The sequence below is a fragment of the Malus domestica genome, chromosome 14 (genome assembly GCF_042453785.1).
Source record: "Malus domestica chromosome 14, GDT2T_hap1".
Lineage (NCBI taxonomy): Eukaryota > Viridiplantae > Streptophyta > Magnoliopsida > Rosales > Rosaceae > Malus > Malus domestica.
In genome coordinates this window covers 8,907,223-8,979,311 of record NC_091674.1, presented here as the reverse complement: position 1 = coordinate 8,979,311, position 72,089 = coordinate 8,907,223, and the positions used below count along the sequence as shown (strand labels likewise).

The 72,089-nt window shown below is 37.0% G+C and overlaps 3 protein-coding genes and 1 long non-coding RNA gene across 16 annotated transcripts; 2 read left to right on the top strand and 2 right to left on the bottom strand.

Annotated features, from left to right (window-relative positions):
• Nucleotides 1-39,244: 39,244 nt before the first annotated feature.
• LOC139191565 (uncharacterized) lies at nt 39,245-41,045 on the bottom strand. The gene is made up of 2 exons (XR_011575628.1): nt 40,877-41,045; nt 39,245-39,534 (listed from the first exon to the last, which is right to left on the bottom strand). It is a non-coding gene; the product is annotated as an uncharacterized lncRNA (long non-coding RNA).
• Nucleotides 41,046-42,087: 1,042 nt separating this feature from the next.
• LOC103431039 (AP2-like ethylene-responsive transcription factor At2g41710) lies at nt 42,088-45,496 on the top strand. The gene is made up of 9 exons (XM_029092937.2): nt 42,088-42,476; nt 42,667-42,749; nt 42,917-42,925; nt 43,033-43,121; nt 43,320-43,393; nt 43,494-43,544; nt 44,108-44,169; nt 44,361-44,980; nt 45,093-45,496. The coding sequence occupies exons 1-9, from the start codon at nt 42,244-42,246 to the stop codon at nt 45,144-45,146; spliced, it is 1,275 nt and encodes a 424-aa protein (XP_028948770.1). The 5' UTR covers nt 42,088-42,243; the 3' UTR covers nt 45,147-45,496.
• Nucleotides 45,497-46,539: 1,043 nt separating this feature from the next.
• Nucleotides 46,540-48,597, bottom strand: LOC103431036 (uncharacterized). Its single transcript, XM_008369181.4, has 5 exons — nt 48,425-48,597; nt 47,753-47,852; nt 47,235-47,654; nt 47,091-47,146; nt 46,540-46,987 (listed from the first exon to the last, which is right to left on the bottom strand). The coding sequence occupies exons 2-5, from the start codon at nt 47,808-47,810 to the stop codon at nt 46,814-46,816; spliced, it is 708 nt and encodes a 235-aa protein (XP_008367403.2). The 5' UTR covers nt 47,811-47,852; nt 48,425-48,597; the 3' UTR covers nt 46,540-46,813.
• Nucleotides 48,598-50,705: 2,108 nt separating this feature from the next.
• Nucleotides 50,706-66,633, top strand: LOC103454471 (ABC transporter A family member 1-like). 13 transcript variants are annotated; one of them, XM_070811915.1, is made up of 9 exons: nt 50,706-51,515; nt 51,849-51,928; nt 58,130-58,173; nt 58,729-58,811; nt 59,416-59,629; nt 60,005-60,228; nt 60,359-60,419; nt 65,288-65,420; nt 66,390-66,633. In XM_070811915.1, exons 3-8 carry the CDS (start codon nt 58,168-58,170, stop codon nt 65,330-65,332), a joined length of 633 nt encoding a protein of 210 aa, XP_070668016.1. In that variant the 5' UTR covers nt 50,706-51,515; nt 51,849-51,928; nt 58,130-58,167; the 3' UTR covers nt 65,333-65,420; nt 66,390-66,633. The 13 variants fall into 13 exon arrangements, 12 of the variants coding, with proteins under 12 accessions (XP_070668016.1, XP_070668015.1, XP_070668018.1 ...); XM_070811914.1 differs by having other exon boundaries at nt 50,706-51,556; XM_070811916.1 differs by having other exon boundaries at nt 50,729-50,927.
• Nucleotides 66,634-72,089: the final 5,456 nt, after the last annotated feature.

Genomic DNA, 72,089 nt, shown 5'->3' with positions numbered 1-72,089 from the left:
AACTCACATGAGAACTTTCCAGTTGGTCACCCATCCTGGGATTGCTCTCGCGCAAACTCACTTAACTTCGGAGTTCCGAAGGAAACCCGAAACCAGTGAGCTCCCAAAAAACCTCGTGCTAGGTAGAGATAAGAATATATATATATATATATATATATATATATATATATATATATATAAGGCTTATAGGATCCACACCCCTGGACGATGTGGGATGTTACATATATATACATATACATACATATATATATATATGTATACATATATATACATACATATACATACATACATACATATACATACATATATATATACATACATACATATACATACATATATATATATATACATATATATACATATATATACATACATATATATACATACCTATATATATACATATATACATATACATATACATACATATACATATACATATACATATACATATGTGACATATATGCAAGCATATATATATATATGTGTGTGTATATGTATATATGTATATATATATATATATATATATATATATATATACACACATATGTACATATATACATATACATATATACATATGTATATATATACGAGTAATGTTGTTCGGGCTAGATCCGTTCCTTGCACAGCTCCCCAGAGTCTTGCTTATCAGGCAAGGTTTGCTGTAATATGAGTTTGCTATTAGTTTGAATGATGCCTTTGTGGGGTATTTGTTAAGCATTGAGGCTCACAATCAAAACTAATATAGATCTGAGTGTGCCACCATTATCTTTGGATAACATATTGTTCTTTTTAGTTTTTTTACTGGGTTGATTACTTGCGGCACAAGTTACTTAGACTTCTTGATCTTACTGGATTGTTACAGATGGATTAAGTCTGTGTAAGATTCTTTTTCTTGCCTTGTAAATAAGGACTTTTACTCATGATATTATATGTCCAGGCAAAGGGAGTTCAAGGCTCTTTCAACTATTTCTTTAATTACAGTTAACATTAAAGAAGCAAGGTTAATTAGTTTAGCTCGTTTAATCATCAAATTAAAATTTTGAACGAAAAGCAGTTGAAAATGATTTAAAACATGAAGGAAGATGCATTAAACAACATATCTACTTTACTTAAGGTTCATCCTCTTGCAATCACTTCTCTTTGTTTTTACAAGGGTTGTAATCTTTGGAGAATGAAAGGTAAAACAAGTTTTACTAATGTGATTCGATACTACAACGTTGGGGAAAAGTAGCAGAGCTTCTAAATCTTGACAAAAGATGGCTTTCTACGGTGAATCTATGACAAAAAGAACAGAGTCAGGACAAACTAAAGCTTTCTAGTTTCTTGATTGTCTGAGAGCAAAATGGGATGTCTTTTGATTGATTGGTTGAGTGTTCTTGTCTCTAGGATCCCTTGCTGCTTTTATAAACATTTTAGCCCGACTGTCCAAGCTTTGCCTTTTGGTGATGTCCTCTGGAACGTGGTGAGTCACCACTTATTTACCCATCCATGCCCTCGAAAAGTACTTTTTGCTGGGATGAGCTGCTATTCTGAGTGTCACTTCTCTCATATGCCTATTGTCTATTCCTTGGCAAAAATGATTTTTAATTCTTCTTGGGATGTTGCCTTGTCTGAGCCCAATCCTTCCTTTGCTTTTTGTGTTCTTAGACCTCCACTCTCATTAAGCCCAACATTAAATATCCACTCAAACAAATGATAGAGAGATCATCTATTTATATTATATTTTGTAAACTATATTACATATTTGTTGGTGATTGAATATTACTTAAGTGTTACTTAATGTGCTTATTTTCTATTGGTAACACATAACATGGTTAGCAGATGGGGAAAAAAGTTGGTATACTTAACATTACTCTCTATATGTATGTGGACAAACAGATAATATAGGAAAAATATCTATGATGTTGTGTCTATTTACTAAAGGGAGAGAGATGGTGTTGGCGGCATTAGAGAGAGAGAATAGGGCTTAGAGAAATTGTAGATGTGTTTTCCTTGTGTCGAGGCCTTTATTTATAGTAAACTATAAGGAGAGAGATATTTGCTCTTCAAGTAATACAAAACCTGATAGAATAGAATCACTAGATTACATAGGAATGCTAAACCAAACCAAAGACTTATACAATCACACAGTATTCAATATTTAAATTACAACACTTCTCTTGAGTGCGTAAATACAAAGTAGATGTTGCACAAGATCTTCATATGATGTAGAAGCACTTGATAAAATCATCTCGTTTAGTCGGCATAATGAACGAATGAAAGTCTCAAAATAAACGAAAGAATGCATAAGAAGTATCACAAAACCTGACTATAGTAAAATCTAAAGTAGGATAAAACTTATCTATACTATTATTAAGAGAACCCTCCTTGTCAACTTTCTGCCACTTTTTTTCCTATTTTGCCCTCACTTTTAATACACAATATTGACATGAAGAGGGCAAAACAATAATTTTGTATCTTTTGAGAAAATGACAATCATATACTTATTTTTCCAATTCTACCCTCACTTTTGATACACAATATTTACATAAGGAGGACAAAACAGTAATTATGTAATATAAAAAAAAATATGCACTTATTAAGAAAAATTGTTCAGACACACAAAGTGTGTGCTTTCTGCTAGTAATTAAAGGTGAAAAGTGAGAAAATGCATTAAAATGCCCTTTCCCAAAGTGTATTTAAGTGCAGAAATATCTTGTGCATATGCATTTGTAGGTGGCTTTTTATCTCGACGGGATAGAGATTAAAACAAAAGGAAAACTAATGAAAATGATTTGAAAACTTTATGTTTTAACGATAAGGACAAAATAAAGGGTAAAGTGAATAGTACCAGAATTGACTTTTTAGTGTAAAAATGTGGTTTTTCGTTAAAATGAACAGTATCAGAAGCTTTTCGTTAAAATTCCCTAAGACAAATAGGTACAAAACAAAATTTCTAGTTGGTACTTTCTGTATATTATTGTGTTGCTTTCCCAAGTCTTTTCAAATGAAATTTCCATGGAAAAATTAGTATCCGGTCCCTAGTTCTTACTGTTCATTGACTAAGACCTTATTAGTTCTCAAATTTTGATTCAAGTCTCTAGCATTAATGTGATAATGAATTTACATGTTTATTATATAATTTTTTAATATAAATATTAGTAATTAATTTAGGGTTTAATACTCACACCTCTATTAAACTTCTAATTAATTTTCAATTCAAACATTTTCAAAATAATAAAAAAATTAAATTAAATTAAGTTTTTACCTATTAGTTTTTTTTTTATTTATAAAAAGATTCTCAATTTTTTAATCTTAAATGTACCCATTCATATAATTTTTCAATTTTTTTAATCATCAATGTACCCATTCTCAAATATATCAATTTGTTATATGTAAAATGTACCCTTTTTTAATATAAAATCCCTTCAAATTTTTTAATCCATGTTTAAACTTATATGGGTACATTCTTTTTTCGTTGATTTGAGAATGTATCCATGTTTTGGTACAATAACTTTTTTTGTTAATTTTGGTTAATGTACCCATACATATATGTACACACACACGCGCACACACACACACAATATAATAGAGAGTATAATTTATATTTTATTATTTTTAATCCCATAAATTATGGGTTTTATTTAAAATCTCATTAATATAAACAATTAGAAATTTCAATTTTTAATTTTTAATTTTTAATTTAAAAAATATAGTAACTTACATTATTACATTAATGTTAGGGACCTCAATCAAAAACTAAAAACTAACAAGGTTTCAATCAAAGAATATTGATAGCTAGGGACCGCATCCAAATTGTCCCAATTTCCATACACATCAAAGGCCTCTTCCAGAATGACCTAATATAAAACGAACTTCCCATATCCCTCCTCTGTTCACCAAAAAAAAATAAAAAATGAAAGTTCCCATCACCTTAGCTTATTCATGGCTTCCCTTATTATATATTTCTTAGGTTGTATGTAATTATATATATATATATATATATATGAGTGAACTAACGATTTACTCTCTAAATTATTACTTAAGTGAAAATTAGGTCATTAAATTATTTTTTTAGAAGAATGACTCCTCGAACTAATAAAATCTGCCAATTACATTCCTAAAATTAGATTTGAAGCTATTATGTTCAATTTTCCGTCAATTTAAGTCACGTTACTTGTATATGATACATTTTAGAGTAGATTGATAGTTTTCCATTGTTTAAGGACTTATTTTCTTTTAAAAAAAAAGTGTATAGAGTTAACTTTGAAGGGTAAAGTAGACGTTAGATTCACAACTTATATGTAACATGAAGGGCTTGTAGGCAAGAAAATAGTGGCAATATCTTCTAAAATGCGTCATGTGACTTGAGTTGACGAAAAATTGAATAAAATAACTTTGAGTATAATTTTAGGGATGAAATTAGCAGTTTTCCATGAAATTAGGGACATATTTTACCGAAAAATAATCCAGGAACCTAATTTTTATTGAGATGATAATTTAGGGACCAAATCTCACTATATATATATATATGTATATGTATGTATGTATGTATGTATGCACTAACGGTTAATACAGAAAAATGTCTATGAGAGATTAATCAGTTATATATGTGGTTGTCCAGTGGTCCCCATAAATATTTTTCTAGTTTTGTGGGATTTACGTAAAGTTTCAAGTCCTTGTTGGTGTGTCTACCATTGCGTTTACTTTTTGTAGCATATTTTGTGTTTCACATGGTTAAACCTCATACACATGGGACATGCCATAAGTTCTATCTACCGCTTGACGCCTATCTGTGATTTAGCCGCGACAAAGTTTGTTTCTCTAAAAACACTATACATGAAATGTTGAAGGAATAAACTTCTAGTTAACTTTCAAATCTTCCATTATTAGTGATATAAGTACCAGGGCCAGTCCTAGCAGGAAGAGGTGGACGCCTAAAGCTCCCGATTTCGGGGGACCCCAAAAAAAAATTATGACTTAATAGATATATGTTACATATAATTTTGCATCAGGAGTATGGATGTATTCATGGCATCTCAAATTCGATAATGTCAATTTTCCACTATTTCAAAAGCTTACACTGTTAGGATATCTTGCTATAGTACAAGGAGAAAAAGGTGATTTTTGCATACCAATTTATTGGTTATTTTTCATATTTGGTTCAACAAATCAAAAGAGAATTAAAGGACAAAAATGAATTGATGTGTGAAAATCATTTCTTAGTGTAAGCATTTGATGTTGTATGATACATTAATAGTGCCATGATACAATGATATGACAATGCTTTTAGCAATAGTAGTGATAGTTACGGTAGTAACAGCGTAGAGTAGCGGTGCGCTGGTGGTAAAGAGATGGCGTCCAAGGCAACAACGGTGGCAGTGGAGGCAGGGGTGGTGGTGCTTGGGTAGCAGAAGCAATTGCCGTAGTTGCATATTTCTTTTTCTTTTCTACTTAAAATCTCATTGTTCATGAAGTTGAAATTAAATCTTTTTGAAGTGAACGGAATTTTCTTGGAAATTCATTTACATCCAACTAGTAGAACACAAACTCTAGTTTATCATCCACGACAGCTAAACATTCTCTGTATCGTTCCAATTTTATTGTATGTCACCAAAGGGATTGACACCTGCTAAAACCTAATTGCAAAGAGAAACAACATTTTTAATAACAGCGGCAGTATATATTTAATTGGATAAACTTCTCAATTAGAAATGGCTATAAAGGAAAGCAACTCCAACTAGGGATGTTTTAGGACATACCATCTCAAAGTTTCCAAGAGTAGTTAGTAAATTCATGTGTTACAACTTCCGTTCTAGCCTAATCTTTCGAAACAACCTACAATACCCCCGGCATTGGAGATCCACACTTGCCAATTAGTTACCATCCTTAGAGTGTCACTAGCTAGCACAAATATGATAGTGTTTCTCAAGCAACAAGCACCATCCAAATCAGTATCTCCTCCTTGGACTTCGGGAACGGTTCGGCGACCTACAAAGAAGACGAAAGGAGCAATCCATCAATGTATGTATAGTTAAAACACATACGCTTGACAATTGCATGCTTGGAGATAGTAGGTGCAGAAAAACAAAAATATTCTGATAGATAATGTATATAAATTATGCATCTGACCAACAACTTTTATTTCTATCAGCAGAGAAGGTGGTTCAAATTCGGATCTTTTCACAATATTAGGAAGAGAAAATTCATTAGACCCATAATTGATTGGTCATCTGACTAGAATTGCTAGGAACGCCACAAGCTTCCATTACATGTGATAAGATGGAAGTTATTCCCTTCACAGAATGTGGGAAGAATAGATAAATTAAACTATGAGACTAAATAACCATGTTATATTGCTTTACAATTTTTATTTTTATTTGGTAAGAAAGCCTTTCTTCGGACAAACATGACAAATTAATCCATTTATAAACAACCAATCCAAATTATCGGATATAAAAGAACTAAAATCAAGGCCATTAGTGACATAACACAAAATACTAAAAAGAAAACACAACTTAAATTGCTTCCAAGGGGACCAGTACTGAAAGCCCAATCACCAGATATGGTCTGACCAAAAAGTTTAGCACCATTCATTCCCAATATTGCTGCCTTAGCTTCCTCAAACTTCTCATATTCTATCAGCGCATAACCCTGAAATCGTTTTAGAATTGAATAAGCAAAATACAAATATCATAAATTTCCTCACACTTTTCTCAGATAAAAGTCACCTTTTGGAGTAAGAAAGATCCAAACAAAACACGGTCAGAATTCGTTTTTTATTTTTCTTTTGATAGAGATATAAATTTTATTAACCGCCGAACTAAAAAAAACTACAATACACATGATAACAATGAACAACAAACCAGATTCCAAATAAACTATAACACTGCTGCCTTCCAGTTTGGATATATCACAAAATAGTAACTGTCTTTCAATTTCCCTAAAAATCAATTCCCAAAGAGGAAGCAAAAATCTGACACTCCCCATAGATCCTCCCCTCCATCCCACTGCAAACCTCAAATATTCTCTCTGACATTAATTTATTGGCCCAAATATATAAAGTGAATGAGTGAGCAGCATCCAGGCTGAGACAACTCCAACGAAGTATACAATTCATTCAAATAATATACGTTCACATATGAGGAAATTTAATCCCTAAAGGAAGACTAAAATACAATGACCAATGGACATATAACATGATAAAACATCACCAAATAAATGATCAGTAATCACACAATGTTCGAAAAATCAAATATAAAATTGCAGATCATATATTTGAAAACATCACAAGTATACAGGGATATAAAGAGTACCTAAACATCGTAACCAAACCAAGGTCTCATGACTTAAGTGATATAATATTGATAACTTACCTAGCTGACTGAAGGTAGCAGTTTATTGTTTTAGATGACCAATATATTCAACAAGATCCACAAAAGCAATAACGGTTTTTTTATAGGAACACACGTCAAATTTGCCTATAACTATTCCTATCCCAACCCATGTTCCAGCAAGTACAAGGTGAATAGTGTTGTTATTGAAAAGTTTACTAACTCAATACCAAAATATGTGGGTGATAAGTTTACAAACTCTATCACACCTCTCACTTTGCACTCTCAATAAAATTGGACAAAGAAATAGAGAAAGGAGGGAAGCTACAAGCTTTGGCAAACAATGCACTTTGATATATTTAAAAGTTTGCAAACACACTTCTGAAATGGAATGACAATTCAGAGATATATATTCCTAAAGCCTTAAGGGTTGCTTATTTATACAAGCAGAAAAGAAGGAGTACTTAAGTGCTTTTAATAAAATAAACACAACAACACATACAAACAGATCATATGGACTTTGGACAGTCTAGCACACACATGCAGCTATCTTTCCAGCTTGCAATCAACATAGTTTCGGCTAGCACATCACATGGCAGCACACAGCTGCTGTCTTTCAACACACTTTTAGCTGGCACATGGAGGAAACTTTAGTCTTTGTAGTTGCAGCAAGTGTGAATACAACCTGTAAAGAAACTAACAGCTAGCAGCTGCCATTTACAACCTGTTTTGATTTGAATTTCCAACACACCTCCTCAAATCAAAACGCCTTCATTCCTAGCATTTCATGTAGCAGCCGGAATGATTCAACTGGTAGTGGCTTAGTGAAGATGTCTGCCACTTGTTCCTTCGTGTGACAATAGACAAGTTCGATTGTCTTTTGCTTTACATGGTCCCTTAGAAAATGGAACCTGGTATCAATGTGCTTGCTCCTTCCATGTTGAACAGGATTCTTTGCAAGCTTGATTGCAGACATGTTATCCACATGAATCACAGTCGATTCCACTTGTGGATGACACACTGACTTCAATAGATTTCTTAACCAAATTGCCTCACACACTGTTGAGGCTACAACAACATACTCGGCTTCACATGATGACAAAGCAACAATTGATTGCTTCTTTGAAGTCCATGAGAAAGCTGTTGATCCTAGAAAAAACACATAGCCAGTTGTGCTTTTCCTTTCATCTTGGTCACCTCCCCAATCACTATCTGAATAACCAAATAATTTTGCATCTTCACCAAAATTATAAACAGACCATAGTTTAGAGTACCTCTTATGTACCTCAAAATTCTCTTGGCAACCAGCCAATAAGACTCCCTTGGTGTTTCCATGTATCGACTCACGAGTCCAACTCCATAAACTATATCAGGTCTTGTGATTGTAAGGTACCTTAGGCTTCCAACCAAGCTTTTGTACACAGTTGAGTTTACAAACTCACCTTTTCCTTCCTTAGACAGCTTCAATCCAGTTGCAACTGGAGTGTTGACAATATTGCACTTATCCATATTGAATTTCTCCAATATATCTCTCATGTACTTTTGTTGAGAGATGTAGATACCGTCACTTTCTTGCTTCACCTCTATGCCAAGAAAGTATGACATTAATCCATTGTCAGTCATCTCGAATTCACTGAACATGGATTGCTTGAACTCACAGAACATTGCTTCATTGTTTCCTGTAAACAACAAGTCATCTACATAGAGACAAATAATTATGAACTCCCATTTTTCACCATTCTTCATGTAAACTGAATGCTCGTATGGACATTTTTGAAATCCATTTTGGTGAAGGTAGTTGTCAATCCTTGAGTTCCAAGCTCGTGGTGCTTGCTTGAGGCCATACAAAGCCTTTTTCAAACGATACACCTTATCTTCTTCTCCTTGTACTTGGAAGCCTTCTGGTTGTTCCACGTATACTTCTTCCTCAAGTACTCCATTAAGGAAGGCTGATTTGACATCTAGTTGATAAATTTTCCATTTATGATGAGCGGCAAGAGAGATTAGCAATCTTACCGTGTCAAGTCTTGCAACTGGAGCATAGACTTCATCATAGTCCACTCCATACTTCTGTTTGTAGCCCTTTGCTACAAGCCTTGATTTGTATCGATCCACACTCCCATCTGCAGTGCGTTTGATCTTGTACACCCACTTGACACCAATAGCCTTCTGATTTGGTGGGAGCTTTGTCAACTCCCAAGTGTCATTCTTCTCGATGGCATGGATTTCTTCCTCCATGGCTATTCTCCAACGATCTTCTTCCACAGCTTCATTGAATGAGAGAGGCTCGTGGTCTGCATACAAGCAGAAAAGGTTGGTTTCTTCTTCTTCTTCTTGTCCATATATTTCGGTGAGACTTCTTAGCCTCACTGGAGTTGAGGAGATGCTTTCTTCACTGGATGTAGGACCACTCTTTGCAGTTCTGTGCAATGGAGTTGTTGTGTTTGTTTGAGCAGGTTGTTGCTCAACAGGTGGTACAACTTCTGGTTCTTCAAAATCAGTGGAGACGATCTTTTCTTTACTGACTTCTTTGTTGTTCCACTTCCATGCCTCTTCCTCACTGAAGATGACATCTCTACTAACCACTAGTTTGCCAGTTAGTGGGTTGTAGAGCTTGTATGCCTTGGACTCTTCACTATAGCCCACAAACACACACTTTTCACCTCGATCATCAAGCTTCCTTCTCTTGGCTTCTGGAACTTGAGCATATGCAAAGCACCCAAAAACTCTTAGGTGTGCAACACTCGGCTTGTATCCACTCCAAGCCTCTTGTGGTGTCATCCTCTTGACACTCTTTGTTGGACATCGATTCAACAAATAAATCGAACAAGCTACAGCTTCTGCCCACAATTCTTTTGGCAAATTCTTCTCCTTAAGCATGAACCTTGTCATGTCAAGGATGGTTCGATTCTTTCTTTCGGCTATCCCATTTTGCTGTGGGGTATAGGCAGCAGTCAGTTGATGCCTAATTCCTTGCTCCTTGCAGTATGCTTGGAAAGCATTGGAGGTGTACTCTCCACCTCTATCTGATCTCACAGCCACAAGCTTGTGGTTGCTTTCAGCCTCTGTGAGTGCCTTGAACTCCTTGAAGATTTTTAGGGCAGCCGACTTCTCCTTGAGAAAATAAACCCAAGTCTTCCTACTAAAATCATCAATGAAAGTAATAAAATACCTATTACCTCCATAAGACATAGGATCCAATGGACCACATATATCCGTGTGTACCATCTGCAGTGGTGCCTTTGCTCTCCATGTATCACCAACAGGGAATGATAGTCGTGCTTGCTTGCCAAGCACACAACCTTCACATACTTGGCGTGTGACTTCAATCTGGGGTAGACCACGAACCATTCCTCCACTTGACAGCAACTTTAAGCCATTGAAATGAAGATGGCCAAATCGAAGATGCCATTTCCATGACTCATCTTCCATTACACCGATGTTGCAACTCCTAATCTTTGTGTTCAACTTCAACGGGAACATTCGGTTCTTTGACATTTGAACACGTGCAATAAGTTTTCTCCTTGCATTCCTGAGAGTGAGAAACATATCCTCCATATGTATAATATACCCTTTCTGGAGCAGTTGACCAATGCTCAGAATGTTGCTCTTCATACCTGGTATGTAGTAAGTATCGGAGATGTATTCTTCTCTACCATCCTTCTAGATGATCTTGATCTTCCCTTTGCCTTCAACTGGCAGCTTTGAGGAGTCACCAAGACTCAAAGATCCATAAGGCCCATCTTTGAGTTCGGCAAAAAACTCTTTCTTTCCACACATGTGGTTGCTTGCACCAGAGTCTAAATACCAAACATCTTGTTGGCTATTGATATCATGGTGTGCTAGTAAGACTGTAAATTCCTCACCAGCATTTCCATTTGATTCTGCCATGTTGACATGCTCACCATTTTTATATGAACATTCATTTGCATAATGTCCATATTGCTTGCAAGTGTGACATTGGATATGCGCATTTCCTCGGGTAGATCTCCACTCTTGAGATTGACCTCGGTTTTGTTCATAGCCTCGACCTCTTCCTCGAGCTCGTCCTCGGCTACGGTTGGATGAACTCCCACGACGTGAGTTCCACTGCCCACGACCTTTATTTGGTTTGTCAATATTCAACTTTGACTCCAAAGCTTGCTCTAGCGTTGTGGGGCTTGCATTCTTCTGAATGCGTTGCTCGTGAACTAGGAGGGATCCTAGTAGCTCCTCTGCGCTCATCGCCTCCAAATCCTTGGATTCCTCAATTGCAGTCACCACATGCTCAAACTTAGATGTGAGTGACCGAAGTATCTTCTCCACAACTCGTACTTCATCGAGTCTCTCGCCATTTCTCCTCATCTGATTTACTATCACAATGAGCCTTGAGTGATAGTCGGAGATGCTCTCCCCTTCATTCATGTGAGCAGTTTCAAAATCTGCTCGAAGTGACTGTAACCTCACTTTCTTGACTCGATCTACTCCTTTGTAGATTGTACTGAGTGTGTCCCATACTTGCTTGCTCGTTGTTGCTTCTACAACCTTCTCGAACGTTGAATCTTCAAATCCTTGATAGAGAAGATACAACGCCTTCTGGTCCTTCTTTCGTAAATCCTTGAGAATGTTCCTTTGATCTGCAGTATATGTGGCTTCTTGCTCGGTAGTGGGTACAACATACCCACTACTGACAACTTCCCATAGCTCTTGTGATCCAAACAATGCTTTGAATTGGATGCACCATCTTTCATAATTTTCTTTCTTCAATGTGGGAACTTGGAGTTGCACTAAGTTGGATGCCATAACTGCTGCACCTGCCAGAATGGTATTCTGGCTCTGATACCAATTGTTGGTATTGAAAAGTTTACTAACTCAATACCAAAATATGTGGGTGATAAGTTTACAAACTCTATCACACCTCTCACTTTGCACTCTCAATAAAATTGGACAAAGAAATAGAGAAAGGAGGGAAGCTACAAGCTTTGGCAAACAATGCACTTTGATATATTTAAAAGTTTGCAAACACACTTCTGAAATGGAATGACAATTCAAAGATATAAATTCCTAAAGCCTTACGGGCTGCTTATTTATACAAGCAGAAAAGAATGAGTACTTAAGTGCTTTTAATAAAATAAACACAACAACACATACAAACAGATCATATGGACTTTGGACAATCTAGCACACACATGCAGCTATCTTTCCAGCTTGCAATCAACATAGTTTCGGCTAGCACATCACATGGCAGCACACAGCTGCTGTCTTTCAACACACTTTCAGCTGACACATGGAGGAAACTTTAGTCTTTGTAGTTGCAGCAAGTGTGAATACAACCTGTAAAGAAACTAACAGCTAGCAGCTGCCATTTACAACCTGTTTTGATTTGAATTTCCAACAAATAGGGCAAAGACAACAACTCTACCTCCCAATATAGACCAGTTTCAGATCGCAAGCTTATATTACTGTTGTATCTATAGAATCTATACATATAATATATATGTATATGTATGTAATTTGAAGAATCACGTAGCAAATTGTTAAATCCAACAGTAATCAAGACCAAAAGAGTGCTTTTGTTATTCGTTAGAGAATAAGTTAGTCACGATGTAATCTCTAGAATTTTTGTAACTGTTTCGGCATTCTCGTTTGTTTGATAATATTCGTATTACTTTGTTTGTTTAATAATATTCATATTATTTTGTAATTTTATTTGTCACATACTCTGATATTCAATTTGGTATCAGAGTTTGATCCTTTCGAATTTAATCTGCTTCTGTTCAGTATCAGTTTGTCTGTCTCCTTCGTTGTTTGTTCCAGTTTCCATCCGTAGACTTTTTACGTTTTCTAGTTTGGTTTTCAGTTTGTCCTTAGTAGTCTTCAAGAAAAAAAAAGGGTTCTTTTTTTTGAAAAAAGAATTTGGTGCATATGTCTCACATCCAAATTTGAAAATGCTCCACCGCACCAAGATTTCTGCATCCCTCCAGCCCCACCGCTGTATCACCGCATCCAGGCCCGCCTGGATCACTCCTGCACCAGTAAAAGATCAGCTGCATCTGCACCATTCGACTCGCCCCACCTCGCCTGCATGGCTCACCACCGCTACACCCAGAACCTGTCTCTAGCCTGATCATTTCCCACCATTGTGATTCGCAACGATCCCGCCGCACTGCTGCCTGCAACCCCAACTCGACCGGCCGATCTGACCGATCCACCACACCACTGCTACACCTCTGTATCGCACCGCTGCCACCCGCAATATGAAGAATCCGGATTTGAGGATCCACCGCCCTAGCTTGCTTGTTGTCTTCCTATTTCTTCTTTCTCTTTCTCTCGTTCTGCCACCATACACATATGAGGAAAATAAGAAAAGAAAATTAGTAAATGAAGTTGCTTCTATTTGGGCCACTGTTTTTAGAAGTGGTTATGGGGCCCACATGTTGCTGTCGTTGGCCTGTTTATGGAATATGTTGTTGCCCGCCATAACGATTGTTTGAGTGTTTGGACTGATGACCCCTCGAGCGATGATAAATTGGAACATCAGCTTGTTTGTTACTCTAGTTGGGATATAGGATTCTCGTCTGTTTAGTAGCGATGTCCATACTCTCAAAATCTTTCTGTTGGAATCTAAATATGTCTACCTGAATTTATCTATCATCCGCCATCTAAATCTATATCAATCTTCCATCTGTCTGTTCGCATTGCAGATCCTGTCTGTTTGTCTATCTGCGTTGCAGAGCCTGCTTGTATGTTTGACTAACAAAGCCTGTAACCACATTTACTTGTTGGCAAACTCACGTTGTTTACCGCTATGAGTTTGATGGGGTGTTGAAAAATAATAGATTTAGGATTTGGGCTCAGCCCGTTAGAATTAGGTTTTGTTAGAGATTAGGGTTAATATATTATAAATAGAGTGATTTGTTATTCATTAGAGAATAAATTAATCACGATATAGTCTCTTAGACTAATAGAAAATGGAGAGTTTTAACACGAAACACAATGAGTGAAAGAGAAAGACCATATCCTCTAGGGCAGCCCACCACTTGCAAGTCAACCCACTTGGTGCACACACATTAACTCTTTCCAAAGAAAATGCAGCATAAACATATAAATAGATAGAGCCTTGTCCCTTTAGCCCTAAAGAGACAGCCCCAACCCCTCCACAAAGAAGTTCACAAAACATAAAAAAAAAAACTCCAAAAGATGAATTATTAAGGAAAAAAATTGCCAAAGATCATTTCTAGCTGTAAATTTGCAAACATTTTTCACTACTAAATTATAAATTTCCGTCATCGAGCACTTTCTGAGCAACCAAATAGATCATCAAGCATTTACCAAAAAAAAAAAAAGAAAAAAAAAAAAGAGAGGAAAACTAATGAAAAGGGCTTGAAACTTTGAGTTTTAACGATAAGGACAAAATAAAGGGTAAAGTGATTACCAGGATTGACTTTTTAATGTCAAAATATGATTTTTCGTTAAAATGAACAGTATTATAAGTTTTTCGTTAAAGTTTTAAAAAAAAACATTATATAAAATTACATATGTTTGTACCATACTTGATCAATCCCGAAACTACTGAGCACCGGTCAACGTTATACCGTCAAGGACCCAGAAGAGTTTCCCTCCAACTAGGAGGCCAATCACAGCGCGACACGTGTCGACATCAGAAGTTAATCATAGCGCGACACGTGTCAACATCAGAAGCCAATCACAACACGACACGTGTCAATGTCAGAATGAAACTAGAAACTCTCTTCTATAAATAGAGATCATTCTCTCACAATATTTCCTAATGTCATTTGTACTAAATCATTCACTAGTACTCACTAAAGGAGAGCTTGAACCTATGTACTTGTGTAAACCCTTCACAATTAATGAGAACTCCTCTACTCCGTAGACGTAGCCAATCTGGGTGAACCACGTACATCTTGTGTTTGCTTCCCTATCCCTATCGATTTACATACTTATCCACACTAGTGACCGAAGCAATCTAGCGAAGGTCACAAACTTAACACTTTCTGTTGTACCAAAGTCCTCATTGATTTTGGACATCAACAACATAAATAAATGCGAGAGAGAGGAACTGACAACGATGAGGAGCGTAAGCTAGAGAATGGGGGGATTGCAATGGGGAAAGAGGGAGTGTTGTTTGGGTGGTCTAGGGTTTTGGATGGGGCTTTGAAACCTCCGCTGCCTTTGACTCTCCTAGGCATCGCCTCAACAATTTCGTCCTCCATTAGATCGTCGTTGCAGTGGCCTTCCATCCCTCTCTCTCTCACAAGTCACTCCCGAGCTGAATGCTTTGCTCGAGTTTTGCTCGAGTTAGGGCTAGGCATGGGCTGGTTTGCTACGATTTTGGGTCAAAACCAAAACCAAACCAACCTAGTCGGTTGGACCAAAATTGCAAACTGAAACTAATCAAGCCGGGTTTAAAACCGATCAGGTCGGTTAACCGACGATAGCGGGTTAGTTTGGGTCCGGTTTGTGTAAACACTAGTTATATTCCAAGTTCAAACATTCAGACATTCTTAAAGTTCCAAAAATAAAATTCATAAGAGCTCTAATATTTCTAATAGTTTTCTTTAAGTTCCAAAAATGAACTTCATCCAAGCTCCAATATTTCAAAATGACTAGAATCCAAAAGTTCCATACGTAAAGTTCAAAAGTCCCAAAGTTTACTAGAGAAGACATTACATATAGCTGATTAAAAATTAAAGTCCCAAAAGTTTCAAAAGTTCCAAAAATTCTAGAAGATCCAAAAGTTCCATACTTTCAGGCCTTCAGCAATTTTCCCAGCACTTCCTACACTCCAACAACCTACCCATGTAATACTGATGCCAACATGGAAGCATAAGATGTGCACAAGAGTTCACAATTTAGTATATGAACTATGAAGTTACAAAAAACATATTATCATACCTTATAAGCTACAACTAGTCGACTAATATTGTTGGATCCAACTTTTCCAGCAAGATTTAACGTCTCAATTTCTACAACATCAACTAAGAGATATATTTAAGTAAATAAAGCATGAGAAAGATTAAACAAAACAAGAGAAACTATAAAAGACAACGAAAGATACTTGCCTTTTTCCATGTTCTCCAAAGCATGATAGAAAACCCATGTCATCCTCTGTAGGTTCCTTATGTTGTGCAGAAGCGTCAAATATGAAACCAATAAGCTACAACGGCAAAATATAATACGACAAATAATCCAAATAACACAAGGATTTATATTGGTTCGGCGTAAGCCTACGTCCAGTTCCGAGACGGCGAGGAAATTCCACTAATATCAAAAGGAGATTACAAATAAAGTTTTAACTCTCAAACCCAAATCCCACATACACCCAATAGCACTCACTCTCACAAAGAACAATTGGAGAAGATGGACACACATCAAATACCATATCTCCCAAAAGCTACACAACATGTAGCAGCAACATCTTTAATTGAGGGATTACTAACAAAGGGGATTACAAACAAATAGGAAGGAGCAACACTGTTTCAAATGGGAGAGCCGAACGCTCTCCCTGGTATGGCTCTCATCTGATGCTGCTCTCCCCACAACCAAAGGCATAATCGAATGCCTTAATATAACCAAAAGGCTCTACCTTCTCTCTCTCCTCTTCTCTCTTTCGGCTGCACTCATCAACACAAGGCCACTCACATTTTCTTCCCCAACATCATAATTTCTGCATAATCATTAAAACAAAAGCAACCACCTTTTTTTATTTTCTTACAAGCATCATCATTATGTCTTTACTCATGATGATGTTCACTAAACTTTTCTTTGTTTAATTTACTAGCTGAAATGCATTTGGCTTGTTGTCCACTTGGCCACTAATTTGACCACTATCCAACACCTTAAATAAGTCAAATGCCTCAGCCCATAGCCAATCATTTGTGCAAATCAGCGCGTCAATAGTTTTTGGAGTCAAAGAAGCTCGAAAAGAATCCACAACCCTTTATCCAGCACTAAATGCAGCTTCTGAGGGCACACTTGAAGCAGGAACAGCAAATACATCCTTTGCAATTTTAGATAAGATAGGAAACCTTGGGGAGTTCTCTTTCCACCATTCTAAAACATTGAATGACACAAAGCCTATATTCTCACATGCATCCAATAAGTACTTATCAACTTCATTTCTAATGTGAACTTCATTCTTCACTTTTCTTGATCTCATGTATTTCTCTAGTCTTGGATCCGTCTCCCCACAACTTGTCTCCCCCACACTCTCCGAATTAAACTCATCACTTGTTTGGGTATCTTGTGGGTTCTCCTTTTTATACTCATCATACAAGCACACATTAGAAGATTCTTCACATTATATGTCATTTCTGGAACTTTAGAGGCATCAACTTCCAAATCTTCAAAAGAGTATGAGACATAATCAAGTTTGTAGCAGGATCAAGAACAACCGCTGCTATCCTAAGCTGGTTCACCTACCAACACTTCCCTAATATTTGTCAAACTTCATTTTTATTGTAGTTGCCCTCTTCTTCATAATAGGATCCCATTGTTAATCATAGAGCTCAAATCATCTACAATACTACACATCTCATGGAAAGACACATGACAAGTGACCGTCTTATAAGCACTAAACTTCTTTGTTGACTCATGAATTTTTTTCAAGAACTTCACAAAAGCCTTGCATATTCCCAATCTGTGGATGTTGGAGGCCCCACTGCATCTTTCACGCCCTAAAGTTCAATTCTGTTTCCTTTTTGCTCTTCCCATTATCAAGCTCACTGAATTTTTCAAAGTAATTAACAAACACTGTGTCTTTTTCCAACCTCTCAAATGTTGTTCGCAACTTCAAAGCGGCATCTAACATCAAATAGGTGGAATTCCACCTAGTTTTACATTCCAGAGGCAAAAGCCCTTTGCTGTCAAGACGAGATGGAGAAGATCTTGTATATTTATAAGCATTATGAATACTCTTAATTGAACTATGTAATTCACTCAACCCATCCTGAACAATCAAATTGGTGATATAAGCACAACACCTCATGTGTAAAAAATCTCCATTCAACAAAAGAGTATCCTGATACCCTAATGCCCTTTTCGGATATCGAATAGCACCATATTAGCAGTAGCATTGTTGACGGTGATTGTGAAGACTTTTTCAATGCCCCAATGTGCTAAACACTTCTCTATAAGCCTCCCAATGGCATCACCTTTATGATTTGTAATTTAAAAATTGAGAATTCTTTTGTGCAAGTTCTACCCATCATCAGTAAAATGGTTGTGAGAGCCATATAATTGACGTTTTAGGTAGGGGTGGAAAAAAACATACCGAATATCCCAAACCAAACCGAAAAATTCCCGAAACCAAACTGAAAATCCCAAAACGTTCGGTACTCAATACTGAACCAAACCAAAATTTTCGGTGTGGGAATCAGTTTCAAGTTTTTGGTTTATTGGTATTCCTAAATCGAACCAAAATAAAAAATATATATTATTTAATTTTTAAATATATATTTGAAATTGTAACAGCCGTCGGATTCGGTTGAGATTTAATCTCAATCGTTCAATAGAAATCAAAGCCTACACTTACACTTTGTCTCTCCCGTCTCTCTCGACACTCAGTTCTCACTCACTCTCTCTCGCGGCTCGCCTCAGACTCAAACCCTCACCTTACCACCCACGTCGTCGATTTGTCTCTCCGTTTTCGAATTCGACCACACAAGTGACTCATCTGAGTCACACCTCTCTCGACTATCACCTCTCTTATCTCCCTCTCAATTTCTCTCGACTTCTCATCCCTCATAGAGTCACAGTAGAGGAGCCTTCCTTCACGAATCACGGCCACCAGCGCTCTCTCCTTCTCAATCTCTCTCTATTCCAGTCATCCAGTGCACTATGCAAATCTCCCCCAAATCAGGTAAAGTTCACAAGCTAATTTAGGGTTCAAATTCGAGATTAGGGTTTGTGAAATTTAGCACTTGGAAGATAGAGTATACTGCATACTAGGGTTTAGGGGTTGAATTGGTGGTTGGAATTCGAGATTAGGGTTTCTCTTCTATCATAGAGTCACAATTGAAGCATAAATTTGTTACGGGTTGACAGTTGATAGTTCATAGTTGTAGCAATAATTGCAACTGCTGAAATGAATTTCGAGAGTTGGTGTAAATTGATGAATAGAGTTCAGAATTAACCTTGGGATTTTGGGATGTTTGTAATGGAGCACCATAAAAGTATTTATAGTTTCTTTAGTTGTTCTTTTATATATGAAGATGTTGAACTGATGAACTGTCAAATACCCACATAATTGCACGTCATTAGGTTAAGGAATCTTCAATTGCAATGCTAGATCATATATCTTTCCTCAGTTGTTTTGTTGTTATTTTTGACCAAGCAGAATTGGGAGTGGTCGAAAACGTCTCCGCCTCATCGAATTCAACACTTCACTTCTTTTAAGTGCCTCATCAAACGTCTCTACCTATATAAACAGTACGGTTGCAACAGTTGCTTTGATAACAGTATTTCTTATTTTTCTTAAAAAATATTTGTTTCTTAAAAACATTAGTTAGATATGAATAATATGAATTCTCTTTATGAATAGATGACTCTTTAATTGTGTTTCCTCTTTATGAATATATATGAAGCTAGTCCTACGCTTAAGGAGAAAAGAAAATTTTCGATTACATTTTGTACTGTCCTAGTCCTACTTTATTAATGGAATCCTTGTAACAGGAATACACGTCCTTTTCTTTTGATGCTGTTGGCTACCTTGTGTATATAACGTTTGCAAATTGACACTAGGAGGTATTTCACCAACAAGAAGGGAGCAACCACAACCATCAACAAGATCAAGGGGCGGAAGAGGCCAACAATCTTTATGAACTTTAAGCTTTTCATTTTGCTTTTGGTTTGTAATGTAATTTGTTTTGAAACTTTGGTTTGTAACAATTTATTTTTCTTTTGGGTTTGTTACTTCATTTATTTTGAAACCTTGGCTTGTAATTAATTTTTTTACTTTTGGATTTGTTACTTAATTTATTTTTGTTTCATGTATGTGTAATAGAATAGACCGATCAAATTGGCTATTGCGAGTAGGGGATATATGCAAGGATTTTGGTTTGATTTTATTTCTACAAAATAACTTGATCACCTCCTTCATTCATGCTTGGGAACTATAGATATGCAGATTGGTTGCACACTGCACAGCAGCACAGGCAAGTTATTATAGCCCAAAAACTGAAAAGCCCAAAAAAGCCCATAAGCCCAAAATTATTTCGGGATTCCAAAAAATTAGGATTCTTGAAAATTTGGTTTGGGAGCGGTCTTGAAATTGGGAATAACCTTTTGTCATGCTTCTCATCCAGTATGGTCATCTCCACACAAGCAAGCCTACTTATTTCCTTGCTATATGTTCATCCAATTAAGTTACCATTCTCTGCAAATTAAGCGTTTTTATTTTTATTTTTAACCACTTTCAATAGAGAATTCGGACAACCCCCCAATCTCAGATGATTCAGCACAATGGATGTCCAATTTCTTCTCTCATGACATGCGTAATCCTTTCTACAGATATTGTATTGAGCTCTTGCATCTAACTTCTTTCCAGCTTCAACTGGCAATTTAGTAAAATGTAACCAAACAAGGGATGCTTCACTAACAAGTTTCTTATTTGCTAAATTGGAAGAAGGAAGTTTGAAGAGGGGGGTGCACATGTTCCCTTTGAGTTTACCACTTGTATTTCAAAAGTGGGTATGGAACTCTATGTAGGACTTGGATTGGAAGGAGTTTGTGAACATACTTGTAGAGGACTAAGAGGAGGAGCACACAACTTAGTGTTTTCCATTTTGTGTAGTTGAAAAGCAGGCAAAAAACCATCCAATAAGTTATCTATCCAAGAACAATATTTTTTTTTAAATATTTTTATTAGTAATAAGGGGAGGGTTTGAAACTATTACAATAATTTAGGGGAGGGGGAAATTTCAAAGCCAAAGGCATGGATGGAAATCCAACATCCTATCGACTAGGATATTAAATCACATGCCAAGAACAATATTTGCCACAAAAAAGAAAACCAGAAAAGCTTGAGTTCCAAAATTAAAAGTATATCTCCACTGTATAAACTAGAGAACAAAATTCACATAGTATAAACAAAATTCAAATGCAGCATCTTTCACAAACTGACAAACAACCCCCCCCCCATACTAGATTCTCTCTAAACTTCCATTAAAGCCAACAACTTTCCGCCCAATCGAAGACCAAATAATATACTAACAATAACTACAATATACGCTAGTTACAATAATCTGCAACATACTTGCAATAGTTAGCTGCAATTTTATCATTCAAAAGTAGATCCCCATGATTCATAAAGATGCTAGTTAGCATTAGCCAAAATATTTCATAGTGCAAGGCTAAGTCGGAAACCACTACCTAAGGTTGTATGATTAACAAAATACAATCCATGTCAAAAGGCACCACATAATATAATCATCCACTTGCTTTATCGCTTAGAAATTTTTGAACGAACACTTTTGAGTTCAGCATCTATTAACCTGAACACTCCCACATTTTGTGGTTTTTCCATAGTAAGAATTAATCCATCAATTTGATCATAGGAGAAAAACTGATGGTTTTAAATTTGTTAGCTATGTCACTTGATATGCAGTACCTCGAACTATAGCTTCAGTTACCATTTACATCATTTTTCCACTTTCAACATAAAATTCTTTTAGTCTATTGATTATTACCTCAGTTCCATTATTGAACTTCTCATAGCCATATTCCCCTTTCTTTGACTACTTGTAGATTGGTTGCTTTGTTGGTCTTGCTGGTTCACTGGAGAAACATCTTTTTTCTTCTTTTTTTTAATCAATTTTTATTGCTTTGTTGGCCTTGCTGGTTCACAAGAGAAACATCATTTTCAGTTCCAATATCATTTGCATCAACCTCATTATAGCTTTGTTCCTCCATCATACCTCCAGGAGTTTCAGCTACATTACCATAGCACGATTCTTTTCAAATATATATGCAAATCTATCATACAGTGGAAAATGTTTGCTTCTCCATCCTCTGAGCATCTTTATTTTTCTAAGATTAAATTATCATAGCAATACTAAAATTTAGCATGTGTTAAAAATATAGCTACAAGAATATAACTAATCGGTAACTAAAATAGGATATGAACTTGCACATAAGTTTGCGATGCTTCTTCACTATCAACTCCAATGCACTTTTTGACATCATTCCATGCAAATCCACTTGTGTTCATCATGTCAAGAACTAAACTATATATTTATTTTTAATTTCTTCAACTTTGACTCAATATGTGGACTTGCCTTTATATTCACACTAGCATTTCCGTATGCGGGTTTTTCGTCACTAGCTATGCGCCCCCAAAGATATGTTATTTTAGTTATATTTATATTTCTTAAGTGATTATTTTATAAATTGTGCATAGGAGCACATTATAACAATTTCTTATTATTTTCTTTTTTTTAGTCATATCCTTATGATATATTTTCTCCACATCTGTATTACAAACTATTATCATGACCATGTTTTCTAATCACCACACATATCTGAGGCTTATTTTTCTCTAGTCATAGGTGCTCCATGCCCCAAAGACCTTTTACATATATCAAAACCACATATGTCGGTTGTAGCTGTTACTGTCTGATTTAATTTTTATTTTTCATCGTTAGTGCCACATGCAAGAGACTTTTTTTATAACACCAAAATGAAGAGTATGAAATAATTTTTTTTTTAACTAATAACAAAGATAACATGTACAAATTTGGTACGGCCTAAAAAACCAACAATAATAAAAATTCACTTTCAATTTTTATGATGATTAACATCATAGAGTGGAAAAATTGCTTACTAGAGAGTGGAATAACAGTGGGTGTTCCCCCGCAAGTTCAAGAGACAATATGAGAGGCCAAACGGAAACGCCACTTGATCATGTTTTTGCTTTTGTTAAACCGCAAAGAATCCCAATTGATGAGGGAGTTCAAGAGTTGAAAGTTAAAATGGAGTTAGGAATCCAACGTTGGCAGTTAATCTTTCTCGTCCCCTTCTACAGTCTATTTTGTTGAATTGTGTTTTACCTTATTATCCTTTTTTTTTTATTTCTTATTTTTGTGAATTTGTTTAAGCGTGATTATTACTCTTTGTCCCAACATTCCATCGCGGTAGGCTCATTAGAAGTTGTTAACAAAGGGAAATAAGGCCATTTGATGTCTATAAGTGAAGATTGGATGGATGCCTACTCCTTGGGTATGCTTTCAAAAGGGCTTTTTTCATACATGCCGGTGTTCGTGGTCTGTTGGTTTTTCCTTTTAAAATCATAGTGAAAGAAGGGCATTTTAGGGTTTTAGAAAGCTTCACTTATTAGGCTTCTCACTTTATATATATAGATTAGAATGCTAAACATTGAACTCTTTCACAACTTCAATTAAAGTACCTTGTTAGAAAGCACATGTGTAATACCACTACCTCCGAGTAACAAAATCCTCAAGAACATATATCAATGCTTTTTCCTCGAATGCTTCCCATTTATGCCACTTTCCTTTCGGCTCTTGAGCAACATTCAGATTATTGCCACTATCCATACCTAAACAACAAATATTTGAAAGTACTAAAACACAATAAAATGAATCAATTTGCATAATATCTAATCAATAAAACGAATTAATTTCAATGATTTTCAATGCAATTATTTTTCATAATACCCAACATATACATAATAAAATGAAAAACTAAAACAAAATGTTATCATTAACACATATAGCTAGTTCGATTGCTGGTTCTTAATTGCTCTCTAATCATTATATATTTCCTGAGTCATGACATTCCTTTTTGTAGTCCACTGGTCAGATGCTCCAACAATACCAGTAAATTTAGCTTCTTCTATATTTTGTCCATCTTCAAACATTGGAAATTCTCCATTAATCTATAGACATCTTTTGCCTAATAAGATTTTGTAGTAGACAATAAGCGGTAATTGTTTGACCTTGTGTTCTTATCAGATAGAAAGATGGACTCCTTAGTATCGCCCCACTTTCTTTTAGCAAGCAAAAATTGTTAGAACTCATATGTGAGACGTGAATCAAACCATCTAATAAAGATATGAAATAACATGACTAAAAGGAGATATAAAGTAATGAATTTTATACATGTTGATCAATGTATAATCTAAAGTGAGAAAACTATAAGTATTGTACAAAATGATGTAGAGGACAATTATAAGGAGTGGGAAAATTGATAGTAACTGCCACCATGATAGGTGGAACAGTTGCATCCTTATAACAAGGGTTTCAACCCCCTTTCTCAAGTAAGTTACAAGGCTCTCATAATGTGAATGCTCATCCTATCGACAGCAAGAGTTCACGTTTCCAAGAGAAGGGAAGGTCTTAATCACATCTCAGACATCATGGCTTCACCTTTGAGACATGAAAAGGTCGAAAACCTAGCTTCAATCATTTTCATACTTGGGGTTATAGATGTGAAGCTAGGCTATATAATCCAAATGAAAGAAAATTGGATATGAAGACTACTAGCTGCTACTTTGTTGGTTATGCAGAAAAATCTAAGGGGTTTAAATTTTATTGTCCTAATGCACATACAAAGATAACTGAAAGTCACAATGCAAAGTTTATTGGAGACTTTGGTTTATCATAAGCACATCACAGGCAGTCTTATGTATTTGAAGAGCATGTAGAACCTCCACCTCCATCTCAAGATCCTGCAATGACCAACACTATTACAATTCCATTATATTAACCTGGTGCGAAAACATCATTTCCATTTGTGGCTTCACCAAATATCTTTGAACCTGTTGTAGCAGGTCCAACACCTCAATGTCAAGATACAATGGCTTTTAATGATCCTATGCACTCATCTGCAGCAATTACACAAGTACCAGAATCATTTACACAGTCTCTTGCACCTTTGTTGAGGAAATTAGTGAGAAATAAGAATTCTGCTATACCAAATGATTACTTATGTTATCTGCAAGAGGTTAAGTATAACCTTAGTCATGAAGATGATCCAATAACTTACAAACAGGCAATTGAGACTACTAAAAGTGATTTTTGGCAAGCTGTAATGACCGAAGAACTTGCTTCCACGGCAAGTAATAATGTTTGGATTTTGGTTGATGGTTCAAACACTAAGAAGGCCATTGGATGCAAATGGGTATTTAAAACAAAGAGGGATGCTCATAGGAAGATTGAGAGGCTTAAGGCCCAACTTGTAGCTAAAGGTTTTACATAGAATGAAAGGTTGGATTACACAGAGATATTATTTCTAGTTTCTACAAAAGACTTATTCAGAGTCATCATGACACTCACAACTCACTTTAACTTGGAGCTGCACCAAATGGAAGTCAAGACTGCCTTTCTTAATGGTAGTCTCGATGAGGACATTTACATGGTACAACCCCCAGGATTTGTTGAAAGGGGGAAAGAACATTTTGTATGCAAGCTAAATAAGTCTATTTATAGTTTAAAACAAGCTTCCAAGCAGTGGTATAAATGTTTTGATCAAGTTGTGCAGTCTTTTGGTTTAGTGGAAAACAAAATTGATAATTGTATCTGCATGAAGCAACACAAGTCTCAATTCATTTTCATGGTTTTATATGTGGATGACATATTGTTAGCAAGTTCACATATGTAGTTGCTTAATGAAACCAATCAAATGTTATGTAACAGCTTTGCCATGAAAGATTTGGCAGAGGCTTATTATGTTTTGGGTATTGAAATTGTGAGAAATAGGCAGCATAGAACCTTGGGGCTATCTCAGAAGATTTACATTGATAGAGTCTTGAAGAGGTTCAATATGGAAACTTGCAGTAAAGGTGATGTTCCCATTGGTAAAGGAGATAAGTTCTCTTTTTCACAATGCCCTATAACATGACATTCAAGCTATGAATGACAAACCGTATACATCTCTAGTTGGCAGTGTTATGTATGCACAAGCATGCACCAGACCTGATTTAGTTTTTGCATTAAGTGTACTAGGAAGATTTCAATCAAATCCTGGTATTGCACACTGGAATGCAAGCAAAAAGGTACTGAGGTATTTCAAGAAGACACAAAACTATGTATTAAGCTATCATTGAGTCCAAAACTTGGAAGTTGTTTGTTATAGTGATGCTAATTTGGGAGGCTGAATTGATGATAGAATGTCCATAATGCGTATATTTTCATAATGGCTGGAGGTGCAGTGTCATGGAGAAGTAAAAAGAAAACCACAAGGCTTGTTTCTATGATGGAGTTGGAATATATAGGGTGTTTTGAAGCAATGAGGCATGGTGTATGGTTGAAAATTTTGATATGTGATATGAAGATAGTTAAAAATGTTGAGGAGCCAATCAAGATTTATTGTGATAACACATCAGCTATGTTCTTTGCTAAGAACAACAGAAGGTCTGAGGCTTCAAGGCTTATGGACATTAAATACTTAAAGCTCCAAGATGAAATAAGAAATAGAAATGTTGGTTTAGAGCATATTAGCACCTTTAGCATGGTTGCAGATCCATTAACGAAGACATTACATGTGACTACATTTCAAAAGCATCTGCTAAACATGGGACTACAAACAACTATTGATAATGTTTGAATATGGGAGTAAGGTAATTTTGCACAACTTTAAGTATGGTTGCAGATCCATTAACGAAGGCATTACATGTGATTGCTTTTCAAAAGCATCTGCCAAACATAGGACTACAAACAACTATTGATAATGTTTGAATATGGGAGTAAGGTAATTTTTCACAACTTTAAGTACGTATTTTGATCAGAATTTGTGATTATGATGAATACAAATTATATTACATGACGATGTAATACATTTGTGAAAGCTCAATACTAATCAGACATATGATGATGTTTGTAATTTTGCAGCAATAAAGAAAGAATGGAAGTTGCAGTGCCATTACTTACTTGACAAGCAATGTGGGAGTAATGCTTGTAATGATGAGTTCTCTTATCCAAATGTTTTATTCTCAAATATGATCTCATTTAAATTTGATTAGTTTGTGATTTTAGTACAAATGGTACTCTAAATTGTATTATACTATCTAAAGTTCAACTAATGCTTCTTTGAGTATGATTGAAAGATTTATTTCGACATCTTTATCTCAGTGTTAACTTATTAGTTATTTCATTTAGATGTTTTGATCATTCTCATGTGGGAGAATGTTAGAACTCAGATGTGAAAGGTGAATCAAACCATCTAATAAAGAGATGAAATAACATGACTAAAAGGAGATATAAAGTAATGAATTTTATACATGTTGATCAATGTATAATATAAAGTGAGAAAACTATAAGTATTGTACAAAATGATGTAAAGGACCATTATAAGGAGTTCGAGAACTGATAGTAACTGCCACCATGATAGGTGGAGTAATTGCATCCTTATAACAAGGGTTTCGACCCCCTTTCTCGTGTAAGTTACATGGCTCTCATAATGTGAATGCTCATCCTATCGAGAGCAAGAGTTCCAATACATTTCCAAGAGAAGGGAAGGTCTTAATCACATCTCAGGCATCATGGCTTCATCTTTGAGTGAGTCTCTTCCATTCATTGATTATAACTTGATGCCTTAGCAGGAATTAGGGTTAGTAATACTGCATGCAATGTTGTTAACGATCTTCGAGTGAGTCTCTTCCATTCATTTATTATAGTACGTAGTTCATATGCAATGTTGTTAACTATCTCTATGTGCTCAAGTAAACACACACACACACACACACACATATATATATAAAGGGGCCAACAAAAATAGCTTTCAATTATATTCCTCACCTTGGAATGCTTCGTGTTATAATATTCTTTCTTATTGGAAGGTGTTCGTCCCTCCCATTCGAATAAATGATAATGTATTCCTCTATACGGTGCAAGGAATTCTTCACCATTTGTGTAACCATTGTGGAGCCAAAAATAATCAAAAAAATTATGAAGGCGACACATGGACTTTAGGGTAAGAAGGACAAAATTACCCTCGAGGCATATTGGGATTCCCACGCTCATGCAATGAACAATATCGGCTCAAACAAGGTCAAAGGTGATCAAAATGATATTTATTCAAAACCCTCTCATCACTCCTCATCAAATCCTCACTCACAAGGTAACTCCCAATTATTCTTTTTAAATTGAGAATAATTACCAAATTAATTGCAAGATATTATTTGACATAATATCTTGCAATTATATTCAAAATACCAACATAAGTGGCCGGTCCCTATTTCTCCAAATAGGGCCGGCCACACCCCTATATATAGTCCCATATTTATCCAAAAACCTAAATTAATTCTCTCTAAAAATTCCTAAACACTTTTTCTCTCAAATTCTAACTTTGGCATCGAAGATTTTTTAGCCAAAGTTCCCCTATTCATCATGGGCATGTGAGGCTTTTGGCCTTAATCTTAGGTGTTATTATTTTGCAACTGCATATTCATTAAAGGAGAAGACAGTGGAAATTTGCATCCACAAATTGGTGCTTTCATTGAGAGTTTGATTCACACGCTTGATGAAGACTCTCGCATTCAAAGTTTCTCATTTCTCGTTCGTTCGTAAATTTTTCATACTTTCTTATTCCTAGAATTTTTTTAATTCTTTGAATAGAAGTAAGAAAAAAATACAATGGCGACAAATTCAGAAACCACGACGAACAGAACTTCCTACATTTAAATATTTGTATCAAATGATGGAAGAAGAGACGTAGCCTCACCCCGACAATCAACTAGGCTTATTACGATGGCAAGAGGAGCAACTTTGCCACCAAGGAGCACTACCACCATGGCAGCCACGAGGACCATCGTGGCAGTGGGGAGTGGGCCAGCTCCATGGCAGCAAGTCTATGGTGAGTAGGGAGCAGCGAGGCGGCCAATAGCCCAAGCTCACGCCATTTTGCAGGAGCAAGCCAAGGCGCTAGAAGCAACCCAAGTCGGTGCCTCAACAGCGCATGCCCAAGCCTCGTTCACTTAGTGCACGGCCCAATCTTCAGCCTACGCCGTAAAACAGCCGAGCCAGGCTTAGTGCAAGCATGCCTGAGCCACTACCTCAGCAGCGCAAGCCCAAGCAGCTCTGGCAAGAAAAGCAACCTAGAGTGAGCCCAAGCTGAGCCCAAGTCGAGCCCAGGCCCAGCGCCCATGCGTACTACACTTGGGGCAATCCACTTTAGCAGCTCGACTCACTCTGGCGATCCGACACGCTCTCGCAGTCCAATCCAAGGTCCAACCTACTCCCGTGGCCCTCCAAGTAATCCCGACCATTCCAAGACCGGTTCAACTGTAATACCCTGGAAAATTTAAGTATATGAAATTAATATTCAAAATTATGAATATGTGGAGGGAATAGAAAACAAATCGATTTATGGTTATGAAATTTTAAAGGGGGAAAATGTGAAATTCCGCATTAGGATTCTATTATTATTTCTGTCGTATATAATTTTTTGTTAAGTGGAAAATGACGAAAATGCCCCTTTTTGGTTAACGTAATTATAAGAGGAAGTATTTTATCCTCATATATTCTATTTTTTTTTTTGGCATATTCGGATAAAGCTCGATCTCACGAACACGTAGGTGCAAATTGTTTGTGAAACAGAGTTATAACGAATAAGATATGAATGAGCAAAGTTAAAGGTGAAATGGTCATTTGACCATCATTTGGAATGTTCCAGATAATCTGGAAACACCATGAGGATGGTTGTGATGGAGGAAGGAAATGGATTCCTAAACAATTACCTTAGCCAATTTTACGAATCGAAGCTATAAACCCAAGGTTATTTTGGCGAGTTTTTCCTTTTTCCAGTGAATTCCGAAACAATTACCTTCAATTACCACCACCTTTGGACTCCCCTTGAGGCCTGGAACAAAGCCCATGCATTGATTGGGGCGTCATAATGGTTCTGGGGTCAACTTAAGAACACCCAAAATCAAGGGTTTCCGGTTGTTTGAGGGCGATTTGAGGTGCTTCTCGGCCGAATTGGACTTCGGCTCACGTATGAAAGTTGTTCCTCTCATTGAACTCTACTTACCTATAAAATTTGGTAATTTTTAAAGTTAGTTAGAAAATTTGGTTTCTGTTCGCTGAAAATCACCACCCACAACAGCGCATGGCCAGTGGGTCGATGCTGCCATTTTGTAAAAATTTAGATATTTTAAATACGAATTTGGTATCCATTGGATGTGTTTCAATCATTAGAATTAATGTTAACTATTTCGTTTATTTGGAATAGAATCAGAAATGGTTAAAGATTGAATGGTGAACTACGAAAGGCTTGATCATGTTCAAAGGTATGTAGGTAGTCTAACAGGGGTTAGATACAGCCTTAAATTATCAAGACAAATCTTTTGTTGAGTAATTGAACTAAGAAAAGGAATTTGGTGAATAATTTGAGATTTAACCTTATGTTTTGGTAAATAAATGTTGATCATAAATTTTGTGAGGGATTAAGAAATTGAAGTAGAAAATCGTGATTAATGGTACTTAACTAAACAAGAGTTTAGTTTGGGTCTATCACCAATATTATTTCTCGAAATAAATATTTCGGGACGGGGTGTTATAATTGGTATCAGAGCAAATGATCCTACCTTATAATGTCAAATATTATTGTTGGTCGTGAATTGTGAATTGCATTCATATTGCACTATTTCATAAGTTCTTTGGCTAGTGATGAATTTATGTGAAATGTTTATATTGTGAATCACTATGAAGTGAATTGAATTGAGTAGGAGTAGAAAATTTTCAACTGTCATGTTTTATGTATAGCTTTAAGAATGAGCGTTTGATTTAAAGTTTCAGATTAATCTTGAATTGAGTTGATATTATGCTATGCATTATAAAATTTTGGACGTAAGATGATTGTGAAATGGTGACAAGTAGATGGAAAAGTCGTATCATACCTAGGCAATTGAGAATGTTGAATTGGGCGAAAAAGGCTTGTGGATGTGAATTTGGGCGAAAAAGGCCCATGGATGTTGAATTTGGGCGGAAGAAAAAAAATAGAAAGAAAAGAAAGAAAAAGAAAAAGAAAGAAATAAGAAAAGAAAGAAAGAAATAAAAGAAGAAGAAGAAGAAGAAGAAAAATAGCGAAGAAAAGCTTCATGTGTCGGCTGTGAGAATGTGTTATCAATGTGATGTATATCGACCAGGTATATTACGATATTTTCCAGTTGCTAGTCACTTATTGGGATAAAAGGAAAAAAAAAAAGTGATGAAATTGTTGTTTGCCAATGATGGTGAGTAATTGTGATTTGAAATTCCAATGATTTTGGCCGGAATTTCCGATATTTGATTTGCCAATTTTGATGGTTTGACTTGAAATTCTGAAATTTACTAAGCCAATGAGACTTGCGGTCTGATGTTTGATATTTATTTTGTCAATGTGTATGGCTAGAATTTCTTATATTTATTCTGCCAATAAATGTGGCTGGGATCGAAGTATATGGATGATAATCACAATGATTTATTTGTTGATTTCTTTATTTTGATCGTGAATAAACTCGTAAGCTGAGTTTATGATTTATTCACTATAGATGGAAAGGTGGAAGTAATTCTAATCCCTTTTTCGTTAAATCGATGATAGAAGTCATTGTTTTGCCAATGATGATTATGGTTAGAAATTTTAAAATCTTTTGGCCAATGATAATGGTGGTTGTAAATTTTAGTATTTATTAAAGTTATGATGATTTATCGAATGGGAATGAAATTATGAACTGTGGTTATGGTTTGACCATTATAATTGGAATGGTGGAAAGACCATGAAGATTTTCTTCATTTATTATTGGTGGACATGAATGAAATTATGAAATGAGATTTTGAGTTGTTTAATATAAATGATTTTCCAGTTGAGTTTTTTCTCGTTTGATGAAAAGAATTGACGGGAAAAGTATAATTATAAATTTGATTGGTTTGGTTACCATAGTTTTGAGTTGTCATTGTTGGATTTGATATTGTGAACAGAACTGATGACGAGCCCGTATTTTCGTGGCTATGTGGTTAATAAGGTTTAGTTTTGTTGGCCAATAGAGATGTAATATATTTAAATTTCCCTTCTTTGGTTGATGGAATGTGAATAGTACTTTGGATGTGCGAGTCACTCGTTTATTCGATATGTGACTGCACTTTGAAGCAATTTAAAAGCGAATCAATTAAAAGAAAGATTTGGAAATAAAGAAAAGGAGAGAAGAAGATAAGGTTTTTAAGCTTACAATGGTTAGCTTGGTTCACTTGAGGATATGAATGAAATCATGGAATAAGAGTTTGATTTCGTTCAATATTGATGGTACTGCGGATTGGTTTTAAATATCTTATCCTTACTCAGTGATTGAAATCTCGAGGATGATATTTATTTTAATGGAGGTCGAATGTAATACCCTGGAAAATTCAAGTATATGAAATTAATATTCATAATTATGAATATGTGGAGGAAATCGAAAAAAATTTGATTTATGATTATGAAATTTCGAAGGGGGAAAATGTGAAATTCCGCATCCGGATTCTATTATTATTTATGTCGTATAATTTTTCGTTAAGTGGAAAATGAACAAAAATGCCCCTTTTTTGTTAATATAATTATAAGAGGACGTATTTTATCCTCATATATTCTATTGTATTTTTTGGCATATTCAGATAGACCTCGATCTCACAAACGCGTAGGTGCAAATCATTTTTGAAACGGAGTTATAACGAATAAGATATGAACAAGCAAAGTTAGAGGTGAAATGGTCATTTGACCATAATCTGGAATGCTCTAGATAATCTGGAAACGCCACGTGGATGGTTGTGATGGAGGAAGGAAAGAGATGGATGGTGGGGATTTAAAGAAAATGGGAGAAAATGAGAGAAAGGAAGGAAGAAAGGAGGAAAAAGGGACCAAGTACAAAGGAAGGAAATGAGGGAAATAAGGGGAGGGAGAAAGAGAGAACCAGCCAACCCGGTTTCTCCACCCGACCTGGTTTCTTGAACCGATCTTATCTCCCACATTTGATGTCCATTGGAGGTGATTCCGGTGCTATGGAAAGCTCTCGACAAGTCCAACATCCCGGTGGTGTTATATTCTTAAATTTCTTAGCCAATTTTACGAATCGAAGCTATAAACCCAAGGTTATTCAGCATGGGTTTCTCTTTTTTTTTCAGTGAATTCTGAACCGATTACCTTCAATTACCACCACCTATGGACTCCCCTTGAGGCATGGAACAAAGCCCATACATTGGTTGGGGCGTCAGAATGGTTTTGGGGTCAAATTAAGAACACCCAAAATCAAGGGTTTCCGGTGGTTTGAGGGCAATTTGAGGTGTTTCTCGGCCGAATTGGACTTCGGCCCACGTATGAAAGTTGTTCCTCTCATTGAACTATATTTGCCTGTAAAATTTGATAATTTTTAAAGTTAGTCGACAAATTGGGTTTTGAATCGCCGGAAACCGCCACCCATGGCGGTGTGTGGCCAGCGGCCGATGATGCCATTTTGTAAAAATTTGGATATTCTAAATACGAGTTTGGTATCCATTGGATGTGTTACAATCATTAGAACAAAGGTTGAATATTTCGTTTATTTGGAATAGAATCAGAAATGGTTAAAGATTGAATGGTGAACTACGAAATGTTTGATCCCGTTCAAGGGTACATAGGCAGTCTAATAAGGTTTAGATGCAACCTTAAATTATCGAGACAAATCTTTTGTTCAGAAATTTAACTAAGAAAAGGAATTTGGTGAATAATTTGAGATTTAACCTTATGTTTTGGTAAATAAATGTTGATCATAAATTTTGTGAGGGATTAAGAAATTGAAGTAGAAAATTGTGATTAATGGTAGTTAACTAAACAAGAGTTTAGTTTGGGCCTATCACCGATATTATTTCCTGAAATAAATATTTTGGGGCGGGGTGTTACATCAACCCTCTCGACTTCAGATTTCTGGACCAACGATTTAACCGGGGTATTTTCACCATTTTTCCCCGCAAATTTGACATATCCCAACTCAAATCTCACGCCCGAAGTCCAATACACTTCCACTGCTCGAGGAGACGCATATTGTCCAAGCTCTTCCAACCTAAATGATGAACATTTGTCTCGACAAGTCATAGAATTGACGAGCCTTCACGCAGCAGACAACCTTGGTGAATCAGCTCTTGCAGCATACAGAGATGCAATGGACGAGCATACACTCACAGTTGGGGCCACACTCCGATAATCAACATGAGCAACCTTCTAGGCGTAGTGTTTATTCGCAGCTAGGCCCGTAAGCAACATTATCCACCTCACATCGGAGTAGGCAGCATGACGTACGAAAAAAAACAGTCACACAATCTGACTCAAGTTTAACTGGCAAGCTACGAGTAATTCGCTCGCTTGCTAGGAACGTACCACATGCACTGCAATCGTAGCATAGATGAGCCGAGCACATGGAAGAGCAACCTAGACCAGCATGTCATGACCAAGAACAGCTGGGAGCTCCGCTACCCCTAACAAAGACAAATTTAAGAAGAAGTAGAGAAGTTCCTGACTAAGCGATTGCATGATTTCCAATGAAACGAAGTCATTGACAAGACATGACCAACATAAGAGGGTCACCTTTCATTGAAAAGATCGAGCAGATGAGATTATCCCACATAGATTGTCGAATACAAAGATTACTTTTGTTCTGACAAACGCAGCAGCTTAGCCTAATGACGCATCAGGGGCAAACAAGTACTAGAAGGACACACCAGCCTAACAACCAAGAACCAGACGTATACCTTGTTCTAAACATTCCAGACGATTCAATACTGAAGTAACACATCACTAATAGCCGAGCATTACAAACCTAGTGGTCCAGTTCCTCCTGCTGCACATAATCTGGACCAAGCCAACCTAGCTCTGCGCTCACAACCGTGCCTACCTGCTCCATACCTCCCGGCAGCCTTTGATTTATCACCATGGCTCCTAACTATGCCGATCGTGCACTATGGCTCTCAGCCGTGCTGATCTTTCCATGTGGCTCGCATTGACTAAGCCCATGACACTCCAAACTTTAAAGCATCCAATGACATAGTAGAAGATAAGGCTTTATTAGCAGCTTTTGCTTGTGAAAAACTTAGTGGTGAAAAAGCTTACAATCCATTCAGATTCTCAACTGATCACCAACCAAGCCTCAAAAGGGCATATGACGAAACATCTAACGATGGCGCAATACTTGAAAAAAGTTTGGGAACAGCTCACCTGCTTCCCATGTACACATTTACACAGGTTCAACAAGCAGTTTGAAGTCTCAAGAAGATTGCCGAACAAGACCTCATAGGCCGAGGATTATTTCAGTTGTCTAGCAATCCAGTTTTCCTCAACTGTACTCACAACAACGACTTCCATGCTCTCTAATGTGAGAGGGTAAACTAATTGCTCTCCAATGCGATAGGGTAAACTAATTCCTCGACACTCATATGGGTCTGCTCTTCCGTGCGAGAGGGTAAACTAATTGCTCTCTAGTGCGAGAGGGTAAAACAATTCCCCGACACCCATATGGGTCTACTCTCCAGTACAAGAGGATAAACTAATTCCCCGACATCTATCTAGGTCTGCTATCTAGTGCGAGAGGATAAAGTAATTGCTCTCCAATGCGAAAGGGTAAACTAATTCCCTAATACCCATATGGGTCTACTCTCCAGTGTGAGAGGATAAACTAATTGCTCTCCAGTGCGAGATGATAAACTAGTTCCCTGACATTCATCTAGGTCTGTTCTCCAATAGCAGAGGATAAACTAATTGCTCTCCAATGTGAGAAGGTAAACTAATTCCCCGATACCCATATGGGTCTACTATCCAATGCGAGAGGATAAACTAATTGCTCTCCAGTGCGAGAGGGTAAACTAATTCCCCTACCGACACCCATATGGGTTTGTTATCCAGTGCGAGAGGATGAACTAATTACTTTCCAGTACGAGAGAGTAAACTAATTCTTCGACACCCATCTGGGTCTACTCTTCAGTGCGAGAGGATAAACTAATTGTTCTCCAGTGTGAGATACCCACTAATTCTCTGAAACCCATCTGGGTCTGGTCTTTAGTGCGAGAGGATAAACTAATTGCTCTCAAATGCGAGAAGGCCACACAGCTCAAAAGATTGAATACTCGAATACCAATTAAGCAACAAATGGTTAAGTGGCAGTAGCCATTTCGCACTCAACATTTTGCTCATCCTTAATCTTGGCAAACAGCCCAGATGTGGCCCATGCCACGCCATTTCCTCGGCCCATGTCGAGCTAGCCTTCAGCTTCAGTCAAGCCAAGCAACATAAGCTATGGTCCCTGGTACATCACCTTATCGGCCTATGCCAAACCAACACCTGGCCCCTTCCAGCCGACGTGCCACACCATGCCGACGGTTGCCCCGTGGCAACACCACCCAAGAAAAGACAGAAAATTAAGTTTTTATTACATTGGTGTGGGGCGAAAAAGATAAAGAAATCAACGAAAGACGGTTCTTTGCACATAAAAGAAGAGTGTTAGGGGAGGGGGAACAAATATCCTCTAGCTTTCTCTCTTTCTTGTCAGGATAAGTAATTGCCTTCCGAAATTGATTTAATCCCCTACTTAAGGTAGGCTTAAATAGGTTTTGGAGGTGATTTATTTCCCTTTCTTAGAAGAATCTAATTCCAAGTCCAAGTGGGAATCTGCATCAAAGTTGGAGATCTCTACACCTGCTGCTCTTTCCTATAAGCAGCCCTACAGGTGTGGGGGCATTTGTGGAGCAAAAAATAATCAATAAAATTATGAAGGTGACATGTGTACTTTAGGGTAAGAAGGACAAAATTACCCTCAAGGTATACCGGGATTTTCACGCGTATGCAACAGACAATAATGGCTCAATCAAGGTCAAAGGTGATCAAAATGGTATTTATTCAAAATCATCACTCCTCATTAAATCCTCAGCCACAAGGTAATTCCCAATTATTCTTTTCAAATTGGGATTAATTATCAAATTAATTGATTAATTACCAACATAATTGCAAGATATTATTTGACATAATATCTTGCAATTATATTCAAAATACCACCATAAGTGGCTGGTCCCTTTTTCTCCAAATAGGGACGGCCACACCCCTATTTATAGCCCCATATTTCTCCAAAAACCTAAGTTCACTCTCTCCCCAAAAATTCCTAAGCATTTTCTCTCAAATTCTAACTTTGGCATCGGAGATTCTTCGGCCAAACCCCCCCCCCCCCGAATTCATCGTGGGCACGTGAGGCTTTTGGCCTTAATCTTAAGTGTTATTATTTTGCAAGTGCATTTTCGTCAAAGGAGAAAATGGTGGAAATTTGCATCCACAACCATCATTAACAAGGTAATAATAACCTAATAACCAAAGAAACAGACCTATTAGTTTTTTGTAGTTCACAAACAAAACTAGACCAAACTTACAAAATTGAGACTAACTAATAGTCTTACCGCTATTACCTTTAATCCATTGGGCTTAGTAATTGCATCATGTAGCATTCTAGAGTTTGATATAGAGCCTTCCTACCCCAAAACACATATAGTAGTTGCATATCCCCTGAACACACACCCAACACATTAGTTGTGACTCGACCCTTTCTTGTTCGGTATCTTGGTTTGTCAACTTCAGATACATGCACATCAGTGTGTTTCACCTAATGCTCCCAAGCGATTCTAAACAAAAAAAAAATGCTTTTGTTAATTTATACAAAGGGAATCTCTAGTTAGAGTTTAGGAAAAATGAAAAAAAAATTATCAACATACTTTAAAACATCACCACCTATGATCCATAGAATCATTTGGCACGTGATGAGGGTTTTTTAGTAGGATACATTGTAATCACAAAATTTTTTGCAACACACTATTGAAATATCTACTAATAGTCTATCCTAACCTATAAAATCTACCACCAATACTACATTTCTTAGTATGATGTGCTAGTATTTGTAAACTCATACATACCTGTTCCTCTAGAGACACTGAACCATCATTTTTTTACCCTCCCATCTTGATGAAGTAAATCACATAATATACCAAGTCCTTCTATCGATTCTCAATTCGTTAACACATTCAGTATCACTATTCCCTATTATACTATTATGATAACACAAACTAATCTCCCGTTTAATAAGTGAACGGTTAGTCAAAGCCTGTCTTTCAGCATGGCTCTATTTGGCCTTTGGCATCATCAACACACAAATCGTTCAAATGCAAAATGTTTGTAAATGAGACATCTTTAACAATAAGATCAATGAAAGCTTCATTTGATCCATATTATTCAAATTTACAAGGTAAAAAGAATGAAGACATAATATATACATATATATATATATATATATATATATAAAATATCAATGTTATTAAGGGCACTAGTAAAAGAGGTAATTATGATATCAAATGAACTAGATCAAAAAAATTCATGAACAAGGCAACTGGATCAAAAATAGTAAGCTTTACACAAAGATGCAAAATTACTCGGTCTCAATTTCTAGAATGCAAGATCATCCTCATCACAAAACAATAGTATGTGATATAATTTGTGTGTGCTTATATGTATGATTGTAGGCTCAATCCTAAATTGCAATGATCATCATCATTATTTATCGCTGCAAAAACATTTGTAAATTGTTTTCAACCAAAGTTCGGTACTGTGTATCAATTGTTATAAGTTTATTTGTTGAATTTTTAATTTTCAAAGCTATTTGACAATTTTAAATAATACTGAGACTTGTAAACAACTCTCTATGTTTGAATGTTGAGTGTTGAACTAATATACTTGGTGCAAATGCAAGGCATTCAACATTGCGCGATTATATAGTGACATCAAAATGATTTATAAGCAACTTATCTAATTGTTGTATGCTAAACTGATGAAAACAGAAACAAACACTTTAATCTTTTAGAAGAATTGCAACCTTATGTTAACTTGTGGAAATAAAAATATCTCAACTCAAGAAATACTTAAATGGAGATAACAAGTCATTAACTAATTCTGCAACGAAGCTTTGAAGATTAGCACAAATGAGATGAACATCTTTATCATTTATTACAAAAAAGGTGTCCAGGCATATGGAAAAACTAACGATTATATGTAATCACTAATTTTATACCAGGATTTCATTATTGCAGATAGAATCAAATACATATAGATGGAAATTTTTCAATTTGGCATTGAAGAAAAAAGCACCAAGCTACTGCCATTGCAGAGTCATTTGAGGGTACTTCCATTGTAGCCCAGTGCACCAGGCTAGTGTCATGGCGGAGTCATTTGAGGATATATTTGTTGTATTTATATTGATTAACTGCAAACAAAGTACATATATAAATGGACAATTTCAACGATGCTCATCACCCACCACCCGACGAGTAAGACTTAGCAACTACTAATTTATGAAAATAGACACTCTTGACCAAAATACTTAAATAATTAGATGCCAAAGAAACTCATCCCAAATCAAAAGCACCCAAAACCACACAATTCAAGAAAACTAAAATTATCCACAAAATTAAGAAAATTGAATAAATTTTTTCGTAGTTCAATATGTGATTTCTTATTTGTTTAAGTCTAGCAGAGTTCAATCTCCTACCAACTTTAAAATTGCATTGTCTAATATTTACAAGTTGCTAAAGTCCAACTAGTTTCATTTTGTATTGTTACACTTCAAATTTCATTTTGCCAACCCATTGTGAGGCGTAACCCACTATCCCCACCCTCGTAGATAATATCGTTTGTTAAAACAAAAAAATTATAGATATTAATTTTTAAATATTTATTTTTTTTAAGCTTCTTCTATTGTTTTTTGAAGTTTTAAGTTCAAGTTCCTAATACTCCTAGATTTAACGAGAAAAAAAAAACGCGTTAGTAAAAATGACCAATGGTGAAGCTTAAAATCGCAATGTTAACCCATTGTAAGGCTTAGCTTAACTTTTTATAAAAGTAGGTATGAAAAAAAGTTAGGACATATTAAGTGTTTAGTAAACACTTAAAATCAGCTTCTTTTCAAAGTTATAGGTGAAAAAAAGCTAAAAGTCCAAAGTTGAAAAAAGCAGCTTTAAAAAATCAATTTATTTCAACAAAACATGGGTGAATAGTAACAGGTCAATGAACTTTTCAATTTTCCAATCCTACCCTCCCCTTTCTCATGCTGTCTTCCCATTTTTCTCAAAACCCACTCGAAGACTTCCAAATTCTGAGACTTCTCTCTCACTCTTACTTCCCTTCTCTGTTTTAGAAAAATCCTTCAGGTGTGAAGCCAGCTCTTAAAAAAAAAAATTCCCAGGAAACAAATAACGACCCAGTTGAGAAAATTGTCGATTCTACATAACCCAGATGGGAAATTAGAAGTTCTTTCGATTTGCAAAGATAAACAGTCAACCACGAACAAAATAAGCTATACTTATTAAACAAAGCTTTCTCCTTTTTATTTGAGACAATGTAAAAATAGAAGATTTTTCATCCGAAAAAAGCATTTTCCCAGGAAATAACAACAACCCAGCTGAGAAAATCCTGGGTTTTACAAGACCCAGGTGGGAAATCTCAAAATTCTTCTGATTAAAAAACAAGTACACAAATTTAAACAAACAAAGCTATACTTTCTGGAAAAGAAACTTGAAAAAACTACAAAACGAGTTGAAAAATCAAACCTTCTTTAACTTCAAGATGGAATGTAGAGCTCAAAGACCTTTCGCTGCTGGAAGGCAGAGAGCTCACAGTGAGGGAGCTTGCCGCCTGCTCTTGCATTTCTATATGCTAAATCCAATCAAACAGAGAGAAATAAAACCGAATTTTCTGCCAGAAAAAAATTAAAAGAGCGGGACATTAAAGTTGAATGATCACATAAGACAGAAGCATTAAGAAATAGAATAGTGGTAAGTTTGATGAATCCCTCTAATTAGACTACTTTCAAGTACATTAACAATATTGTACTAATAAATCCTAGCTATTCAATCTAAAATATTTCAATTGAAACAGTTTGTCATACTAATTAATATTTAAGATAAAGTTTATAAATATTTTTCTTTTTAAAATCAAGTATATTTAATAATTTACCTTTATTTGTTAAGAAAATTAAATTAATGGCACATCTAGTATTATACTCTTTTTGGTCATTTCACACAATTACAGCTGTTTTACATAAAAGTTTACCAAATACTATAATACTGTTTTTTTTTCTTTCCAAAAGAACTTTTACAAAAATGTTTACCAAACACTTTGCTGCTTTATTTCAGTTGCTTATTCTCATAGCACAGTAGAATAGTTTTTTTTTTCAAAGCACAACAATATCAAACCAGCTCTTAGTCCACTCTCCCCATCCTCGTAGATAATATTATTTGTTCAAAATATAGTTATAGATATTAATTTTTAAATATTTGTTTGTTTTGAGCTTCTTCTATCGTTTTTGAAGTTTTAAGTTCAAGTTCCTAATACACTTCCAGGCTTAACTGGAAAAAAACATGATAGCGTTAGTAGAAATGACCAATGATGAAACACATTATCAATTTAAAAACTAAATAAACTAATATAAGAGTTACAAAATAAAATTAAGCAGGAAATAAACTTCAGAACTATTGCTACAATTAAGCCTATGAGACGTCATTGCAACAGTCTAATACCATATGAGCTTTTTTTATAGTCAACCAGCTCTGCTTTGTCACATGGTTGATATCATGGGTGAGTGGAAAATTATTGTCATTCAACGGACCATGCGGCTTCCGCATCCAACGCCACACTACGCATAATGATAATCCAAGGTTACGTAACTACCCCGCTTCTCGTCCTAGCCGTTATAATCTTTTCAAACCATAAAACAACTCAAACATCATTAGCCATGAACAAAATCAAATGAAGGGCAAATTCGTATTTTCATCTCTCATCTTCTTCACTGTAGTTTTCCTTTGAAACGAACAAAACCCAAAAACTCCAAAACAAACTCATCACTCGGACTCACTCACTCGTCTCTCTCTCTCTCTACGGTTTTGGTTTGGGGGACTCAATTGGAGTGTTTAATCATATGGCGTCGTCGTCCTCGGATCCCGGTCCGAAGACCGAAAGCGGAAGCGGGGGCGGCAGTGGCGGTGGAGGAGTAGAGGCGTCGGAGGCGGTTATAGCGAGCGATCAGCTAATGGTGTACAGAGGGGTGAAGAAATCGAAGAAAGAGAGAGGATGTACAGCGAAAGAGCGCATCAGCAAAATGCCTCCGTGTGCTGCTGGAAAACGGAGCTCCATTTACCGTGGAGTCACTCGGTATGTAATTAAGCTCCTCTACTCTTTCTCTTTCTCTTTCCCTTTCTGTTTGGTTACTGAGAAAATAGCCCTGATTTAGCAAATAAGTTATTATTATAATTGGGAATTGTTTTGATTAATTCATATGTTTATTAAATTTGAAAATTAAAAATTGAAAAGGATGAACTTTGATTTGGTTGTGTAAATGTAGGCATAGATGGACAGGTCGTTATGAGGCTCATCTTTGGGATAAAAGTACCTGGAATCACAACCAGAATAAGAAGGGAAAGCAAGGTCTCTCTTTTCTTCTCTCTCTCATTACTTATCTCTCTCTCTCTCCCCCCCCCCCCCCTTTTTGTTAGCGTATAAATGTTGTATACATGTATAATTGCTGACTAGCATTTGATTTCTTGGACTGTGCATGGCAATGTTGGCGCATGATGATTCGATATATATTCCAGTTTACTTGGGTAAGTTGGGGGCTTCAGTTTTTCATAGATTACTTAAGAAATTACCAATTTCTTGTGTAAGCTATCGGTTTAATTCTTAATCCTTGAGTATCATGTGGAATTTATAGGGGCGTATGATGATGAAGAGGCTGCAGCTAGAGCTTATGATCTTGCTGCCTTGAAATACTGGGGTCCTGGCACTCTCATCAATTTTCCTGTGAGATTATTGTCATTGATTTGCTGATTACATTGAAATTTCTTCCATTTTTGGTAATTGCGTATACCATAAGTAAGAAAACGCACTTGAATTTTTCAAATCAGCATCTCGGTTCTTCATGCCAATATGTAAATATTTTCGAGTTGTCAACTACAGTATGCCATTTGTTCAAGTTAGCTCTTTCTTCAATTGTTGCAGGTTACTGATTACACAAGGGATCTTGAAGAGATGCAGATTGTGTCAAGGGAGGAATACCTTGCTTCTCTTCGAAGGTGTGTATAGATTTTTACACATTTTTTAAAAAGAAAATTTGAAAATACATATTTGAATCTGGAAACTTTGCACATTTTTAATTGTAATCTCCTCCTGCAGAAAGAGCAGTGGTTTCTCAAGAGGAATTTCCAAATTTCGTGGGCTTTCTAGGTATGCTTTACCTTTAAATGTTACTTTTATGCACAATATATGAGGTTCGTTTCTCATAAGACTTCTTGGCACATTATGTTATTCCTTAAGGATGCTCATTTATATCTTTTGAGATTACACTTTGTTTGTTAGGCCAGTAGAGTCTTTTTATTCTGTTTTTTACGTGTCAACTATCCCAATCTCAGTTGTGGATAGAAGTAAAAAGCTTGTTGTATATAATATCTTGTCACTAGAATTCTACATGGAAAGTTATATATCATTCAAACTCATTGAGTAATACATCGAGAAACTCAATCTGCAAGAGTTTTAATAATATAATGTACTTTTTATTTTCTTATATATCGTGTTCTTGGTTGTTAAGGTTTACAGTCCCCATTTTGAGCCAAACAAACCATAGAAAACTTAACCATACAATGCATTGTATCACTATGGCATCAATTTCTTGTGTTGTTGATTTGCAGCATGTCGAGGCAAAAAATGTCTCCAAATTCTGTGTAATGCCAGTAATTCATATTGTGTTTCTTCATTCCGTTCTGAATTTTTATTCTTTGTACACATAACAGTCGTTGGGAGCCGTCATTGGGTCGTATGGGTGGATCTGAGTACTTCAATAGCACACATTATGGTAAGTCCTCAACCGATGCTGAACTGAAGCAATATTTTGGATAAGAGGGCTCTGAAAAATCAGTCTCCTCGATCTGAAATCTTCTTCAAAACAAAGTTGCAGATGGAGGCTTTTGAATTTATTATATTCCTTTATCTGGATTACTACCTGAATCAGTGCCACTTTCCGTCTTATACAACTTAAACGTGCAGGCGTTGATCCAGCAACAGAAAGTGAAATTTTGGGAGCTCTTTGCATTGAAAGAAAGATTGACCTAACGAGTTACATCAAGTGGTGGGGACCCAACAGATCTCGACAAGCTGAAACTAGCATGAAATTTTCAGAAGAAACAAAACATGGTTGTGTTGGAGATTTTGGAGTTGAGCTTAAAACATTAGAATGGGGAATCCAGCCTACTGAACCATACCAGATGCCCCGTTTGGGCATCTCTCGTGTAAGTAAAAAGCATAAAGGTACCAGAGTCTCTGCCATGAGCATCCTCTCACGGTCAGCTGCCTATAAGAACTTGCAAGAGAAAGCATCACAAAAGGAGGAAAACAATGCAGATAATGATGAGAATGAAAACAAAAATATCATCCACAAGATGGACTATGGCAAGGCAATTGAGAAATCCACAAGTCATGACGAAAGACTTAGTTCTGTATTAGGAATGAGTGGTGGAATGTCTCTCCAAACGGACGTGTTCCCGTTGGCTCCCTTCTTATCTGCACCACTTCTGACCAACTACAATGCCGTTGATCCCTTGGTAGACCCCATTCTTTGGACGTCTCTTGCTCCAGTTCTCCCTTCTGGAATTTCTCGCACGACTGAGGTTGGTATTTTCATTTCAAGAATCTCTCTCCTTTTGTTTTCCGTGTTCTGAATCTTCTGATTCCATGAGAAATAATAAGCTAATACTTAGCTTGCTTCATATGGTAATGCAGATTACAAAGACAGAGACAAGTCCAACTTTCACTTTATTTCAGCCTGAAGAATGATGTTGCATTTCCTTTTGTTCCACAAGTTGGTGAAGTTCATGCTAACAGTTGCTTGACAACCTCTATTCAGAAGGTTTTACCTATGGATTACATGCTACAGACACAGGAAAGACAAGTGTGTGAACCCTTTGATGTGGAAAGTACGTAAACATTTGATGTGGCCTTGACAACGAAGAGGTTTGTACTGCATGGGGTGTAGAATATATAGAAAGGGAGTGCATTACTTGTTCTGAAGGGTTTTGGAGTGCTGGTCCTTTAGTTTTTCTGTATAAGTTCAAGACATCAGTTCCGGATTTGGATATTTTGTACAGAAAATATGGTTATTTATATAAATGCATACATTTGAATCACTGTGGTTTCAAATGAATGCCTCTCTTGGTTTGTTTTTTTACTAGATATTACCCCTAGTCACTTTTTTTTTCCCTTCCCATGTCAATGATGGTAATGGTAATTATAACTTTTGTAGTAGGAGAAACTCTGCATGGTTTTGCATCTAGGTCTGGGTAACGGTAATTGTTTCCTTGTAGTAGGAGAAAATGCTCCTTTTACTTTGTTGTTTGAAACCGTTTCACGTAAGTTTCCCTCGCATGTATAGTTTCTTTGGCTCTCGGAATCGGTTTGTGAGGATCTCTTAATAAAGTATTTGAGCTCTTTGTGTGCCCCCAGTTTTGTCAGGTTTTGGATTTCTTTGAGCTTGATTGTCTCTGTTTGTTGTATACGTTATTTTTGTTGTATACTCTTCTCCATCTATCTTCAAGTTGGACACAATTTTTTCACTTCCTCGTCCAAAGCTCGTTAAATATAGTTAGTTATCCGTTACAATCTAATCCTAGTATACTCACCGAGCCCAAAACCTGCGGTGAGAGTTATGGAATGCTTTCAACAAGAAAACTCTAAGTTAAACTCGACAATGCAAGTATGGAAAATGGCTGCTTCTTTTGTAGATTGACAGGGATCCAACCCTAACCCTAATCTTAATCCATTCAACATATAGATGGCCTCTGTGGTGCACAACCGGTCAGGGCCCAGCACTCCGTTAGTCTGTCCTACGCTGCCACTATGCCAGCACTCTAGTAGTCTGTGTCCTACGCCGCCACTAATCTCCAATACGCGTATTTTGTTGGTAAAAACTTGTACAACATTCAGCACTGGCTTGGTTCTGTTCTTGTTTGTTCTTACCAGGTTGAGCTTTGGACGAAGGAGGGAAGACTATGAAACTTGTATTTCGAAAATCAAATCTCCATACAAAGGCAGGGCTTTGAATTAAAGCTACAATATTCAGATTTTTCATTCCTACTTCCGTGACCAAACAACCGAATACACAACATTGCATCAGTTGGTCAATAGCTAGAGAAACGTCAGTCATAACCACTATAATGTGCGTAGAACAAAAGAATCAAACCTTTCAATACTATTAACTACATGATCACGACCATAGAGTTTTGGATCAATGAAAAGCATCAACCGAGTTCTGCTCAAACAGCAAAAAGCAAAAAGCAAAATTCTCAATCAACAACAAACCAAGAAACACATCAACCGAGTTCTGCTCAAACAGAAAAAAGCAAAACATCTAGAGATACTATGACTACCATCAATTTCAAGTTGAATTGATGCTCCGTTGCATGAGAAACATTTAGGAGATTGAAGGGGAATCAATCCAGTGGAAATTATGGTGTGTTTGTCAACTTGAAGTCACAGTCCTCCCAAATGAAAAGGGAATCAGCGTAGCCATTTGGTGACTTTGGAGTCTTGCAAGGAGGTGGACAGTCAAGGTTGTCAGACAACCAGGGGTTTCGATCCTCAGGTATCTCTTCCAAATCCCAATTCCTCGGACTCTTGGGCTGAAAACAAAGATAAAAAACAGGGGTTGTTACCAAAAATCCATACTGACAAAATAACTGCAGAAAAAAAGTATTCTTCTTTGAAATGAAATCCGAAGTTTACCTCAGATTTACTTGGCAGTGAAGGCACACATGGAGATGTACGCTCCTTGGAAGAATCTGAACAAAAATGGATGATCTGGTAAGTTAAAATACCCAGGAAAATCATCAATTTCAAAAAACTCAACTATTTAAAAAAATATAATACCGGTATCTACTCCAAGTGCCATCAGAAACTGATGAAACTGCCGAATCTCATCCATGTCTTGTGCTTTCAGGCACTCCTGATGGTTGTGCAGAAACCCTTCCTCTGCAATGTTATCAGGACAAACAGGCTGCTTTGTCACAACCCTCTGCTTTGTGTTGTTCTTCACCAGTGCATCCCGTGTGTTTGATATATCACGTAAAGCATTCCTGCAACGGGTCTGAACTTTATCTGAGGCTTTAGACAAGCCTTTGTTATTGCTTGCATCACCACAAATGGTTACCTTGGAAGACTGCTTTTTTGATGCCTGAGTCAGAGCCGCAGGCTTCCCTGAATTCGATAGATCACCAAGTGGTTTCCTTCCACCAAGCCCCCCTTTCCTTTGCGCTTTGAAGGCATCACCTGTTCCCACAAGAGAATCTCCTGCCATACATAAAATTACAAGGGTTAGACTAAAACAGCCCAACAAGAACCTTAGACATAAAAAGAAAAGCATAAGTAGATTCGATCATTAGCATTACCCTTAGAACGAACACTCAGATTCTGATCTTGGAACAAAGTACCAAGCGTTGACGCCATTGCCGCTTTTTTAGTAGCCAATTCGGTTTAATCTTCTGCTAGCTGTAGAAACAATCCAAGGGGAGAAAAGAAAAATGGAAAGTAAGGATGCGATATGATTCGAAACATGCAACCCAGAAAACAAGATACAAAGTACAATGCAGACACGCCCATTTATAGTGCATCATGAAATTATGATCATCGACTACATGGCCAAAATTAGTGCTTGAAAGCGAAAAATTACCCGAAATTAACCTACGAGATTTTTACAAAAGACCCAAGAAATTAGACCCAAGGACTAGGAATCCACAACCCCATGGCCCAAAACAAGACTACATTTCTGAGTTATCTTGATGCTAATAGTCAATTGTCAATCCCCTTTACCAATCACCACCGAATCCCTAAAATCCTCCTGAGTCCTTACTCAGGATTATGCATCCGCCCCAAAATTGGGGGTTTTTAAGGATTAAACAGAGATAAATAAAGAAAGATTCAACTGAACTCATATGTAAAATGAACCCTAATTAGAACCCAAAATCGATAACAGAAACCCGAAGTTAGTTTTTAATTGGGACCCTAATTCAACCAAAATTAATAAAAGAAATCGGAGATTAAAAGAAAAAGGAAGTAATTACCTGTGACGGGATGGATTGAAAGAAAAAATGGGAGCGCAGATTACAAGTTGCTTAGTAGAACAGCGTCGGAGAGAGAGAGAGAGATGAGAATTACAGAGGTGAGAAATGTTTTTTGAAATTAGGGGAATGGAGACGTTATGGGATTCCAACGGTAACTTGGTGTGCTTTTACAATGATACCCCTCATTTGGAAGTCTATCTACCTAAATGACATAACCGTGCTTATCCGTTGGATCTTAGACACTTTGAATCCCCACCGTCGTTTTCCAGTTTTTCTCCGATGTCGTCACTACTTCCATTTCATCTATTCTGATGGGTATACGCTATGGCATACCAGGAATAATTCGGATTTGAATCCAAATCCAGATTCAAATTGTAAGAATCTTAAGGATCCTCATATTCTAATCATTTATCGTACATCGTTTGATAAAATATTATTTTAAAATTAAATATAAATAATATCTAATAAAAACTACTTTTGTCTCATGTAGTCCCACTCTTGTCACGTAATCTTTTTATCACAGCCTACTACATTGGGACCCGCAAATTTGGTCTCACTCGTGCCACATCATCTTTCTGTCACAACTGGGCCTACTAAACCGGGACCCGCAAGTTTGGTCCTACTCCTGTCACAGTAAATCCAAGAACACACTTGGGCTGGGTGGGAAACTCTGAGCTCTACATGGCAACTTCCATCTTTAAATTTTGGTTTAAATGTCTTTTTTTTATTTGGAACATGACATCACGTAACGGTTATCTGTTTCATGCAAACTATTTTTTTTTATTAGAGGTATGGCGCAAATGTGATTTATCAAATATGTTTTTCTTAATATTTTCTTAATAAAGAAAAATATTCAAAGTTTGTGTGCTTATGTAGATGGACTTTTATGATATTGATCGTAACTTCTCGTGCCTGATGCTATAAGGGGAAATGTTTAATTTTTTATATGACATTGTATCCTTAACACAAGATATTATCATAATTATGTACTTATATCATGTAACTTACTCTCATGTTTATAATAAAGAATGAAACCAATGAGCCCCACTTTGTCATGGTGAAGATTTTCACCTCACTTACTAGACAATGAAGCTAAAACAATAATATGTGTTGAATAATAAAATACAAAACAATTTCACCGTCATCGTAATATTCTAGCTAATAATACAAGATTATATACTAGCTTATTTCAATATAACATTACATGATTAAATCAAAACATCGTAATCATGATGAAGTTGTTCGATATAAATTATTCTCGTTACACCGCCCAACATTATCTCTTTATGTCGCGGATAATATGTCACCCTAAACGGATACTATACGTATTTTCAACAGAAGAACTGATCGGGAACGGAAAGATGCCAAAACGCAAAGGCACAATTTCCCACCAACTCCACTGTTTCCCATCCCTCAGACCAACTCCAATGGTTGGGCTAAAAGCCAAATTTTTTAGCCCGGAAATTTTAGCTTTTAGCCCAGAAACAGCTTTTCTGCTTCAACCGTTCTGGGCTAAAATTTTAGCCCGAAATTATTAAATAATGAACTTAGCCTTTTTTTTTTCTTAAATTAATTTTAAATATATATATATATATAGACTATCGTAAATTAATTTTATGAACATTTTTATCTAAAAATATTTAAATTCCGATAAATATTGAAAAAAATAAATTTGTGTGAATGTTTGAACAAATACATAGGTATTTATAAAGTTTTTGGGTGAATTTTGAGTAAAATAATTTTTTTTAAATTATTTTAGCCGTTGGATTTAAATTTGAGCTGTTATATCTTTTTTTTTTTACCGTTAGATTTAATTTATATTCGATCTCAACCGTTGGATTCAATGTATTTTAAAATAACATATTATAAAAAAAAATTTTGAATCTGGACCATTGGATCAACCAATGGTCCTTAAACCCTAGCCATTGGATGTCAATTATAGCCGTTGGGATGATGATGTTGGTCGACAACCAGTTGACTGCGGGGCCCACCCCTGTCGGGAAAGCATTGCAGGCCCAGTGCATAGGGCGCGTGCGCGTGTGGGCGGGCCGAGAGTGGCCCAAGTTTCAGCGAGTCCACTCGCATCGGGAGGGGGGAATTTGGGGAGGTATTTGGCCTAGCTTTGGCATTTGGCTTTAGCCCAAAGATTCAGCGAGTCCATTGTTAGAGATGGTCTCAAAACAACCAATTATTTTTAATTATTTTATAAAAATAAAAAATTCCCTCCTTTTACGATTTATTTTTAATTCCCTCCTTTTAATTTTTTTAATTATTTTACACAAGCATTTCCCAGTTGCCACCTCCTCCGTTGTAGTCAGCAGCCCCCCTTTCTATCTAGACTCTGAAAGGCAGGGAGAGAAAGCGGAAAGCGAAGAGGAAAACCCAATTGCTTGCTGCTCAGTCTCTGTATCGTTGCGAGCTGCAGGGTTTGGACTTTGTAGCGTAGATGGGAACCGGATGGAGGCAGTTGAAGGTTATGCTATGGAAGAATTGACTTCTCAAAGTTCGTCACCCTTTCGTCACCTGCGCCGAGCTCTCTCTCTCTCTCTCTCCTCATTTCCTTCGTAGTTTTGATCTTAATTTGTTTGCCAATGTTTACGGTCTTAATTTTTCTTCTACTCTTTTACGTGATCATCAGAAATTTATAGTTTTTTGCTTGTTTTTGTTTGATTTTAGTGCGTAATTCGGTCAGGAATTCATAATTTTGTTTTTTTTTTTATAATTGCTCAGTAATTATAGCAGCATTTGTTCAGTAATTAATTGCTTAGTTATTTATTTATTTATAATTTTTTGTTTTGGCGACATTTGTTTTCCTATTTTTAGGATAACTTTCAAATTAGAGTTGCGCAGAAAATTTCTAAATTAGGTGGACAGATGTAAGCCTGTTGATGTGGATGTATGGGAAGACGACGACTTGAAAGCATAGGATTTGAAATGAAGTTAGAAGGTTAAATTAGCACATATTACGATAGAATGATCTGACTATGCTGGGTTCTGTGTTCGTCAGATGCACCGTTTAGCAGAGTGACTTAATGAGCAGAGAGCTAGTGCCAGTGGAAAAGAAGACAAGAAAGAACAAAAATAGCGTGAGGTTGGAGGACTAGGATTCATGTTCTAGTCCACCTCAAAATAGTAGGATCAAGCTATGTTATAGTAAATTGTTGTCGTTGTAGTTTTTTTGTTGTTGTTTGTTTCCTTTGTTCTTCTATACTTCCTTAATTTTAATTTCAAAACTAAATGATGAAATTTTATTCTTTTACTTTTGAACTTTGGTTGCAAAGTGGCAGTTTTTCTTGACGTGTTATCATAATTGTTCCAATTTGAATAATTTCTTTTATATTTATCACTCCTTCATTTTTTGGATAATATTTGTGTATAACACCTGATGAAATCAATCTGAAAATTCCTAATGATTTTCTGCCAGATATTACTGCCTACAGTGGTAATGTTGTTGTTAATAGCTGTGAGGATGCGTGTTGATACACAGATTCATCCAGCGCACCCGTAAGTGTTGACAAACTCTGGCTAATTCTTGTATTGTGTTTATGTTTGAATAGTGTCTACGCTTGCATGTCGTGTGTGTGTTGCGTGCAGGTATGTGCTTGTTACCTGATTCTAGGTATATTTTAAGGGATGTTTTACTTTAAGCAATATTCCCTCAATATTTAATATGTTCAAGGAAAATAAGGGGAAAAAATGAAATGAAAAATCCACATGGATGTTTTTTATAGAGTCTCTTTTTTTTGTGAGAAGTCTTGTTGCTAAGTTTTACAAGACTTAACCGGGTATATCTGGAATGGGATGTTTATGGAAGTGGGCAAAGGAATATCACCTAATTTTGAACAAGTATTGGAATTATTGTTGAATCAGGAAGAGTTTCTGGCTTTTGCACCAGATACAGAAGAAACAAGGTCAATGATTAACAGACGACAACAACAACAACAACAACAAAGCCTTTTCCCACTAAGTGGGGTCGGCTATATGAATCCTAGAACGCCATTGCGCTCATTTGTGTCATGTCCTCCGTTAGATCCAAGTACTCAAGTCTTTTCTTAGGGTCTCTTCCAAAGTTTTCCTAGGTCTTCCTCTACTCCTTCGGCCCCGAACCTCTGTCCCGTAGTCACATTTTCGAACCGGAGCGTCAGTAGGCCTTCTTTGCACATGTCCAAACCACCGGAACCGATTTTCTCTCATATTTCCTTCAATTTTGGCTACTCCTACTTTACCTCGGATATCCTAATTCCCAATCTTATCCTTTCTCGTGTGCCCATACATCCCACGAAGCATCCTCATCTCCGCTACACCCATTTTGTGTACGTTGATGCTTCACCGCCCAACATTCTGTGTCATACAACATCGCTGGCCTTATTGCCGTCCTATAAAATTTTCCCTTGAGCTTCAGTGGCCTACGACGGTCACACAACACGCCGGATGCACTCTTACACTTCATCCATCCAGCTTGTATTCTATGGTTGAGATCTCCATCTAATTCTCCGTTCTCTTGCAAGATAGATCCTAGGTAGCGAAAACGGTCACTTGTGATCTTCGCTAGATTGCTCCGGTCATTAGTGTGAATAAGTATATAAATGGATAGAGATAGGAAAGCAAACACAAGATGTACGTGGTTCACCCAGATTGGCTACGTCCACGGAATAGAGGAGTTCTCATTAATTGTGAAGGGTTTACACAAATACATAGGTTCAAGCTCTCCTTTAGTGAGTACAAGTGAATGATTTAGTACAAATGACATTAGGAAATATTGTGGGAGAATGATCTCGTAGCCACGAAACTTCTAAGTACCGGAGTGTGGTATCGTCTTGACTTGCCTTATCTGTCTCATAGGTAGATGTGGCATCTTCTCTGGAAGTACTCTTCCTCCATCCAGGGGTGGTATCTGTAACTGGTGGAGATGCACAAGGTAATGTATCAATTTCACTTGAAGCTTACTTGTAGATTCATGCTTGGTCAAGCGAGATACAAACCATGTAGTAGGAGTCCCCCAAGTCGCCGAGCTGGGGGATCTGCTGAAAGAGGTGACAGACAAGGTAAGCAATCAGAGCTCCGGCTGATTGTTCACATTCTCCCTATCTTGCAGGCAGCATGAAGGATAAAGAGAAGAAAAATGAGGAGAAATGATATGGGATACTTTTGCTTTTGAAGAAGTAACTTTCCACAGGCTTATTCTTGAACTGGGCTGGAGGGTTTTCTAGTTTCCTCCAGAGTATAAGGCCGACTGAAGAATTTGAGGGTCAAAACAAGTCCATCAAATCTAGAGTACGTTCGACCCTGCTGATATGGGATACTTTTGCTTTTGATAGAGTAGTGGATGTATCGGCACGTGTGCTGTTACGCTTGTCTCCACATGCTTCCTTGTATCCTTCTCACTTGCCCTATCTGTTCCTCAGGCAGATGCGGTATCTTCCCCGGAAGCATAAGATGTTGAAGATGAGTACTCGAGAGCAATGCCAGGTAAGTAATCAGGTAAGGGGTTCCAGGCAGTCAGTTCCTGGCTGGAAGCTTGATTCCAAGTGTTGACTGATTGCTCTCTTTCTCCTTGTCTTGCAGGTAAGAACAAGGCCAAAGGAAAAAACAGGGAAAAAGCATGATATGGGATACTCTTGCTTTTAACCCTGATGATATGAGATATTCTTGCTCTAGTATAGCTTGTTTACAGAGGTATTATCGGGGGGAAAGAAAGCTGAATATTTCGAAAGGCTTTGTTGGGAGTGCCCTCTCAGATAAGAGAAAGGGTTGAGCATTTTTGCAGGTCTGCCTGTCCGTTAGGGATGGAAGTCGACATATATAGGAGTCTCCCTAACATCAAGTAATAATGTTATTCCTTTACCCTGCTTGGTTATAGCACGGTAGTGGGAGCTGCCAGCTTCACATGTTTTAACTCTGTCAGAGCACTTTGAAAAAGTGGTTTGTGGTATCTGGAAAGCTGATGTTGCGTGTGAAGATTACAGACCTGTCGGGGGTCTGGCTCTTGAGATTAGGAGAACGATGCCTCTTCGATTTTTGAGAAAGCAATCCTGCTGGGGGTCTGGCTCTCGAGATTCGGAGAGCGGTGTCTCTTCGATTTTTGAGAAAGTAATCATGTTGGGAGTCTGGCTCTCGAGATTCGGAGGGCCGTGCCTCTTCGATTTTGGAGCAAGCAATCTTGTTGGGAGTGTTTTCTCGAATGTGAGTAAAGGTTGGGCATGTTTGCTAGTCTACCTTGCCACGAAGCACAGAGGTTGACACACAGGGACTTTCCAATTATCCAGCAGTGGTACTGTTCCTTTACCCTCTCTTCGATTTTGAGAAAGTAATCATGTTGGGAGTCTGGCTCTCGAGATTCGGAGGGCGGTGCCTCTTCGATTTTGGAGCAAGCAATCTTGTTGGGAGTGTTTTCTTGAATGTGAGTAAAGGTTGGGCATGTTTGCTAGTCTACCTTGCCACGAAGCACAAAGGTTGACACACAGGGACTTTCCAATTATCCAGCAGTGGTACTGTTCATTTACCCTCTCTTCGATTTTTGAGAAAGTAACCATGTTGGGAGTCTGGCTCTCGAGATTCGAAGGGCGGTGCCTCTTCGATTTTGGAGCAAGCAATCTTGTTAGGAGTGTTTTCTCGAATGTGAGTAAAGGTTGGGCATGTTTGCTAGTCTACCTTGCCACGAAGCACAGAGGTTGACACACCGGGACTTTCCAATTATCCAGCAGTGGTACTGTTCCTTTACCCTTGTGGGTAATAATATGGTAGCTAGACCTTCAAAATTTATGTGTCTAAACTTTGTTAGTGTTGTTTCTTTGCAATTCTTTTACCCTTCTTGGTCAGAGCGATGTAGTGGGAGCTGTAAGCTTCACGTGTCTCAACTTTGTCAGAGAACTTTGGCAAAGTTATCTGTGGTACCCATGAGCTACTGTTGCGTGTGGGAAGTGGGTGATTGAACAGTACGATTCATGTGCTTTCTACTTCGCCAGAAATCTTCAACAGAATGCCCATAATTTCCGCAAAACTGAGTGTGCGTGTGACATGTGCTGACAAGGCTGGGAAAGTAGGTGCCTCTTCGATTTCTGAAATCGGCCCTCGTGGTCTCTGAGCAGCCCAGCTTTTGAGAAAGCAAGCCTCTTCGATTTCTGAGATCGGCCTTTGTGGTCTTTGAGCAGCCCAGCTTTTGAGAAAGCAAACACCTCTTCGATTTCTGAGATCGACCCTTCGTGGTCTCTGAGCAGCCCAGCTTTTGAGAAAGCAAACGCCTCTTCGATTTCTGAGCAGGCGCCTCTTCGATTTCTGAAGCTTCGTCGAGTGCAGATTTTTATAGGGGCTGACATTAAGTTCCAAAGCACACTTGAATATCCACCAGTAGAAGCTCCATTCTTGCACTTCTAAGATCTTGATTTGTCCGACCTCTTCTCTCTTCAACACCTTTGAAAATGTCTGGCCCCTCCGACCGTCGTTTTGACTTGAACCTTGTTGAAGAGGCAGCCCCGCCTTCTCCAGACAACATATGGCGCCCATCCTTCGTCTCCCCTACTGGTCCTCTTACCGTTGGGGATTCCGTGATGAAGAATGATATGACCGCTGCGGTAGTGGCCAGGAACCTTCTCACTCCCAAAGATAACAGACTACTTTCCAAACGGTCTGATGAGTTGTCTGTTAAGGATTCTCTGGCTCTCAGTGTTCAGTGTGCAGGTTCTGTGTCTAATATGGCCCAACGCCTATTTGCTCGAACCCGCCAAGTTGAATCATTGGCGGCTGAAGTGATGAGTCTCAAACAGGAGATTAGAGGGCTCAAGCATGAGAATAAACAGTTGCACCGGCTCGCACATGACTATGCTACAAACATGAAGAGGAAGCTTGACCAGATGAAGGAATCTGATGGTCAGGTTTTACTTGATCATCAGAGATTTGTGGGTTTGTTCCAAAGGCATTTATTGCCTTCGTCTTCTGGGGCTGTACCGCGTAATGAAGCTCCAAATGATCAATCTCTGATGCCTCCTCCTTCTAGGGTTTTGTCCAGTACTGAGGCTCCGAATGATCCCCCTCCGGTGCCTTCTCTTTCTGGGGCTCTACCGACTGCTGAGACTTCTCCTAAGCAACCTTTGTGAAGGCTCCCTCTTGTTTGTTTATTTTGACTCAAGTATATGTACATATTTGTAACTTATCGGGGATATCAATAAATAAGCTTTCCTTCATTTCAACGTATTGTGTTAAATACACCAAAGCCTTCTTCGCTAAGTTCTTTGAATTTTCTTTTGTTGAAGCTTGTATGTTGAAGCTTTGTGAGTGGAGCATATAGGTTGAGGTAGTGTTCCCTTAATTTCCCGAGTGAGGAAAACTTCTCGGTTGGAGACTTGAAAAATCCAAGTCACTGAGTGGGATCGGCTATATGAATCTTAGAACGCCATTGTGTTCTGTCCTGTGTCATGTCCTCCGTTAGATCCAAGTACTCTAAGTCTTTTCTTAGGGTCTCTTCCAAAGTTTTCCTAGGTCTTCCTCTGCCCCTTCGGCCCTGAACCTCTGTCCCATAGTCGCATCTTCTAATCGGAGCGTCAGTAGGCCTTCTTTGCACATGTCCAAACCACCGTAACCGATTTTCTCTCATCTTTCCTTCAATTTCGGCTACTCCTACTTTACCCCGGATATCCTCATTCCTAATCTTATCCTTTCTCGTGTGCCCACACATCCAACGAAGCATCCTCATCTCCGCTACACCCATTTTGTGTACGTGTTGATGCTTCACCGCCCAACATTCTGTGCCATACAGCATCGCCGGCCTTATTGCCGTCCTATAAAATTTTCCCTTGAGCTTCAGTGGCATACGGTGGTCACACAACACGCCGGATGCACTCTTCCACTTCATCCATCCAGCTTGTATTCTATGGTTGAGATCTCCATCTAATTCTCCGTTCTTTTGCAAGATAGATCCTAGGTAACGAAAACGGTCGCTCTTTGGTATTTCTTGATCTCCGATCCTCACCCCTAACTCGTTTTGGCCTCCATTTGCACTGAACTTGCACTCCATATATTCTGTCTTTGATCGGCTTAGGCGAAGACCTTTAGATTCCAACACTTCTCTCCAAAGGTTAAGCTTTGCATTTACCCCTTCCTGAGTTTCATCTATCAACATTATATCGTCTGCGAAAAGCATACACCAAGGAATATCACCTTGAATATGTCCTGTTAACTCATCCATTACCAACGCAAAAAGGTAAGGACTTAAGGATGAGCCTTGATGTAATCCTACAGTTATGGGAAAGCTTTCGGTTTGTCTTTCATGAGTTCTTACGGCAGTCTTTGCTCCTTCATACATAACATTCCTTTTCATGTTACTTCCATGTGTTAATATATGATTGTGTTTCTGTGCTACCGTTTAATTGGATGCGTTTTTTTTCTTTAGTGCATCTAAGTTTTGACACCTCTTCTCTATTTGTTTTCAAAATATTGACATTGAATTCTTTGCCTCACATGAATTTTATTTTACTTATATCTAGATAGATTGGATAGTATTGGTTTGTTCCTTATTTTACCCCCAGTTAAATATCAACATGATACTGATTTCAATCGAGCAAAATAATATTGCTAAAGCATACATCTTGGGAACCCTACCCTCCTGCTCTGGCTTTTAAAACAGTGTTTTCATGTAGAGGAATGCTTCATCTTCAGAAAATAATTTTGGGGTTAATGTGACATATGGCTCTTTTTTTTTTTTTTTTTCAGATAAAGAACGATTGTATTTGGGAGCAGCCTCTCCATAAATGGGGGTAAGGCTAGCCGACATTCACCTCTCCCAGACCCTGCGTAAAGCGGGAGCCTTGTGCACTGGGTACGACGATAAAGAACGATTGTATTAAGGTCAAGGGAAACAAACAAACATCAAGAATACCAAACTGAAACAGAAAACAAAACACTGTTGACATATGGTCCATTCATCAGCAAACTAATGTAGGCAAATTCTTGATTATTTTTATCTCATTTATAGCAATGGTTCAGACACAAACTGGAAACTACTTGGATACACATGATAATGAAAACTAGGTTTGCTGTCTCAAGTGCATTATAGATAAATCTTATTAGTAGTTTCCAATGATTGACCCAGTGTTCGATAGCTGTGTCTACTGTACATTTGAATACAAAATTCTGACTTTTGTTGCCATATAGCTTTCTTAACCGCATTTAAGTGAGGCCTTTGCATAGATCTAGTTTTCTTGTATCAAATAGAGAAATAAAATAACAGATTTCACAATGTGTCCTCCTTTAGTTTCCTTAGCAATGGTTTTCATGGCTCAAGCTAAATAAATCACATTTCATACTTACAGCGTGTTTCTAGACTTTACAAAGATGAACAGGAGCTGGAAACCTACATACGCTCAGATCTCTATGGTACCTGCAACCAAATCACGTAAGTCGATACTTTTGTATCGCATTAAGGATGAATTTTTCTAAACTGAACTTCTGTTATATGGGGACTGAAGGACTATTAAAGACTAGTGAAGAGCTTCAAATTTCCAAAATTATTCGTTTTGCTGACTTTCTAGTGCTTGTCAAATGTTTCCTTCTTAATCTCTTTCATTATTGTGGTCACTTGGACTACATGACTGTAGCTTTTTATGCATGCTAGATTGATGTGAATAAGCTTTGAGTCTTGTAAATGATGTTACTGACTGGTGCATTATAGTTTTCCTCTTCTGAATTTGCCTTTGGTTTCCTTGATATGATGCACACATCTGCACGGATTAGATGTGAGGTCTATGATACATGCATGATTTTTGAAATGATTTATTTGATGCACAAATTACAATCTGTTGTGCTATTCCTTTTTAAGTAGTCGTCTGACTTATTCTTATAGTTTGAAACGCCTTTTCATTGCTGTTCTGTTTCTCTTATTTGCTAACCATTATTAGCTGGATGGCTTTTTGTTTAATGACTTCAGCCTGTTTGATTCTATGAGACATTGCATTATTGAAATTGGCTGTGTGACTGAGTAAATTCCACTGTTTCTTTAGGAATTGCTCAAATCCAAAAATCAAGGGAGCAGTAGTTTTTCATGATCAAGGTCCTCAATCATTTGATTATAGCATACGTCTTAACCACACATGGGCTTTCTCGGGCTTTGATGTCAAATCCATCATGGACGTGAATGGTCCCTACCTCAATGACCTGGAACTCGGCGTAAATGCTGTACCGACCATGCAGTACAGCTCCAGTGGATTTTTAACTGTATGGTTGCTTCATTCATTGTTCTCTTATTGGTTTTTGTTTTCTTAATTTCACTTGTTCCTTTAGTTGTTGAATGGAGCTTCTTCCTAACTGTATGTCAGTAGCAGGTTTTAATGTTTTATAAAACTTTTTGTAAAGCAAAATATAGTATGTAGACGAAGAAGCTGCGTTTATATGTTTAATGATTATTATTCAATGATAGTGTATCTTCTTAATTTCATCCATATTAAACATGGTTGCTATTTTTCTTCACAAATTATTTTCTGATTGAGCCTTGACAAGTCCCTTTTCTTCATTCTAATTATGGGTGAAACTGCATCAACTATATTTGTGAAAATACACGTCCATTTTTCTAATGCCTTCGTACAACTGCAGCTCCAGCAAGTACTGGATTCGTTTATTATTTTTGTGGCCCAACAATCTGACACCAAAGATATAGAACTTTCTTCATCGGCATCACTGTCCTCTGGTGAACCTTCCTTTGTCAGCTTTCCATGGATGCTTTACGGCCCATCAAACATTCAAATAGTGCCGTTTCCAAGTCGTGAATACACTGATGATGAGTTCCAGTCCATCATAAAAACTGTGATGGGTGTATTGTATGTATACCTTGAGTTTTGTATATCTACATTGCTTTTATAATTTTGTATATCTGGTTGGGAGTCAATATTTGTTAGTTTAGATGTTCTGACAAGCTCTATTTGGTTGATCTGGAACTTGGATGAGCAGGTATCTTCTGGGATTCCTCTACCCAATTTCTCGGTTGATCAGCTATTCAGTGTTTGAGAAGGTCTGGTAACTGTTATGATAACTCTAATTGGAATAAAGTTGATGATTTACCTTAGTCACCATATTGTTTCTGTTTACTTATGTATTCTATCTTTTTTAATGGTTTGGGCCAAAGCGTCATTCTTCATACTTTATGTTTATTTGTATGTTTTGGATTAAAATCTTTGGACTGCAGCCCCTTTTTCTTTGTAATGTAAGGTCTTTATATGATGGGTCTGAAAGGTGGGATATTCCACCTCTCATGGTTCATTACATATGCTTTGCGGGTTTGTTCTCTGTTCTTTGTATTTTCATTGAATTTCCACTTTCCATGCTCTTTGCATTTGTGGCTGAGATTTTGGATGCACTTCAATTTTTTAACTCTCAGTGCTTTTGCTTTTCAGGATAGAAATCTAACTATTGTTGCATGGATCTAGTATTTGCAATGTTACAAAATTATAGGGTCTTAGCATTGGTCATTTTTTTGGTGAATAGAGAGGGTGAAGACATCCTAGAAGAAACTAATACATAGCGTTAATAACAATAGAGCGGCCCATAGGAGCACCGACAAGATCATCCGTTAGATGTTGCATAAGCCATGGGGGAGGAAACTGAAAAGAATACAACCCAAGGTCCAAATTGTAGCTCCATTTGGCTAATTGATCTGCAACACTGTTCAATTCCCTAAAAATATGCTTTAGCATTGATCAATTTACAAGGCAAGGAAATGTGTCCTTTGATTGCTTAAGCGTATAGGGGTCTATCGGTGCAAGTCATCTGAACACCATGATTGATGAGTACGTAGGTAGGTTAGGTGCACCTCTCACCCGGTGGGAAGTAATGAGGCTAGTAAAAGATTAAGTGCTGCAGAACATAAAGTGTACACAGGTTTTTGGTTGAATATTCGATGATCTCCATTGATCTCAGTATAAGGTATTTATACAATTTCACAAAGACTTTACAGGCGTTGACAAACTGTACAAGGAAAGATTTTACAATTGAATATGTGCATACAATTAGGAAGCTTAATAAGGTAAATGAATGTGATCATGATTTCATGGGCTAATGAGCTTAATTCCCCCCATCTTGTCTATCACACCCCCGCAAGCTGATGGGGCAAAGAAGCACAGGAAGCTTGGATAGGAGATAGCGAAAACGAGTAACGGATAGGCACTTGGTAAAGATGTCAGCAATTTGATCATGGGTAGAAAGATAAAGGACTTGTAGCTCGTTACGAACTACCTTTTCACGAACATAGTGATAATCCACCTCAACATGACAAGTACGGGCATGAAAAACAGGATTTGAGGCTAAGGATATGGCGCTAATATTATCACAATGGACTGTTGGACAATACAGCGGAAGGCAAAGATCATGAAAAAGCTTACGGAACCATGAAATTGCAACAGCAGTGTAGGCAAGCTGGCGTTATTCCGCTTCGGTACTTGAACGGGAAACCCCACCTTGTTTCTTGGAGCTCCAAGAGACAAGGTTTGAACCAATATAAATGCAATATCCACCAGTGGAACGCCGGTCATCAGGATCGCCGGCATAATTGTCATCAGAATAAGCAGTGAGAATAATGGAGCTAGGTTTATATGTAATATCGTGAAAGAGAGTACCAACCAAATATCGTAGGATACATTTGGCAGCCAACCAATGGATAGAAGTGGGTTGATGCATAAATTGACACACTTGGTTGACCGCAAATGCAATGTTAGGACGAGTGAGAGTAAGGTATTGAAGAGCACCTACAACACTTCAGTATTCTGTCGGATCAGGAAGAGGGTCTCCATCTTGAAGGCTAAGCCTGCGACCACTAACAACGGGGGTATGAACAAGTTTAGCTGCTGCCATTTTGGTACGCAATAGAAGATCCTGCACATACTTTGTTGAGAAAGACATAAGCCATCCGATGTCCGGACAATCTCCATGCCGAGGAAATAATTAGCAGGGCCTAAATCTTTCATAGCGAAGTGACGTCCTAAGTCAGCAATCAACCGAGCAATATGAGACATATCATTCCCTGTGACCAAAATATCATTGACATAGATAAGCAGAAAAATGCGTATGGGGCCATTAAGATAAATGAAAAGAGATGTGTCAGCCTGAGATTGTGTGAAACCCAAGTCTTCCAAGTGCAAAGAGAAACATTGAAACCACGCCCGAGGGGCTTGTTTGAGGCCATAAAGAGATCGCTGAAGTGTACAAACATGATCAAGGAATTGAGAATCACAAAACCATTTGGCTGGCGCATATAGACTTCTTTAGATAAAAAACCATGTAAAAATGCATTTTGAATGTCAAGTTGACAAACAGGCCACCGAAACTGAACGGAAAGTGCAAGGATGAGACGAATGGTGGAATGGTTGACCATGGGGCTAAAGGTTTCACCATAATCGAGTCTAGGCTGCTGATGGAATCCATTTGCAACAAGGCGGGCTTTGAAACGTTGAATAGAGCCATCAAAGTTCCTCTTGATACGGAAGACCCATTTGTTTGGCAAAATGTTCATTGAATGAGTATGGGGAACAAGGACCCAGGTACGGGCTCGTTGAAGAGCATTGAATTCATCTACCATGGCTTGACGCCACTCAGGAAATTTGTTTGCTTGACTGAAACAAGTAGGCTCAATGAAAGTATTAGTAGGTACAGAATAATCCGCATAATGAGCACATTTGGAATTAGACTTAAGATTACCAGCTTTACGCCGAGTCACCATGGGGTGAGCATTCGTGGCTCTTACCGAAGACGTGGCGGGGATAGGTGGTTGTCTTGAGTAACTTGGAGAAACAAGTTGGGAATGTGTAATTAAATCAGTAACGGGAAATGGTGCAAGGCCTGCAGGACGATAGGTTTTACGGTGATAAACTTGTAGAGGAGCAGATGCATTTGGACGATGAGTCAAGGGCTCTGATACCATAAAAAATTAACTGATGCAGAACATAAAGTACACACGGGTTTTTGGTTGAATATTCAATGATCTCCATTGATCTCAGTATAAGGTATTTATACAATTTCACAGAGACTTTACAGGCGTTGACAAATTGTACAAGGAAAGATTTTACAATTGAATATGTGCATACAATTATGAAGCTAATAAGGTAAATGAATGTGATCATGATTTCAAAGGCTGATGAGCTTGATTCCCTCCATCTTGTCTATCAGCTAGCCCCACCCCTTGAATGAAAAAGTAGTGGGGCCCCCTTCCTGCATATGCACCTTTAATTTAGATTATTTCCATTTTTTTAAATGGAGAATTTTTCTAAAAAAATCTCTGGCAAAACAAAACGAAATTCGAAAAAAAAGAAAGAAGAGAAAGAAAGGGAAGTTTTGTCTTTCTTTCAATCAAAATAAGAGAACAAAGAAACCCCTCAAAAATTGAAGTTAGATAAAGAAGTTAACGTAAGAACTAGCGCTAGACTTCTTCCCCCCTTTCTTGGTACTTAAATGTATTTATGTGAAGTAGGTGGAGTTCATCAAATGATTAGATGCTTAAGAAGTCCAACTCAATCTCCCGACCATTTTGATTTTAGTTTATAATGAAAAAGTAACTATGTCCAAGTAGTTATGTTGTATTTATGGTTGCTGATTGTTGCAAACAATGGTTTCTGGGTGCTCAGGGAATCAGTTTCGTTTTATATTTTTATATTTTTACATTTTTTGGTAAGTACATCAAAATATTAAGTTGTTACAAGTACCCTTGTGAACAAGGAATCCACACTCAATACATGAACAACAAAACTCTAAAAGCTGCCTAAATTTAGTAAGTTAAAATATCTGAGTTCTAGTCCAACAGAAAATCTGACAAGGAAGACTCCCTGATCTCTACAGTAACTGAGGCCGCTGAGGCTGACAAAAAATTAATTTGATCCTATAGTTCATCCACAACCCTGAATAATCCAAAAGAATCTGGCTATCTCATCTCATTTATGTGACCCTCAAATTTCCATGTGAGGAAGCTTCTCTGTTAAATCTTATTGCGATTTCCTACTCAAAAACAGTGCAAACAGGGTTTTTCAGGTTCAAGGCATGGTTTGGAAATCTAAAGTTCCTAATAAAGTGAAGGTTTTTACTTGGTTAGTGGCTCATGGGAAAGTTAACACTTTGTGACATGCTCCAAAAATAGACCTAATTCATGTCTACAACCTGAATGGTGCTTTTTAGGCCAGAAGAGTTCAGAGTCTGTTGGTCGTTTGTTTCTTCACCATCCGGTGGCTTTAAATCTATGGTTTAAGTTGTTTTAGGGAGTTTGGTATCAGTTGGGTTTTACCCAGGGATTGTTATTCTTTTATGGTAGAGAAGCATAAATTACCAGGAAAGGGGAAGAAACCAAGGTCTTAAACCTTTTGAAGTCAGCTCTGTGGACTTGGAAAATCTTTGCCGACTTATTCAAGAATGGCTTTCATCTGTTCCATCCCATCCAAGGTGCTTACTTGATGGCCTTGAAGTTTGCATTGGGGCCATCGACTCCATTGTGGCTGAAAATGCCACAGTGGCAGAGATTAGTTTGTCGCGAGATATGATAATTATGATTGGACGATGGATTGGCAATGAAGAAAGAATAAAGACACTATTATCTCCGCTGCCAATTTCTGATGGGGTGATTGGTGAACAGTTGATTGAGCAGTTGGTTCGAGACAGTATGAAGGATACATGCACTGATTAATGTGTGTTCATTTAATTTCAAATTTTGTCTTGGACTTCTTACTTTGTTGGAAAATTTGGATGGACATAAACTGCTGTACAATTTTTGCCATATTTTCCTGACGGTTTGATGACTTAAAGATGTCAGAAAGTTCCCGGGGCTTAGGGTTAAATTTTCTTTATTTCTTTGTTGTTTCTTCTTTGCCGTGCTATATTTTTTCCTTACTCTCGGATGTTGTGCAGGGGTATACCATTGCCAATATTTTCCTAGTGGTGGCTGTCCAATGAGAAGTTTTCAGCAATTGAATCGTTTGTCCTCGCATCATTTCCTGGTGCAATATTCCAGGGGTTTAATGGCTTGAGTGCTAAATATCAGGTAAAATTTATCTTGGATTAATGTTACAGATAATAGTTCTTGTTGATTTCATTTGTGTAGATAATGGAATTTAAAGAAGATAAGAAAAGATCTTAATCTCCGTTCTGCTGTCTAGTCCATATCCATCAAGCATTCAATGTTTTAAAAGACAAAAATACTTTGGATAATGCAAACTGCCTCATATTTCGGATACATTTAGGTCCATAACACTCGCTCTCAGTCTAAATGCTCAGACTGTTAGCTTGTAGCTAACCAATATGTGGGCTACAGAGGAACACGAATAGTGTCTATGAGTGTGTGCGAGTGTGTGTCGGCCACATATGAAGGAGAATAGCTTTCACAGTGGTCACGCGTTCATTAACACGCTAAAGTACTGTCTTTCTTTAGTTTTCTGAAGTTAGCTTCCTTAACTTCTTGTCAACTACCGCTGTGGTGTGGGCGATTCTTGTTAATTGTGGCTTTTATGAAGTGTACCCAAGTAGTGTCAGTTTGTTGAAATAGTTCTCAAAAATGTCGTCCACAGTTACACATTGCCTACTTTTGTTATTTCGTTTTCACTGTTTTCATTTCATAGAAAAGTTTGAGAATTTGGATTCCAGAGAGACATTCTCAAATCTTGAAAATGCAAGATTCAATTTCTTCTTTTTTGTTTTGCAAAGCAGTCCTCTTGAAAGCCGTACAATAAAATGCTAGGAGGTTGGACCCTAATCCATTTCATGTTCTCACCCCTAGCCCTGAATTCTTGATTTCTGGTTAGCGTGGGGCAAGGTACGTCCCTTTTGAGTGTTTTAGATTCCCAGGTCGAGTTACCTTTTCTTGGACCGATGTAAGCCTCTCTACTTAACGATGGCCAGTAGGATAAATGTGGATCGGGGGTCTCTTGGATTCACCTGTGGCTCTAACAAGATTGACATGCGCGTATTTTAAGTATGGATAGCAACTTGTAATCTACCACAACTTTCATTGCAGTTGCCATATCGACAGGGCCTCTCGCTTGCAGATGTCTTTGGGCACCTTGAACGGAACAAGTGAATTTCGTCATACCTTTTCTGTCTGTTCATATTTCTTCATGCTCAATCTGACCAGTGCTGTTTATAATCTCTCTTTTCCGCCCTTAGGGTTGAGACCATCATAGAGGCTTTGTAAATACCAGAAACGGCGTATTGTACGTAACTTCAAACTTGGGTGAAATGTAATCTGTTACGAAATTACAGATTGACAGTTGTACCCATCATATCGTACTCGATGACGACACGACATGCTGATGCACGGAAATGCCGAAAGTTGTACATTCTATTATTACTTAAAATCCGTACCTAGTAGTCAAATGGCTACAGATCCTTTGTGTACAGAACTTTCAAGTGCAGAGAATAACTTAACTCTAGCATCACGTTTGACAAGGATTAGAACTAATTAATCCAAAAAGAAAAACAGTCAGTAGATTAACAAAATAAATCAAACTAAATTAGAAAATGAAAGCGCAACCTGTTGTATGTTTCTTCTTCTCACTTCATGGCTTTTAGGGATGAAGGCCTTCTTCTTTGTTAGATGAGAAGCATAGAGCCAAAAGGAAGCAATGGAAGCCAACAAGAAAGTGGGGGAGAGAAGAGAGAAGAAAAGGAGAAAGTGGGAAGGGGAAGGGGAAGAGGCTAGGAGGAAGGGAGAGAAAAGGAGAGAGAGGCTTCCTTTGCCATTTCCCAGTGTTTATCGTCATTCTCTCGGCGTTTATCGTCGTTTTCCCGGCGTTCTTCGCCGTTTTCCCGTTCCTCTCCCACCTAATTTTCTCGCCCATGCTTTCCTATATCCCACTTCTTATATCCCACTTCTTATATCCCACTTCTTACTAAGCCATAAGCTTGTTCTTCAAGTGCTTGACCCGATTGGTTCCCTGGATCCATATGGGCAATTTTGATAACTAGCCATATTTTGCACCACAAAATGATTTTTAACCAACCTTTTATTATTCTTACAAATTTAACCAAAAACTCATGCAAAAGTACTAAATTACCCCCTCCCTTCTTCTTTTATCTCTTCCCCCTCTCAAATCCCATCAATCCACCATACCCCACCCCAACCCAACTCAACCTACTCCCAAATCCACCACCACCATTGCCGCCGCCATATCTTGCTCTGTTACCCAATTTGGAAATCAAATTAAAGTTTAACCTTTCTATGCTTGCATTTTGATGGTTGGATGTTGTATTCAGTTTTGACTCTGTTACTCTTTTGTGGTAGAGTAAACTCTATGAATATCACTTTTCCTCTTCATGTTTGTCATTCTTCTCCATTTTGTGAATGTGCTGTTAGTTTTGTTGGTGATGAGGACAATTATGATGTTTCTTGCCATTGCTTCTATGGCTTTTGTTGGAATGGTTTACAAAAAATGAGAACTCAAAGTATGCAGAAATGCTTTAATGGAGGCAAATTAGAACAACCTATGATTCTTATTTATTCCACATATCATATAAAACAATGAGATGAAAAATTGCAGATTTAGATGCATTTTCAAAAATCTTCTATCGTACGGAGAGAGCGAGATATGGTGGTAGTGTCGGTCGTATCGGGTGCCACGATGGTGGTGATGGATTTGCAAAAAGGGATGGAGTAGGGTGGAGTGAACTGTGGAGTGGACTGTGGAGTCGAAGAGGAAGGAGAAAGAGACAAGGGAGAAGGGAAGGGGGCATTTTAGAATTTTTGCATGGATTTTTTGTTAAATTTGTAAGAAATGTAAAGCGTAGGTTAAAAATAATTTCAAGGTACAAAATATGATTATTTATCAAATTTTCCTGATTCACATCCCATAGCTCCTTACCATATATACCGTCATGCAAGGTTCTAAAAGATGTTAGGCGCTAATCGGGTGGCGGGTTAGGGCCTAGTGCCTAAGCGAGACTTAGGCAGATTTAAGTAAACCTGTTATATTTCATATAATTAAGTATCTGTTTTGTACTTAAAATATATATAATTACATCATAAATTACAAAATAGAATAACATATATATTATGAAATATTGAAACATAATGAAAACCTGGGGAACAAGCATATAATGTGTGTTCATTTAAGTATTCAACAAGTCTCTTACAATTTATTAAAAGAAATGAAAGTTATCTATTTTTTATCTACGTAAGTCGCAATCTAGGCGAGTGTCTAGGTAGTCTAGGCGTATTTTTTAAATTTTCAAATGCCTAGACATTAATCGGGGCAATGTCCAACCGCCTAGCCTAGACGGGGATTTTTATAACAGTGCCACCATGACAAAAAATTTAGGTGAAGTGTGGAACGATTTGCATTGTAACAATGGTGTTTTACACACCCCCTTCAACCCTCCCCTTTTTCTTTTTTTGTTTTGTATGGTCTCTTGGTTCTCTTTGCAGGTGGTGTTGTCTGCATTTTGGATCTCGGGGGTTTGATTTGGTTTGGCATTTCAAGCTTAATCTTAGGGTTTGTGAGCGGATTTGGATGTGGTGTAAGCATGGAGTGCGGAACGGGTGCGGTGGGCTGTTCTCCGGTGTTAGAGATTAAGATTTTCTTTTCTTGCTTTGTTGCTTTTGCTGGGCTTAAGTTTGTTTGGCCTTCCCTAGTTGTTTTAGGTTGTAGCTCATCATTTGCTTTGGCCTTTTGTTGTATTTCCTTTCTTAACTTTTGTACTTGTTCTTTCTTTTAATGAATTTCCCTGTTTCAATGAAAAAAGAAGAAGAAGAGATGTTTTGCATTTGTCTGCACTATTTTGATGGTAAGAAGTCAGATTTACGCACAACTTTCACACGCAATTAAACACAAACGTTATCTGTTGACCGCTTCCAATAGTGACACTCATATTCTCTACTTCTCTCAAGCCATCCCATAGCTAGGCCTGGCAATTCCTGACACGACCCGATAACCCGACACGACACGACACGAAATTAACAGGTGTTTGGGTTGACACGATAACGAAACGGGTCGTTATCGGGTAACCCGATAAGCACCTGTTAAGATAACGGGTTTGTTCGGGTATACACGTGGGTAACACGATACACGATAAGCAGAATATTAATTTAATAATTTATAACCCTAAAAAAATACTATAATAATTATATATATATTAATTTAACAATTTTATACCCCTCAAAACTATAATAATTATATATATATATATATATATATATATATTAAATTAACTATAATAATTATAATAATTATATATACTATAATAATTATACCCAAAATATTAACTATAATAATTATATATATATATATTAAATTTTATACCCCTAAAAACTATAATAATTATACATACAAAATAAGTAGATTTAAATCTACTTAATAAATATATATATATACACACACACCATTGAACTTCATGGGATACGAATTATATGAAACTAATTTCAACGATCCAACCGTCAAACATGTTTGTATATACTTCCAGATCGCATACGCCAAAAATTGCAAAAAACAAACATTCAGAGAGCAAGTAACGGGACAAAACTTTTCGACGGTTATAAACGAAAAATCACGATTTAACGGTCATTTTAACTCCGATTTTGATGATTTTTTACAACCACACTCCTTGACCCTATATGAATACAATGATTGAATTCGATCTTCAATTTAAAATATTTACACTAGTGGATACCACAAAATCTTATGTTATACTTAATAAAAGTATGAATAAACTCTTAAGTATTAGTGAATCTATTGTTTTGATGGGATACTCATTCTACAAAACTAGTTTCAATGATCCAACCGTCAAACATGTTTGTATATACTTCGAGATCGCATACGCCAAAAATTGCAAAAAACAAACATTCAGAGATCAAGTAATGGGACAAAGGTTTTCGACGGTTATAAACAAAAAATCACGATTTAGCGGTTATTTTAACTCCGATTTTGATGATTTTTTACAACCACACTCCTTGACCCTATATGAATACAAGTAATGAATTCGATCTTCAATTTAAAATATTTACACTAGTGGATACCACAAAATCTTATGTTATACTTAATAAAAGTATGAATAAACTATTAAGTATTAGTGAATTTATTGTTTTGATGGGATACTCATTCTACGAAACTAGTTTCAAAGATCCAACCGTCAAACATGTTTGTATATACTTCGAGATCGCATACGCCAAAAATTACAAAAAACAAACATTCAGAGATCAATTAACAGGACAAAACTTTTCGACGGTTATAAAAAGAAAAATCACGATTTAACGGTCATTTTTACTCCGATTTTGATGATTTTTTACAACCACACTCCTTGACCCTATATGAATACAATGATTGAATTCGATCTTCAATTTAAAATATTTACACTAGTGGAAACCACAAAATCTTATGTTATACTTAATAAAAGTATGAATAAACTCTTAAGTATTAGTGAATCTATTGTTTTGATGGGATACTCATTCTACGAAACTAGTTTTAATGATCCAACCGTCAAACATGTTTGTATATATTTCGAGATCGCATATGCCAAAAATTGCAAAAAACAAACATTCAGAGAGCATGTAACGGGACAAAACTTTTCGACGGTTATAAATGAAAAATCACGATTTAACGGTTAATTTAACTCCGATTTTGATGATTTTTTACAACTACACTCCTTGACCTTATATGAATAAAATGATTGAATTCGATCTTCAATTTAAAATATTTACACTAGTGGAAACCACAAAATCTTATGTTATACTTAATAAAAGTATGAATAAACTCTTAAGTATTAGTGAATCTATTGTTTTAATGGGATACTCATTCTACGAAACTAGTTTCAATGATCCAACCGTCAAACATGTTTGTATATATTTCGAGATTGCATACGCCAAAAATTGCAAAAAACAAACATTCAGAGAGCAAGTAACGGGACAAAACATTTCGACGGTTATAAACGAAAATTCACGATTTAACGGTTAATTTAACTCCGATTTTGATGATTTTTTACAAATACACTCCTTGACCTTATATGAATACAATGATTGAATTCGATCTTCAATTTAAAATATTTACATTAGTGGATACCACAAAATCTTATGTTATACTTAATAAAAGTATGAATAAACTATTAAGTATTAGTGAATCTATTGTTTTGATGGGATACTCATTATACGAAACTATTTTCAAAGATCCAACCGTCAAACATGTTTGTATATACTTCGAGATCGCATACGTCAAAAATTACAAAAAACAAACATTCAGAGATCAATTAACGGGACAAAACTTTTCGACGGTTATAAAAAGAAAAATCACGATTTAACGGTCATTTTAACTCTGATTTTGATAATTTTTTGCAGCTACACTCCTTGACCTTATATGAATACAATGATTGAATTCGATCTTCAATTTAAAATATTTACACTAGTGGAAACCACAAAATCTTATATTATACTTAATAAAAGTATGAATAAACTATTACGTATTAGTGAATCTATTGTTTTGACGGGATACTCATTCTACGAAACTAGTTTCAAAGATCCAACCGTCAAACATGTTTGTATATACTTCAAGATCGCATACGTCAAAAATTACAAAAAACAAACATTCAGAGATCAAGTAACGGGACAAAACTTTTCGACGGTTATAAACGAAAAATCACGATTTAACGGTCATTTTAACTTCGATTTTGATGTTTTTTTACAACCACACTCCTTGACCCTATATGAATACAATGATTGAATTCGATCTTCAAT

What these genes read in the sequence shown, in the direction of transcription:
- LOC103431039 (XM_029092937.2), top strand. Translation starts at nt 42,244, where the DNA reads ATGGCGTCGTCGTCCTCGGATCCCGGTCCGAAGACCGAAAGCGGAAGC. An exon ending in GCACTCTCATCAATTTTCCT is followed by an intron (nt 43,122 to 43,319) that starts GTGAGATTATTG and finishes CAATTGTTGCAG; the next exon opens with GTTACTGATTACACAAGGGA. An exon ending in AAATTTCGTGGGCTTTCTAG is followed by an intron (nt 43,545 to 44,107) that starts GTATGCTTTACC and finishes TACACATAACAG; the next exon opens with TCGTTGGGAGCCGTCATTGG.
- LOC103431036 (XM_008369181.4), bottom strand. Translation starts at nt 47,810, where the DNA reads ATGGCGTCAACGCTTGGTACTTTGTTCCAAGATCAGAATCTGAGTGTT. An exon ending in GGCACTTGGAGTAGATACCG is followed by an intron (nt 47,147 to 47,234) that starts GTATTATATTTT and finishes ATTTTTGTTCAG; the next exon opens with ATTCTTCCAAGGAGCGTACA. An exon ending in CACTGCCAAGTAAATCTGAG is followed by an intron (nt 46,988 to 47,090) that starts GTAAACTTCGGA and finishes CTTTGTTTTCAG; the next exon opens with CCCAAGAGTCCGAGGAATTG.
- LOC103454471 (XM_070811909.1), top strand. Translation starts at nt 55,843, where the DNA reads ATGTCTGGCCCCTCCGACCGTCGTTTTGACTTGAACCTTGTTGAAGAG.